The sequence below is a fragment of the Polypterus senegalus genome, chromosome 6 (assembly GCF_016835505.1).
Source record: "Polypterus senegalus isolate Bchr_013 chromosome 6, ASM1683550v1, whole genome shotgun sequence".
In the NCBI taxonomy this organism is placed as follows: domain Eukaryota; kingdom Metazoa; phylum Chordata; class Cladistia; order Polypteriformes; family Polypteridae; genus Polypterus; species Polypterus senegalus.
In genome coordinates this window covers 194,730-264,247 of record NC_053159.1, presented here as the reverse complement: position 1 = coordinate 264,247, position 69,518 = coordinate 194,730, and the positions used below count along the sequence as shown (strand labels likewise).

At 53.7% G+C, this 69,518-nt stretch overlaps 3 protein-coding genes across 8 annotated transcripts; 1 reads left to right on the top strand and 2 right to left on the bottom strand.

Moving 5' to 3' along the window:
• Positions 1-3,331: 3,331 nt before the first annotated feature.
• asb18 (ankyrin repeat and SOCS box containing 18) lies at positions 3,332-12,897 on the bottom strand. 4 transcript variants are annotated; one of them, XR_005634007.1, is made up of 6 exons: positions 12,517-12,897; positions 8,174-8,441; positions 5,271-5,775; positions 4,088-4,201; positions 3,552-4,004; positions 3,335-3,426 (listed from the first exon to the last, which is right to left on the bottom strand). XR_005634007.1 is itself a non-coding variant. In XM_039755127.1 (5 exons), the coding sequence occupies exons 1-5, from the start codon at positions 12,851-12,853 to the stop codon at positions 3,819-3,821; spliced, it is 1,410 nt and encodes a 469-aa protein (XP_039611061.1). In that variant the 5' UTR covers positions 12,854-12,897; the 3' UTR covers positions 3,332-3,818. The 4 variants fall into 4 exon arrangements, 3 of the variants coding, with proteins under 3 accessions (XP_039611061.1, XP_039611063.1, XP_039611062.1); XM_039755127.1 differs by having other exon boundaries at positions 3,332-4,004; XM_039755129.1 differs by lacking the exon at positions 12,517-12,897 and adding an exon at positions 10,156-10,364 and having other exon boundaries at positions 3,332-4,004.
• Positions 12,898-18,301: 5,404 nt separating this feature from the next.
• Positions 18,302-46,322, bottom strand: iqca1 (IQ motif containing with AAA domain 1). 2 transcript variants are annotated; one of them, XM_039755125.1, is made up of 20 exons: positions 46,229-46,322; positions 45,328-45,412; positions 40,305-40,632; positions 39,379-39,498; positions 38,103-38,297; positions 37,569-37,640; positions 33,388-33,593; positions 32,936-33,020; positions 31,803-31,946; positions 30,663-30,738; positions 28,884-28,990; positions 27,905-28,003; positions 27,483-27,547; positions 27,309-27,391; positions 27,111-27,218; positions 25,588-25,787; positions 24,589-24,675; positions 21,370-21,547; positions 20,646-20,884; positions 18,302-19,650 (listed from the first exon to the last, which is right to left on the bottom strand). In XM_039755125.1, exons 2-20 carry the CDS (start codon positions 45,336-45,338, stop codon positions 19,513-19,515), a joined length of 2,541 nt encoding a protein of 846 aa, XP_039611059.1. In that variant the 5' UTR covers positions 45,339-45,412; positions 46,229-46,322; the 3' UTR covers positions 18,302-19,512. The 2 variants fall into 2 exon arrangements, with proteins under 2 accessions (XP_039611059.1, XP_039611060.1); XM_039755126.1 differs by lacking the exon at positions 46,229-46,322 and adding an exon at positions 45,501-45,598.
• Positions 46,323-51,328: 5,006 nt separating this feature from the next.
• On the top strand, positions 51,329-56,599 carry LOC120530697 (atypical chemokine receptor 3-like). Of its 2 annotated transcripts, none has more exons than XM_039755124.1 (2): positions 51,329-51,446; positions 54,995-56,599. In XM_039755124.1, the coding sequence occupies exon 2, from the start codon at positions 55,031-55,033 to the stop codon at positions 56,135-56,137; it is 1,107 nt and encodes a 368-aa protein (XP_039611058.1). In that variant the 5' UTR covers positions 51,329-51,446; positions 54,995-55,030; the 3' UTR covers positions 56,138-56,599. The 2 variants fall into 2 exon arrangements, with proteins under 2 accessions (XP_039611058.1, XP_039611057.1); XM_039755123.1 differs by lacking the exon at positions 51,329-51,446 and adding an exon at positions 51,896-51,920.
• The last annotated feature ends 12,919 nt before the right edge of the window (positions 56,600-69,518 follow it).

The window sequence follows — 69,518 nt, the reverse complement described above, 5'->3', positions numbered from 1 at the left end:
CACCGTCTGAGATCCCTTAACGGGTTCCGATCAGCTCCCTTAGCGGGCCCCCTTGCTTCTTGGCATTGGCGTCTGACCTCGCAGTCGCCGTTAGTTTGCCGGTTGGGCGGAAGGCTTTATTCGAGACTGGGCCCGTTGGCACCTCGTCGCCAGGCCTGCCTGGCATCCGCGCGCTCCGCGCATGACGTGCTCTTGTCCGCCCTCCTAGTGGCTCTGGGGGTCGATGTCACCGCCACAAAGGGGTCCTTGTTATCAGAGTCCTCCGTCGGACACGCCGATTTGCAGGACTTCAATTCACGCCCCCTTTTTCACGCCATCTTCATTCATTCACGGAGCGCTCGCTTTAGTTTGGATGTGAAAAGAGCGAAGTGGACTCCATGGGGGTCGAAGAGAAGTCAAAGCTGTCAAGAAGAGGAAGAGGAGGAAGAGGAGCGCAAGGTGCCAATGTTATAAGAGGGGTCACGGGTTTCAAAGATCCAAAAGGTGGAACAACAGCCCCCCCCCCGCCAACTTGTAAAGGGGGCGTCAGGGGAATGCGACACAATTTAAGGGGCCATAAATAAGGAGAGCCGCTGAATGTGGGGCTGCATGGGGGCAAACCCATTCAATTACCGGCCTGTCAGCCTGAAACCGGGGTATGGCCGGGGGTGGTGGCGGATCAATAGGGGGCACGGGGACCCTCGCCGCCAGCAGGTTTGAGACACCTGCCAAGTCTCCAGCGGCCTGCCATGGAAGGCGACTTTCCTAAAGCACGAAGGAGCCGCTCACGCTGCCTGAGGTTTGTCCCCATTTTAAGATGGCATTTGGCGCTGGGCATGCAGTTGCAGACCCCCGGCTGGACCACGAGGGCACGAACCGTTTGAATCCCCTGGACATTTTGACGGTGCCAATGCTCTCCCCATGCCAGAGCGCTTGATGTCATGGCGTGTGTGTATGGTGGTCGTTCGTGGGTACCTAAAGACCATCTGCGTGAAGGTTTCACAAAGAACTTTTATTTGTTTCGATCAGATTCGTAAAATCCCACCGGACGTTCGGCTTTAATAGCCCGCCCACAGGACAATCAAGAGTTCCGTTTTGTCCCCAAATTTCGGTTCCAGTCACACCGCTGACATTTACCTTTAGTTTTACATTTTAATTTAGGTCTCATTTTATATTTGTGATTTCTAAATCGCGTTTTCACACAAAACGGGAGCTCGAAGTGCACACAACCCACGGTGGGCGCGCTTGCGGGGCCCCCCAACCATAGCCCTGTCACCCTTCAGGATCCGAGGGGTCCTCATTAGCGCATGTGAGAGCCCACCTGGACATGAAAGGATTCAAAGCGCGCAAGTTAAACAACACTCGTGTCACCATCACCGACGACCCCTGTCACCTGCTGGCTCACGGCAGGGGACGCCATCGAGCCGAGGATCGTGCACGTCGATTAGCTTGGTTTTACACAGCGCCCTTCACCGAGTGCAATGATACAAACAAACAAACAAACAAACAAACAAACACAAAAGCGGAGTGGAGAAGGCTTTGGACTCAAATGCTACTCTGTGTGACCCTGAGCAGGACACTTTACCTGCCTGTGCGCCAATCGCCAAAAAAGAAAAGAAATGTCGCCAGCTGGATGAAGACGTCCGCCAAACAATAAAATAAAAATAAATCAACAAATAAATGATTGATGTTTTTATTTAAAATTGAAAGGGCGGGCTAAAACGAGGGGGGAGACAGAAACAAGGTAGACGTCCCGTGATCCGGGTGGTCCGAGTTGAGGCAGGTAACTAGAGACCCTCGGGCAGCCGGACGAAGGGACTGGCGTGTTAGGGGTGGGCGTGGAGGCAAAAACGAGTCCAAGTGAGGGCGACAAGACGAGAAGACAAAAACACAAATCCAATCCAATCGAATAAAACAAACAAAAGAAATGCGAAGAAAGGAACAAAGGCAAAAAAAAGAACAAAAAAAAAAAAAACAGTAAGCCGATGAATCGAATTGATACTCAGCTTTGTGTGCCACTGTGGTCACCACCGGGCTCGGCCAACGAAAACGTCACTCGACGTCCTAATGTGAAAAAAGACACCAAGGCGAGCAAAGGCGCTTTTATTGTCCGCTCACTATTATTATTATTATTATTATTATTGTTGTTGTTCTCCTTGTTTTTGTTGTTGTTACTATTTTTATTGTTGTATTATTACTATTATTCTTATTCTTATTATTTTTATTGTCCGCTTATTAGTATTATTATTGCTGTTGTTATTATTATTATTTACTTCTTGCTCTTCTTTTTGCTTTTATTGCCGTTCTTTTTATGTTTTTCTTTTTATTGCTGTTGTTCACCGCGCTGCTCCCATGCTGGCACTTAACGGGGCCCTCGTGTCGCTCCGTCGCATGGCTGGGTGGGCCTCCTTGCAGACGGACTTGGTTCTTTGGGCTTTGACGAGAGTCCTAATTTGTGGCGAATGTCTGGCGGGTGAGCTCGCAGGACACTACCGACCGGGCACACCTGAGCCAATTCAAGTCGCGAGCCCCTTGTTATTTCTCAGACCCTTCCTCGTCTCACGCATTTTCAGGAGGGGACGGCCACTCAATTCAAACAGGCTTTGGGGGCGGCGGTCTGTATAGCGCCTTGTAGCACGTGACGTCAGCTCGCGCAGCTCCAAGGGCATTTCCCGCCCCCCCAAAGCTCGCGCAGGTCACCTCGCCGAGATCCCAAACTGCAATGCAGACATTAAACGGCAGTATTTTTCAATTAGAGCTGACGAATTCAATCAAAATTCCATAGATTAGGATGAAATGAGCCGTGGGTCATTTACAAGGGGATTTAATTGCACAGCCATTAGACAAATAGTATAGTAGGCACTGTCTCATTATCAATCATGTGGGGGCATCAATACTCGGCCGGCGGGGGGGCTCAACACTACATGCACCGCAGTCGGCCGCCTCGCCACAGGCCAGGTAGCCCCCCCCACCCCCCCACCCCAGCCGTCGATCGACCCTTTTGTTCACTAAACCCGCGAGAGCGCACTGGCTGTCCAGTTTGGGGGTTGAGGGGGTAGTGTAGGAACCCTAGGGGTCGTCTGGCAGACAGACCCCCCCTCCCCACCCCCTTCCTGAGCCAAGTCAGGGCCCCCCTGGCGGCCAAGGAGGTTGGGGGTCCTATCGGTGAGTGTCCCCTTTGCAAGTGACTGGGCAGCCCAATTAGTGGCTGCCTGAACCCCAAAACACCCCGGTGTTCCCCGGCGCTGCCAGGCCCGGCTGGTCTCCCGTTTGCCTTACGTGGCGTTCGTTCCCCTGCAGTTGATGCCATTATGTGGTATACTGAGGTCTCCCCGCTCTTCCATTTGAAGCCCCCTGTATTGTCGTGGCACAGCTTTGAAGGGGTGCGCAGGCAGCAGACCCTCATTCACTGCAACAAAAACACTCAGTGGTGCCACCTGCTGTCGCCTAAAAGAACAAATGAGGGGTCAATTAAAAAAAAAATATAAGAAAAGAGCAGAGCGCCCCCTGGTGGGCAGAAGGTGGCAGGGTTCAAATCGCAGCAGGCGTTTATCTTTCTCTTGCCAACCCACCGTGCCCGTCACCGTTGAGCCACACGTCAAGTGAGTCTGCAGTGCCACCTACAGGCGCAGACTGGAAAATCAACTCGACTGAAAGCAGGAAGTGGCAGGCGAAGAGGGAGCCAGGTGGGGGGCTCGGGGGTCTACCTTCTGCGGCCTCAGCCAGCTGGGCACAGTCTCTATACAAACAGCCAGAGTACGGTGTGCCTGGAAATTCCCGATGCCCATCTTCTATTTTACCCTGCCATAGGAGCTGGCACTGAAAAGTGTTATTTGATGCTAAAATACGACTCCCTCCGGCTCCAGCAGGAGATAGCGGTGCAAAAATGTGGGCAGTGGGAGGAGCGGCACATACAGCTGGCACTGATGCCCACACAGCTTCCGGATGGCACAGCGGCACAGGTGCTGCAGCGAGCGCGGGGTCCACTCCAGGGCCAGCAGGGACTCAAAAAAGGGCCGGTGGGCCTGAAAGACAAGCACACAGAAGGTGGGTGACAAGGGGGCTTGGGCCTGGCATTAGGGGCACACTTGCGCCACGGCCCACTCACCTCAAAGGTGTCTTCTGGTATGGCCTCGATCCACTTGGAGGTGACGTCGAGTCGGCTGTAGGCATTGAACAGGACCTCGATGGCCTTGGGGGCCGCCGCACAGGACCTCAGCACCTGGCACGGGAGGGCAAAGGCTCAGGTTACAAGCTTCCCACTCTGATGGCACACACATGCCACACGCAGTCAGTTGACATGATAATTGTGACTTGTGAGCCTGATGACATTGGCAAACCTGCAGCTGAAAGAAGGGCACGCCTGACCCGTCACTTTAGTTAGAGTGGGCAAACTGGTAGTGAAAGGGCGCTATATTGGGGTCTTAGGGAGCACAGTCCACGTGTCTCTCAGATGGTCATTGTGACAAATTACCCACTGAATGTGTGAAATGTGAGGGTGTTTAAGGGGTGCCAGGGACCTTCCAGAAGATGCCCCCCAGTGATCTGGAATGCGGCTAAAGAAGCGGGCGCTGCCTGCGCTGCTCCAATGGCGGCTCTTGTCTGAATGTGACTAACAGACAGGGTCCAGCATGAATATGACCCCTTGTAAATGTGCGGACGTGAACACGCCTCCAACGCCACCATATATGGACGATGCCAATCAGCTTGATGACGATGCTCGTAGAGTGGCCCCCCATCTGAAGACCCCTCCACCTGCACTCGAGGCCATCAGGCTGTGCTGCCTAACTGAGCGTGCGAGATCACGTGTGGAATGATAGTGTTCTGGGGGTCCGGGAGGGATGTGAGGTGCCAGCTTCTGCTCTCGGTTAACAAAAGCAGCTTTATTCTCACTGGATGCCCCATTGCCATACGAGTGCCCTACAGTGCCACGGCGGCACATCGACTTTTTATGTTGGCCTGTACGACTGAACCATACGGAAAGTGCAAGTAGTGCCTCGCCAGTCGGTCAGTGGCATCCAGTGCAGTGGGCACGCCAGCGTGAGGCTTGATGGAGTGACAGCTAGTAGCTGACAAATAACCCAAAACGTTCTTCAGTGCAAATACGCAGCATTGGCCCTCGTAAATCAAATCAAAGTAAAGTACAGCCCGTGCGTCATCGTCACCATTCTGAGGCATCACATCCCTGATGTGCCATTCAGGTGGCTCAGAGTTGTCGTAGATATGTGCCACGTTCCCCCGTCAAACCCCAGGAATGGCCTTCAGCCCAAAGACCCCCGAGGCCCCCCTACCTTTAGGAACGCCGGCGGCCAGACCTTCTGAGCCCCGTGGTTGAGCAGCGTCTGGACGGTCAGGTGTGGCTCCATGTCCAGCTTGATGACGGCGTTCTGCAGCACGGTGGAGAGTGGCGAGCCCCCGTTGTAGTCGATGGCATTGACATCGGCCCCATGCCCGAGCAGCAGCTGCACCAGTCCATGGCTGGCATTCCGACAGGCCTTGTGCAGGGCGCCCCTCTTGTCCTTGTCCACCGCACCCACGTCCGCCCCGTAGAGGAGCAGCAGCTGGCACACCTGCACCTGCGTGTCCTGTTCGTCGGGGTGGCTGGCCACAGAGCAGGCAGCGCCCAGCGGGGTCTCATCCTGGCTGTCTGAGGGGTCCACCGCGGCGCCCCTGCGCAGGTAGAGGTGCACGTGGCTTGGCAGACCCCTCTTGGCAGCCACATGCAGTGGCGTCTCCTGCTCGTCGTCGCTCGACTGGTTGATGGCCGCTCCGTGCCTCACCAGGAGTTTGGCACACCTTGAAGACACACAAAGAGTGGCACTCGTGTCACAGAGCGCACAAATGGACAGGGGAGGGTCACCTCACAGTTCAGCTCAGGTGTGAACTGTGGATCTTGGGAGTGAATGGACGTGACCACTAGAGGGCACCGCCCCATGGGGTGACCCATCCCTGTCCTCATAGCAGCACTGCCTAGCAGTCAGATGTCAGATGCCTGGATATGAAAGGCGCTATATAATGGACAGGAAGCCGCTTGTCTGTTCCAAGAGTACGTTTGGCTCCCTTTTGCCACCTCACATCTACTGAATCAGGTGCTAAATGCGGTGCCCGCTGATGTTGGTCAGGGCCTTGTGTAGTTTTGGAACCCCAGGGTGGAGTGACGGGTGACTTGTGGGGGTTGACCTATTTGTGGGTGAAAGGCGCTATAGCTGATTGAGTGGCATTTGTGGTGAGCGACTTACTGATGTGTCATTTACGTGTGCCATAAGGCGCCTTAAAGAGCGAGGCCCCCCATGACCGCTGAACTCTCATTTTCAGGTGGTCTTGTGCTCCTGACTCAGCCTGGTCACAGGTGAGCCAGGGGCACAGATGGGCGGCCTATTGGCCAGCAGTGAGGAAGCCCAGGCCTTCCTGCTGGCTTTGAGGTGCGCATATTCATTGGCACCGGTGCTGTCAGATGGACACGGGGTCAGCATCATGACGTGAGCACACGACAAGTCAGTGGGCATCGGTACAGAACAGTGACCACTATGGGGCCTAAGGCCACAGAAAAGGCAGCAGAGTGACTGGCATGTGGGTGAGTACCTGTACTCAGGGTGGCACATTTAAATTAGTAGGCTTCAGCCAGTAGCAGGAATGCTGCCAAGTACACTGGGCACTGGATTTCATGTGGCTGTGCCAGAAAAGTCATTTGTATGGAGACTGTGCCTCTAGATGCTCACCACTAGGGGGCAAGCGTGTTTGAGCGAATGAGCTCAGGGTGGCAAATTGAGTCAACGGGGGCATTGAACCCACATTATCATACTGGCAGGTTCACTCCTGGTGCCGCCACTTGTCATGGTACGTCTTTGTTGCGCTTTTTAATGTTTTTAGATTTTCTGGTGATTCAGTGTGCAGTGAACCCCTCGAAGTGGGCATCGCCCTTTCAACACTTGGTGTCATTTGCACCCGCGTCTGCTCTGCTTGTCATCAGCAGGATTCAATTGGGGAGCAGCAAAATGAATTCATAGAAAAAAGCATCAAAAGAGCATTTTAAAGTGGGACGTGCACAGAGACCACCAGGGGGTGCCACATCAACTGCTTACCTTTCCAGTCTGGGCCCATATAAATGAAAAGATGCCCTCAGAGTGGCGCATTGAGTCTGGAGGGCATTGAACCCATGTCCTTTTGCTTTATAGTTCAACACTGGTGATGACCACAGACACCTGATGATCTGCCCGACTGACCTCCTAGCTGGCACTTTAGGGCTCGGCTGTAGGGGCACTGCCATCTGCCAAGATGCCCATTTCTTTGTGCCTCTTCCATGTGATGTCACATAAATCATAAAGACGGTATAAGTGAGCCGCACTCAAGTTCAAATTGATGCCAGTGCCCGCCCGCCTGCCCGCATGCCCGCCTGCCACTCTAATAGAGATCTCTGAGCCGGGACGAATCAAACCTCATTAGGCCTGATGGAGCCAACATGTTCAGCGCGGCGCCCGCTAATGAGCTGACGGCCTGCCATCCTTCAGACGCTAATTAGCCAGACGAGGCCCGTGACGGGGATGAATGATGGCGGGCAGGTGACTGACTGGCGCTGCCACTTGAACTAAAGTCTCGGTGAGGCCTTGCCAGCCTAACATGGCACATCCACCCCAATCCCCCAGTACCGTCAGCATGCCACTCACTGCACCTCTAAACCCTCGCTAACTTCCGCTCAGTTAGTCTTCCTCATTCATCAACTGTCCTGTGATAGAGGGGCGCCACAACTGGATTACATGGTGAATGATATACCAGGGAGGGTGCCACGTACAGGCCACTCTGACCCTCAGCAGGAGGCTAAAAATATCTGAGGGGCAGGATAAAGTCAAGCATAAACAAAATCCCAGGCATCTTGCTGGGCCCATCGACGTGGCAGGGTGCCCGTCCAACACCTCCTTATCAGACTGAGCATTTGTAAACAGCCATCCATTCAAATATCATGTCTGCCCACTTAAGTCCCTGTGCCCACCTGTATTTGTTGACCCTGTCACCTCCACATGCCACCCCAATGCAACTCACTGGCATCACCTGGTGGCAGAGGGGAGTATCACTAAACCCCTGCCAGCCTCCCAGGCACTCTCCACAGCTTCATCAGTTCTGGCCTCCAGCCCACCGGTGCCCACTGACCCACCCCGAAACCCCGCTGGTTTCCTTTGACTGAGAAGGTGGCACAAACCTGAAAGACTGTGGGGTCCTGCAGAGGTGCAGGGGTGCATGGCCGTCCTCATTGAGCAGGTTGGGGTCAGCCCCGTGCTCCAGGAGGAGCTCCACGCAGTCCGTGTTGCAGTTGGCACAGGCCTCGTGCAGCGCCGTCCTCCCGCCTGGTGCCAAGTTGGGCTGGGCACCGTGCTCCAGCAGGTAGCGCAGACAGTCGGTGAAGCCCTGGGCGGCGGTGATGCATAGCGGGCTGGTGAGCTCTCGCTTGTAGTCCAGAGACCAGAGACCTGAGGAGGAAGAGGAGGCGCTGGGGTTAGTGTTTATAGCGCCTTTCCTCCGCTAGCTGTGATGAAAGCTGACAGGAGAATAAAAGCACAGAGACAGAAGGGAAAAGAAGTGGGAAACGCTTCCCGATGTGAGAAACGTGGTCCCTCGTGGTCTGCGGACCCCCAGCTCCATGGATCAGCTCATTGGAGGCTTGCAGGCCCTCATCAGCCAGTCTGTGCTCTGATTGGCTGAACCATTCAGGTATGTAAATGACCTGGGCTGAAACGCGGGTGAATCCCTCCTGCTATGCCACTGCACTGTGCCAACAGCACTCAGTGTGTATGGGGCGGGCCTGCCCATCTGTTTTCTAATCGGTTCAGATCAGGACATACATGAGCACCTGGCACAGCATGATGTGGCAGTGAAGGGTGTTATATAGCGTCTTTCAGCACTGGAAACTCTTTCCGTATTTTTACAACGTGCATGCTGGTGGCTGACATGGAGTCAGAGGTGCCAGTTTAACTTTGAGCCCATTAGCCACTAGGGGGCCTCTGTGCTGGACGGCAGAGTTGATGGACCCTCAGGCGCCCTGTGAGCTGTGAGTGCCACTAAAGCCACTCGTCACCTTCTGCCACCAGTCACTCCACAGCAGGGGTCTTTTTTTTTAAAGTTCATCGGATTTTATTTGAACCTGAAATGCAGTCTGTGATGCCCCCTGGTGGACAAACTGCCAGCCAACTCACCCACCCTCCCCTTTTTTGTTGCTTCCTTTACCTGAGACCCCAAAGGTCACCGCACCCTGCGCCTGCCACTGTAACTCGTCCCCGCTGACCTCGAAGAGTGTGTTCACGTCCTCATAGTGCTGCTCCCTGAGGGTCCTGACGTCCTCTAGCACCCCTCTTTGGAGGGACTGGTAGAACCGCTCTGAAAAGCCCCCCTCCGTTGTCCGTTTGTCCGGCAGGGGCTGTGACTTCAGGCCGAGGGCGGCCACCTCCTTCACCCGCGTCACCACCAGGCCGGGAAGCCCGGCTAAAGTCGCTGTCCTGGGCATGTAGCGCCTTACAGGCGAGCCGAGCCGAGTCCTGGGAATGCGCCTGTGTGCCTCCTTATAAAGACCCCCGCGCCGCACTCGCCTGCCTTTTGTTTTAAATTTAGAGTTTGCCTGTCGGTCAGATGACCACGGCCTCTCGACGTGCCTTTGGCGCAGGTCACTGTGTTATCAGGTGCCAGCCGCGGGCACACTGTCACATGGTCACAAAGGTGGGGGTCTCAGCCATCATGTAGGCACACAGGGACACTGCATGACAAACGCACGCACGCACACACACACACACACATACACACGCGCGCACTGTGGGTCACCATGAAGCCCACACATGAACTTGAACCTTGAACTTGTCCCTCAGCTCAGCACCATCTCCCTGTCACACATCAGGTCATGCGTCCTGGAGTGCCCCCCACCATCCCATCGCTTGTTTCCACCTCACAGCCTGCTGGTCTGTGCCCTGCAGTGACGGGCAATCCGCCAGGGTGGGCTCCTGCTTTGTGCCTGTCGCCGCCTGGACAGGCCTTTCCTCCACACATGGTGAGAGTGTGTGTGGCCTGTGACCATGAGGAGGCGCTCTATGGACAAGCCAGGTGACGCCCCCATGTGTGGGCACTCGGTCAGTGTCCAGCTGGCTGCCCTGGTCACTCTGCCCGTCAGGCCGACATGCGGTCATCGGTCAGACGCACCTCGCTTGCTGGCCGTCCATCGCAGTTCGTCACTCAGGATTTCAATCTCCTTGTTGATTTCGTCCACATTGGAAAAGCCACCCTGGAGGTCCTTCCAGTGCCCGTGGATGAGAGTCCTAAGGGTGGCTGGGCAGCTAAACCTGGGCACTGGACTGTGCCTTCTGGGGCAGCCTTGTGTTTGCATGGCTGTCTCGTCTTTTTCTGGCCAGGCTGCTCCTTCTGGGCAACAAAGGCTGGCGAGCCACAAGGTGCCCACCCACTAGTGGCCACAGCCTCTCCTGTCCTCATCTGTCAACAGGTCACCTCTGTGCTATCCTATGTATGCGGAGCGCCTGATGTCACCAGCGCGCCAGCCTAAAATAGAGCGCAGCTATTGTGGACCCACGACGCCCTCTAATCCCCACTTGGATCGCCCAGATGGCTGCAGGGCTGACCGCGCCAACAATGGGGGGATGTGAGGGTCGGTGGTGGGCTAGGAGGGCAGCAGCACATTTTATATAGTGCCTTCCAAAGACCACCCAGCACTGCCAGGAAGTGATGTCACCAGCCACTAGGCCAGCCTGACACAATAAGCCTTTCACATATATAGCGCCTTTCCTTTCAAATGACCCTTTACTGTCTGTCCACTCATGCAGGGCATCACCCCAAAGCAAGGTGGGCAAGAGGCAGTTTGATTTCAATTCAGTGCCCCCTGCTGGAGTGACCCTGCAGTGGCCCAGATGTCTCAATGTCACCTCCTAAATGACCCTCCCTCTGTGGTGTCATCACAAAGAAGGTCCAGCCGGAGACAAAGTGGACCCCCGACAGAATACGGGGGTGACCTCAGATAGCAGGCCAAGGTGACTGCACACAATAGTGGACAGCGCTGGGGGTCTACAAGGACAAGGAGCCCCCTCTGTTTGTACCTTCCTACACCAGTAGGGTGGCCCAAGAATGTCTCATGTTATCATGGCAGCCACCTTCCATGATGACCGCTGGCTGACTAGTGTCCCCTGTCCTTATACCCCCCTAGGGGCCAGAGCCTGGAGACCACCATTGTGCTGGCACTATAGACAGTGGCAGGCGGACTGCAGGAATGTATTCATTTTTTTGCCTTTTTTTAAGTCTAGGCAGGGTACCACATGCCAGGCTGCCCTTGGCACACAATCACGGATGCAGATGTGCTGAGTGCTGATCCTGTCCACTGTACCAGGTGTCACACAGCTGCAGCCATTGACCCTGTGACGCCTGAAGGGAGTCGAGGACACAGGCCAGGACAACCGATGACATGCCATAGTGCCAGCACTTGAGATAGCAGATGGCACCCGTGAGCACCATGCTTGACCTCACTGGCTACAGCAGCGAGAAATGACAGGGGTCACTTGTTGAACTTGCTCAGTCTGGACCGTGGGGGGCTCAGAGACCTGGCATTACTGCGTTCAGGATAGATCCAAAAGATGGCAGGCTTATTGATTCAGTTGTTGGCATCCTTCAACACTGGCTAAGACTAAAGCCCGTGCCTCATCATGGTAAGGCACTATATTGTGTTGTGAAATGTAAACTTAAATATCTGATTGACTCTGAGACCCCCGACCTGAGTGCACAAGGCAGCAGCTTGCCCAGCAGAGGGTGCCAGCTTGAGGCGCTCCACAATGAGCTGACTTTGACGGTTCAGTCTTGAGGCGCCATCTAGTGGCACTCCAGAGCGGTGCGCCCACAGGCTGCAGAGCTACAGTAATACGGAGGAGGTGGCAGTGAGAGACCCTCAATCAGGTCCCAAGCTTTCTTTGACCCCTGAGATGGTCAGCGGATGTGGAATGGACCCCTCAGCTTGACCAGAGAGGGCAGATTTGCCAATGTTAACTCATTCTTTGTTTAATTTCTCTTGGGTATCTCATTTTGTATTTTAGTGGGCATTCAGACTGAGCTGGCATCCACTTCGGTGGTCAGAGGTGCCTTTTGAATGAAGCTGGTCAGGTGACCACCTCTGCCATTTCTTTTGTTCCATAACCTTCCAATTGGTTGAGAAGACAGAATCGAGACCCCCTCACAGTGTTGAGGGCTACTGTGCTAACGTGGGGTGGAGGAGTATTGCTGGGCATTTGGTGCCAGTCTGTGGTCACTTGACCCAAAATATGCCACCAGCACTGAAGAAAAAGCTAAACATGCAATATGGCCAAGAGAGACCTGCAGGGTCAACAACTGTCAATCATCAGCCTTTGTCACAGCCCCCATCTATCCCCCCATATACTCCGAGGCCATGGGGTATCTGGCTGTACCCATTTTGTTACCTGGGTTCAAAACAAGACCATTCTGCGCGAACCGTTAAGCCAGCATACAGTCCATTCTCACCGGGCACACCTGGCACGGCGGGGGGCTTACCTAGCAGGATGAGGGGCGGCAGCTCCACAGAGGGGCTCTTCATCCAGTCATCGTTGGACAGCTCGATGGTGGCATCAACATGTTTGGCGCGCTGAAGTAAGTGGCATGCGCCCGCACCGTCATGCTCCTCTAATGTCCTCCTCAGACGCTGAACAAACCGAGAATGTGCCGGGTGGTCGATGGCGAGTCTCTCAGGGGTCTGCATGGGTGGTGCGGTGGACAGCACTTCAGACGTCCTCCTGCGGCCCCCTGATATAAATAACGCCGCGGCACACAGATCACATTTCTGCACCAGGGCTGCAGCTGGCCTCTGTGCTTTGGCAGCTGCTGGGCCCATGTTGGCATTATGTGGTGGAGAAGGGGGCCACAATTTGACAGGGGCATGGAATAAATGGGCCATTTCTTCAGGGACACCCCCTGGGTTCATCTTGCATAAAGTGCAGATGAGGATGAGCTTCACCTCAGGGGGGCGCCATTTGTATGTGTGGATGAGGGGCGGGAACTACACAAATTGGCCGCTACCCCCCCATCATGTGACCGATGCATTTTTACTGTTGCCAAGATACCAAAGTTAGATCACAAGTCAGTCACGACTGGGAGGCAGGCCAGGGGCGGGGCTTTGGTCACCAGCTGACTGTCCAATTGGCACACAAGCTCCATGGGAGGACAGCGGTGGGCAGCTATTATGAGGAGTGACAGAGAACTCCATTTAGAACCCAGGGTGTAAATTAGGAGAGACCAGACGCGGGCACCAAGTGGGCACCATGTGAAACGGGTCGGGTGTGTTTGTGTGGCTGCCTTCTGTGGCGCTTTGTCCCTCTCTGAATTGAGCAGTGAGTGGGGGGGAGGGAGAATGCCCAAGTAGGTGCCACTCCAGGAATTCCACGCTTGCTAGTGTGGGCAGGAGGTTGTTGTGCCACTTGTCATTGTGGTCCTCTTGATGTCGATTGCGGGTGGCATTTTTGTCTGCCATGTGAGCTCCACCATGAGGGGCTCTCAGTGGCCTTACTATGATGGCATCCTGGGGTGGGCATTTAGTTATTTAGGGAGTGCCAACAGGTTGTAATATTCGATTATTCCTTGGGTAGGTAGATGACACTTTTAGGGCAAGTACTGCCCAACCCTTGCCCACACATATCCATGTCCCTATGGGTCTTGTAGTCACTGGGGTCCGGGGGGCTCCGTGTGGAGGGAGTCCTCAGATTTTGATACTTAATGGCTACCTCTGTCTGTCGAAACATCACTATGCCCCCTGATTCTGTCTTGGAACTGTCAATGGCAGGGCACACTCAGAGGTTTAGGACCACCCAAAAATGCTTAGTGTGACATTCTAAAAGGTAGCAATGAAGGTGCCCCCTTGTGGCCGTCACTTGACAGGACCCTCAACTATACACTGACCACCCTGCACACACATACAGAGATGTCTAGAGATGGCATATTGGATGTCATGGTGGCACAGTGGGCAGTGCGGTGGCCTCTTAGCAATAGGAGACCAGGTTCAAATTTCCACCTGGTCACATCCCTGGAGGGTCTTCATCAGCTCCTCTTCTCTGGTAGGTGGCTTTGCAGTCGTCTAGGAACTTTAAAGCACACCCCGCCACTTTTCTTCCAGAACTTTCCATATGTCTTCTCCGTGCGCTTGCTTCTTCACTCCCTGGACCCCCTCCCAGCGCCCTTTGGGGTCTCTAACTGCTGCTTTCATTTTTATTTTGTTTGTTGGTGGCACAGCCTGCTAAGGGCACTATAAAAACAGACAAGACTTGGGTGGTACTTGTGACCAGAAGGCGGAGGGTTAAGAAGTGAAGTGACCCAGGGGAATGCCCGGATGACCCTTTTCTGCCAGTCCCATGCCATACCTCATCCCAGCAGGGCCCCCCACTGTTGAACGGACAGCTGGCCAATGGGGTCCACTGTGGTCAGCTGCAGTGGACTTGACGGTTTGCTTGCTGGTCAGTCTTTGAGGTCCACAACTCTGAACAACTGAATGGGAAATTAACTGGTGGTTAGCAGTTGACCAATCAGAAGCCGCGACCCTGACATCCCAGTCACATGCACACCAACAAGGCGCTATAATGTGCAGTAGTCAGCAGCAGGTAAGCTGGCAGTGCCACCTCAAGCTGCTCACCGAATTTGGGATTTTCATGTTGGATTTGAGGCTCACTAGGTGCTGCTGAATATGCATGAGTGTTGGTGGTGGGCTTCACAAAATAAAACGACCCTGGGGGTCCTGATGTGCACCTCATTGGTGCCCTCTGAGTCCCAGCGCTAATTTATACCTGGCCTTGGCAAATCCACCGAGCCCACAATGCCACGTTGGCCCACACTGTCATGGCAGCAGGTGGCATCAGTCCAGTGGAGATTTAGTATGAGAGGGCAGCTGGGGGCCAAGCCAGGAGTCTGTCCATATAGCACCTTGTGGTGTTTTAATGAGAAGGGCTTTGTGAATACAAGTGTGAAAGGCGCTATATAATGGAAACACTGGGGCATTTCAGGATGCGCAGCATAAAACAACTCATTGACTCCATTTGAAAGGCGCTATATACAATAATTATCGTCTCACTCTGCTTGGTGGCCCTCATGTCATATCAAATAACTTTGACTGGGTACTTGGCCAGGGCGTCCCACCATTACAGCAGAAAAGCCAGTCAGGGCAGGCGTGGCACACTATGCCACTTTTAATGACAACCATGGGGCTTCACCTGATCCCGGTGTGGTCTCTGCCGTCGCTCCGTTGGACTGCTGCCTCTGTCATTGGCTTTGTTCATATGCTGCCATTTCTCAGCCATGTCACAATAATGTCATGTGTTGGCCAAACGTGGCACTCTCAGCCATCTCGTCAGAAGTTCATTTAGGGGCTTGGGATGGCTATGATCATGTTATATAGCGCCTTTCAAAGTGCATCCAAGGTGGGGCTCTTTAATATAGTGCCCTGGCACAGCCCCGGGGGGCACAGGCGCTCAGGTGGCAGAGCGCCGCTCACTCGTGTCGGATTAATGACGGCTCTAATTTGAAGTGATGCATCACCGAGGCCGACTAATTAACCTCACTTAGCAAACGAGAGGCAATTGCCTCAAATCCGCTCATTAGCATAACGCCAATTGCTTTGTTTTAAGCCCCCAGCTGGCTAATTGTTCTGCTCTTCAATAATTATTTGGAGACACAGGCAGCTGCCACTCGGCGTCAAGGTGCACAGGTACAGAGGTGGCAGGGGGCTCATGTGACCGTCTTGTGGCGTTTATATAGTGCCTTACACAGCCAGTGCTGCCCTAAGGGGCTTTACACCCAAGGAGCGTGCCTTTTGTAGCACCTTTCATAGCCACTCGTCACTGTGCTCATCAGCTTCTGTGCCCGCCTAAGGTGGCCTCAGTTCAGTCGTCACACACGTCATTAAGTGTCCCTCAGCCTAGGTGCCACACATGTAGGTGACCGTTAGTTACCAGCAGTGACGGCCACAGGGGTCTCCTTGTGCCCTCTGTTGTCCTCTCTAACAGACTTTGTGTGGGTGCGTGAAGGCCACGTCACCCTCCGTCCACCTTATGTGGCTCTCCTCTCAGTGGGCCAACTCCACCTGTAGAGTTGTGACTGGCCATTCAGAGTGGGCATTGAGAGGGCCCTGGCAGAGAGGAGGTCTCCCTGGGGCAGCGTCACGGTCGCCTGTCCACTTACACTGTGCCCAAACACACCCTCATTCGGCTTTTATACCCTCTTGAACCCTTGGCCACTATTGTGGAGTCCTGAGGGTCAGCAAGGTAGGACAGGACAAGGTGGTCACTGCTTGGCTGTCTGGGAGGTGGTCAGCAGCAGAGGACTATGCAGTGGGCAGCAGAGCTCACATCAAGTCAAAATCCATCAGTCAATCAATCAATCAACAGACCAGCCAATCAGCTCAAGAGACCATCAAATAGTCAACCAATCAGCTGGTCAGGAAGCAAATCAATCAGTCAGTCCATCAGTCCTTAGTGACCAATAGGACAAGGCAGAGTGAGTCCCTCAGGAGACAGGAGGGGCCTATCAGGGAGGCCAGCTGCCAGTCATGAGTGTGCCATATAAACGTACGGCAGCCTGGCATCCTTCACGGCGCCCGCTCTTATGACTACGGGAAGTAAAAGCGACCGCGAAAGAAAAGGAGGGCTGCAGCGCGTCACATGTCACCACGTGTACTGAGCGCCTGTCATGGCAAGTCAGGCACGCAGTGACAGGGTGGCAGCTCAGCTGGGGTACTTGTGGGCATCGCCAGTGCTGGCCTGTCCTCATCTCTGAGCTGCTGAGGGCACATCGTGGCATGGAAATTAGAAAGGCTGCCAGGTGACGGATGAACAGTGTCCGCTTCTGACAAACACATGTCCACCGGGGGACAGTCACACAAACCCGAAGAGACACCCACGATGACCATTCCTCATGATGGCCATGCCTGAAGCACTTGCATGGTGACTTCACTTGATGACATCCAAATGTACAGGCTGGCAGCAGCGATGCTGGTGAATTTCTAAACAGTCTGAGGAATCTGAGCTCGAGATTAACGGGTGGCGTACCAGGCATTGGCACTGCCACTGATGACCTGCGCACCTCACAAAACAAAGACCCTCACAGACATAGGAGGACATGCAAACTGGAAACACAGAAATGATTTGAATCCAGGACCCTGGTGCTGCATGGCAGTAGTGACCAGTGTGCCAAGGCCTCGTCCGAAGGATTTCATTCATTCATTTCCTAACCCACTCATCCACTTCAGGGTCACAAGCAGCTGGTGCCTGTCTGGGTGGCACTGGGTGCAAGAGCGGAATTAACCCCGGGTAGAGTGCCAGTCCATCATCTGTAGATGTTCAGTATGGCACTGTGCCACTTGGCTGCCCACCCTTTGATTCTGCTTTGTTGAATGTGCAACTGCCACTAAATTTACCAATGGAGGTTCTGTGGGCCACAGTCAAACCTGCCCTGGGCTTGGATTGGCACCCACTAACTTGCACATGGTGCTGCCAGGACTGGCCTTTGCCCACCTGAACTTGGGATTTGTCTGAAAGCAGATGTTTGGATGGAATTTGGTGGACTTTTTAATGTCAGTCTTACAGGATCCCCAAGTCCTAGTGTACCAGTGTCACTTGGATTGTCCAGATGTCACTCACTTTGGTCATTGTGTGTTCTCCTTCCGTTTTCCTTCTTCTTAGGACCACAAGATGGCATCACAGTGATGGGGGGGCCCCAGTCCTCCTTGATCAGTGGTGCCCTCTAAAGGCCATATGAGGAAGTTCTGCCCAATTGTCAAGAAAACACAAAGAAGGACATGACAGAGTGACCAGCAAGGTGACCAGTGGCCATATGAGACCAGCTGAGCAATGGTGGGTCATCATGGTGCCAAGCAGAAGACTGCCTGCCTACCGCCACTCTGACAAGGAGAAGCCGTTCTGGGCATCTGGAAGGGCAATGAAGGCTGAAGGGCTCTCTGGGGCGCCTCCTAGTGGCTAAAGCTGGAGGGACAGACAGAGTGTGATATTTAGGACAATAAGGGGAGCCCACCAGCTGCTTTATATTGTCAAGCCCCCTTAATCCAGTTCAAGACTGCAGGGGGCACTGCTGGGGCAAGGCAGGAACCAACCCTAGACAGGGTGCCTTGCCATCACAGGGACCACTTGCTCACACTGGTCTGCACGTCCTTTGAGAGGTACACAGATGTCACTCGAACCCGGGGTATAATTCTGTGAGGTGGCAATCCAACCCTCTGCACCACCTGTCAGAGCACCTCTTGCTTCTAATTCGTTTCCCTTCTTTCAACAACAACACTGGAGACATACAGAGAGATATATAAAACCGGGCATTTTTATTTGTTGGGTACATTCGGGGCAGGACTGAGGAGTGGGCAGAAGTGAAGGAGTCCAGAAATGCAACTACACAGAACCCTGGAGGAGAGAAACTGAAGGGGGCTAACATGGGCGAGATGAGGGGCTGGCTGAACTGCACATGCCAGGCAAAACATGAAATGGGACAAAAAATGGTGACAAAAGTCCTTCAGGCAGGGCAGTGCTGTAGCCAGCCACCAGAGGGTGCATCGTCACACCTCCCAAGGGCACAATCGATGACCCCTCCCAGGTGACCAGCTGCAATGCCTGGGGCATAAGGTACAGAGTGAGTCAGAGGTGTGTGCCAGTCTACCACAGGGCACGGTGACTTGGGCTCAGGGGGATCATTTAGTGTCACTAAGGACATGAGGGCTGGGCTGTGTGCCCTATGATAGATGACTTAAATGGTGCCCTGTGCCTGTTGCTGTTGGGATAGGCACCGGCTTTCAGTGTGATTGAGTGGGTTTGCCAAATGGAAGAATCTTCATCATCATCATCTTTTACTTCTTCCTCTTATTTCTCCTGCATTGCTGTTCACCTTTGGATTTCCACTTCTGTCTTACTGGCTGTGGACCAGAAAGATTTGAAACTTGAGTAGGATGGCACTTTCTTTTAGGTGCAGCTGGCACAAGCTGGCATGAGTACTATTTACAGTGAGGGAATGTGGCCCGTCCTCGTCCTTTCACACATGGCTGAGCCTGGCCTTGGGTTCAGATGGACAGGCGGGTGGGCTGAGATTCTCAGGTTTCATGTCTGGTCTGCAAAGTTTCTGATTGGAGCTCCTGTCCTGTCTAGAAGATGCCAGTCATGTGACATTCAAAGACACTGCAGTGGAGGGTGGGGCATTCATCCTTATATGGTAAGGGTGTGATGTCTGGCCCCACCCACTTCTGTCCCCCCGGCCCCCATGTTGGGCTGCTCCTCCTCTTCTTTCTTTTTTTTATTCCTTTCATACGTTTACTGTCACTGGGGGGCCAAGCGCCATCAAGGAGCCCAGGAGCCCCCAAAGTGGTGCCACTCGTCTTTTTAGTTTTGTGTTTTTCAAGCTCGACGTTGCAGACCCCCCAAAAGTCTTGATGACCTGGACAGACAGGCCCAGGTAGGGTTCATGGAATGAAGTGTCCGTCCCACCCTGCAGGATGCCAGGATGGCACAATGGCCATCACTTTTTCTTTTTCTTGCCACTTTTTTTGCCTTTCTCCTTCTTCTTTTGCCCTTTTCCTGACTCTTCCTCCTCCAACTCGCTGGCTTTGGCGGCTTTGGCCCTCTTTTTGCCCAGGGGTGTCTTGACATACCAGGCCTGTAATGAGAGACACAAAAGAAGACAGAAGACTGTGAGGTGAGTTGGCAGAGTGAATAGTGGGTGGCAGGGCACACTTGTACATGCCCACTCGTAGTGGGGGCACCTGCCTGCACGCCAGATGTGATACCCAAAGTTAATCAGTGAACAAATAAAGAGGCCTTCATGCTCATCTGGCTGAGATGCCCACCGGCTGGGCACTCATATGTGCCCCAGGTAGACACCCTTAGAATCCTTATTGTATGTAGCGCCTTTCCTACCAGGCGCCACCGACTGCCATTTTATTTTATTTTTTACAGCTGAAGTACAAGCTGGTCATTCAGCAGTGGTGACCAACATTGTCATCTCATGGAGTTCTTATCACCTGCTTGTGCCCGATGTTGCTGGGGTGGGCTTCACCCCATGAGGAGGGCACCAGTTGGCAGGTGGTCCCAGTGAAATGGCAGGCCTGGCTGGCACCACGCTTGGCTATCTTAGAAAACGAAACTGACCACTGACTGCAGCTCCATCAGTGCCAGTCTCATATAGCGCCTTTCACTGAGCATCCCAGGCATTTCTTAACTGAACAGTAAACCCTGTCTGTCCTCAAAGGGCTACCACAGCTGGACAGGAGGTGACCCCGAGGCCCTGTCACCCACCTGACAGTCACCTCGGCTGCCCCTTGGGCTCTTGTTTACTTTTTTATCATTTCTTCATTGTTTTGTCCCTCTTGTGCCACCATTGCTGAGTATGTCTGGCTGTTATGTCACCTGGGCTGATCTGTGACATCATGGTGTTCATAAGGAAATAGGGAAAGGCTTAATGTGAACCCCCTCTAGTGACAAGACTCAGGGGTCTGATGACTGTCCTACACATCATGCCCCACATGGACCACTGCACCCTTTATGCCAGGCTGCCCGTCTCCCTTACTTCCTACAGAAGCCTCAGCCAGGTGAGCAGTCACCACAGCGACACCCGATGGTAAAGGCCCAAACTGCACACTCAGGCCCACCTACCTTGAAAGCCTCCTCTTCCTCTTTGAAGATGGGGTCCTGTCTGGCGAGGGGTCCGATGAACTCAATGGCGCTGAGGGGCTTCCTGCCAAGTAGCTGAATGCGGCGCTCGGTCAGCACGGCCTGCACGGCCTGCAGGATGTTGGTCTGCGTGTAACCGTCCGACACTTTGGACACGGAGCTCAAGTCCAGCAGGTCGGTGATGAGTCCGCCATGCCGCAGGATGATGTGCCTCCATAGGACTGTCACACAAACAAGTCACATGTCAGGCAGGGACACCAGCTCATCTCAATTTGTCTGGGAAAGGCGCTATATACACTCATTTTGAGCCCCGGACAGGATGGATGGAGGGATCGCTGGGGGAGCCACTGAGCCAATACAAGCTGGTGGTTCATGTCAGTCATCCAATACGGCCGTGAGGGCCAACAAAGGGTGGACACACTGCCTGGGGGGCTGCCTGTTCTTACCAGTTCCACCAAACCTGCCCTCAGTGGACGTTGAGGGTCTCTCCAATGTCCCAGCAGGTGCCCAATCCCGGTGAATCCAGCTGCTTTGACTGGCAGAAAACCCTGCAGACTACAGACCCCCAGCATATGGGGCACAGCACAGGGGTTGCCCTCTTGTGCCATAAGGAAGACTCTTCTGTGATCCTGGCTTAATTTATGGACTGTCTGCCCTGCAGTGGAGCTGACACACCTGCACTCAAAGGCGCTATAAACTCACTCACCCAGTCTGGACGAGTAGTCGGGCCTTGGCACCAGAATGATCTTCTTGTAAACCTTGCAGAAGGGCTTCAGGTCAGCGTCAAACGGGCGCCTTGTCGTGCCAACGATCAGAACGCGGTCCTCGGCTTTGAGGGACTTCACGATTTTGGGCAGATCCTTCTTTAAGCGTTTTGGCTCCATCTAGTGGTGAGAAAAATTATAGCATCAGGGAGAGAAGTCGCAAACGGCCGCTCATCGGCGCTGCACGGGCTCTGCGGCCCCGGCTGGGCACTCCTGGGCATTTTAATGAATGACAACAAAGAGCATATGAGGTGGGCACAAGGAGTCATAAAGGAAAGGCAATGGGCAGATCAGGAGGCGAGAGGGCAGGGCGGGTTATTGGTGTGCTGGCCATGGACACTCACGGGATCCCACTTGGTGGCACTCATGTGGCCACTTGATGCTGCAGATTGCTAGGCCAATCCCAGCTGCTCTCGACTTGTGCCCGCTGGCATTTCCTCTTTCAGATTTGCTCAGTCTTTGTGCCTGATGTTGTATTGTGGGGTGGGACATGCTTTTCAAGGCGCTATATAAAATGAAGGCTGCTTTCAGGCTGCTCACTAGCTCTTTAGTGGTCCAGCTCAACTTGAACTCCTGATTTATGGGGGTCTGCCCGCAATTCTTGCTTTCCACATTTCCATCAGTCTTTACTTCATATAGCGCCCCACCTGCTGGGTCACCTTGTGTATATTTGAACCGTCTGCTGACTTCCCCCAACGTCCCCCACTGGTGGAACTCGACGTGCCTGCAGTACCCTCTCCAGACACCAGATGGCACCCCCCCACTAGCGTAGCGAGCGCAGAGCCGCCTGAATGAGGCCTGTGTTCTTAGCTTGGTCACGTGATCGGCCCACCAAGGGAGAGTGGGGGGGAGGTCGAGGGGTTCGCCAGTTTTGTCTTTCACCTCATATGCCCACCACAGAAGGTGGGAGAAGTTCCTGCTGTGGGCAGACTGGTATGAAGCTGGCTTTAGAAAATGACAACCACAGGCTGGAGCTCAAACAGTCCATCAGCATCTGCTTCATACAGCGCCTTTCAGGCAGTGTTCAAGGGGACACATGAGACCCTCTTCTATGTGAATGACTTTTTGACACTTGTGTCACCGCATTCCTCCCAACATGCCATGTTCCATGACAGTGACTGTTTCCACTTACGTTAAAGAAAATCTCATCGCCCACCGGCCCCTCCATCTGGGCTGACCCCCATCACCTGCTGGAATGGCTATCACTGCTGATTAGACAGTGCCACCAGGTGCCACGATCAGTGCAGCACCATCTCGGGGTCTGTCCAGCTGTCAGCCAATCACGTGCGGCCATTAATTCATCACAGATGGAGGGCTCTTCAAAGAGGAGCATGAAACGAGACCCCCTGAGTCCCCCACTGGGCCAACAGGCTGCTACAGTGGGATGTGCTCTTGGAAAAGAGAGGCAAAGTGCGGCCTGCAGGACCAGGAGTGGGCACCACGCGCTATATAGCGCCTGGCCGGGCAACAGCACGCCCCGCCTGACTGGCATCTCAGCAGCCTCATTGTTCTGTGCCCAGCTGCTGGGCCCACCGCCCTATCAAGGGGTCAGGTCAGGTCAGGTGTAGGGGTGCCATCACACTACTCTCAAGGCCTGGCATTGGGGCCAAGTTGGTGCCAATGGATGCCAAGTAACATGGCTATTTAGACCTTTAGAAGAATGGGACCGTGCCTGTGAAACATGAGGTCAGGAGTTTAATGCCCACTGGTCACCCTGTAGGTGATCCTGAGCCAGGCTCCTTACTTTGGGCAGATGTTGGTACTTTGGGACCCTGAAAGGCGCTATATAACAAACGAAGGAGCTCGACAGCCGAGGCATTTTGGGGCAGCCAGGGGTGTGAGCAGCAGGGTGAGGGTTCAGCTGAATTGTAGGAGGAACAGGGTGGGCATGAACAGAGGGAGATGGGACACTGTGCCAGCACACCTGGAGGATGGATTGGAGACTCTGGGCTTGTGGGCACGTAGGCAGAGACTGGGGAGTGGGGTGGGGGCAGCCAGTGCCAAGAAAGAAGGGTCTATACCAGGTGGGACGGCACAGGATTTCATCATTTTAGGCTGTCCTTGTCATCGACCTGCCATGAGTGCCATCTGCCTGTTATTTATTATATAGTGCCTTGCATGTGCCGGTTGATCTGTTACAGCATCTCCATCCACGCTTATTTAGTTATTTACTGGACACCAATTGATCATTTAACGGCGTGTATCTAAATATGTATATAGCGCCTTTCACTTGTGAACGTACACTGATTAACACTTCATTAATTATGTAGCCCCTTCCATATAGTGCCATCTTCATCACAAGTGCCCATTATTTAACACTTTGTGTGATGTCTCTTTATCTGCTATATAGCGCCTTTCCCTTACCCGTTTACGCCCCTCTCTTGTCTTTGTATTGTACAGCCCCTCTCATTATGTCACCTTAATGACGTCTGTCTGTCTGTCTTGACAGTTCTGTTTACTTATCTACGGGCTCCATATAGCGCCTTTCATCCAGGCCCATATTTGTCACTAATTGCTGTTGTCCCAGTGGCACTCAGCTTCTGTGTGTGTGTGTTGAACCCTCCCAGGCCCGACTAATTGCAGTGCCCCCCATGACACGTGATGCCCGGGGGTTTTACGAGGCGACAGCTAAGAAAACACAATTTGCTCACATTTCCCTTTTGGCCCGTCTGTGCGACCAGCATGTGGTCAGCAGATGTGGTGGCCCACATGAGGCAGTAGGACACCAATGTGACTGCCGGGTGGCTTTATGAAGCTCAGAAAGAGCAGAAGGTGACAAGTGACAGGCAGGAGTCACCACCTACTGTATGTATTCATTTCTTTGTATTGGCTTTGTAGGCATGGGGGCACACTCCTGTATGGGTGGTATCAGCGTGTTCTCCCTGTGCCCGGGTGTGACTTTCCAGGTGGATTTCCTTTGACATTCCAAAGATGTTCAGGCTGGCCAAGTACTGACTGATGACTTTTACTGCCCCCTAGTGGTGCCCACTCAGATCATCCCAGCCCACACTCTCAATCCAGAAGTTTCTTTGATGCCCATGCCTCTCAAATGACATGCCTTTCTGTACCTCGTTACCTGGGCACTCAGGTGACATCAGGCTTCCCATGCAGCTGGCTGGCCACCATGGAGCAGATACCAAGCCCAGACTGGCACTTCTTACCTCCTTCTCAGCTTTGGGCACTTTTTTGTAGAAGGTCTTCTCCGTTTCTCCAATCCACACGACTGACGGCTGCAGCTGCCGAGCCACCTATGATAAGAAGAGAAGGAAACCGAGGTGGTGACCCCAACAGGCCAGGCTGTCGGCCCTTAAAAAGAGAAAGGCGCTATATACATAAATATTTGTCTACTGGCAATAGAAAAGCTCACCCCGTCCAACAATCACAAGCTTGTGTTGAGGTCAGTGCCACATGTGGTGACTGGTGATATAGTAGCAAGATGCCAGGCCCCTGGTTGGCACAAGCACAAAGCTGTGCCCATCTGATGAGTAAAATCATGAAGTGAAGACCTGGCAGATTTAAAGTCGGCTGCTCATTGCTCTGCCCAGGTCTACCAGGTGACATCCATGGTGACTGGCCTAGCGGGTCCGGTGTGGATCAGGGGCTGCTGGGTCTGGCAGGTGAAGGGACTCCGGGGTGGTGGGGGAGGCATAACATTATATAGCGCCTTTTACATTGAACCCCCACCCCAGCTGAATCTGTGTGGAGCCTTGTGACTTTATAGAGGACGTTGTGCCCAGTGCTGTCCCCCTGCCCGCCTATGTGTATGGACGCGACACGGTCACACGGTGGATTGCCCCCATCTGGCTGGCACTGGAAGTGGACGGAGGTCCGCCTGCCAGTTCCCACATTGCGGTGTTGTGATTGTTGGAGGTGTTTGTGTCGGCGCAGCTGATTTTATTGGCCGGCGGCCACGGGCTTCGCTGAACAATGAGGAATTCTGCTTGGCTGGGAATGAGGAGGAGCGGCGGCCCCCATCACTCCCTAAAAATAAACTGCCAGTCTGGACAATCCCAAGGAAGTGGCAGTCTGCGGACGCTTACATCCATTAGCTGTATTAATTGAAAGAGAGTGGACGGGCGCCAGTAGGGGGCACTAGGTGCCCGACTGGGCCTCATCCACCGAGTGCAAGCCTGGTGCCACGGCGGACAGCGTGTCATCACCTTCAAGACCATGTGAAGCATCATCTGCAGGCCGCTCTTCCCCGGGTATTTCCCTGAGATGTTCGCTGGCGACAGGTTGAACAGGTTGGCGCCCGTCTCCGTGCACAGGGCATGCACCAGCATCTTCTTGCCCACTCCACTGGGGCCGGTTAGCAGCAGTGTTTTCAGAAGGGGGGCTTTCTCATGGACCGCCTGGGAGCCTGTGGGCAAAGGAGACAAGAGGTGAGACGGGCAGTCGTCACTGAAACCCACAGCGTGCCACATGAAGAGGTCACATCTGGGCACCAGGGAGGGGCCAGGTGGGAGAGCCGCCACTGTGCATTCATCTTTTCATGTTCTGGAACTGGACTTCAGCCACCTGGGATAGGATGCCAGTCTGCTGCAGGGCCAGGATTAGGGTTGGCATTCATCCTGAGTGAAGCCAATGTGCCAGTTCCTGCTGCCCAGCCATGTGCCCAGGAGAATGTGGCCTGTTAATTTGGGTCCATCTGTGAAGGGCGCTATATGATGGCTCTGGGGATTGCAGGTGGACACACATTGGCATCGGGGTGCACAAGTGATGTGGGCCTCTTTTTGGACAAATGTGGACGGGCGAAACCGAAGAGGAAAGCCATAAAGGAGTGGACCCCAAGTGGTCAGCTGTGCCACATTTGGACAGAGGCAAAGGGTGGGCACACTATCAGGGGCCTTATGCGGATCATGGTGGGCAAATGGCAGGAAGACGCTACATGGAGGGGTCCGTCGCACTTTACTGAGGAGTCTGCACAACTTCAGGGGTCTGAAACAAAAAGTGTGATGGGTGAGGCTGTGATGTCCCAAAGGTCGAAGGTTAAATCTGCCTGCACAAGCCCCGCCCACTGCACGTGGTGGCTTTGTAGAAGACGGGAATAAAAAATGAGATGAGGGGCTGACATCGTGTGTGTGTCTGTAGAGGGTCACTGTGTGTCACATGGCACCCACCTGGCATGAGTCGCTCGTCTGGGGCAGTTGGCAATTTTGATGTTTGCATGTTGAGTTCATTTCTTTGAGGTGGTGGGCACAAGCGGGCAGCATAAAGATCTGGTGCCCCAGGCTTGTGTGTGCGTGAGTGGGGTCTCCGATGGCCTGGTGTCCCCAGCATGGACCGTCCGTGCTGCCAGGCTCGGCTGCAGTGCCCCCCGGGCCTCATCTGTCCACCCCTCATGTCTCAACTCCAGTCACTTTCAGCACAGATGGCCGGGCACCCCTCCAGTCCAATGCCAGTGACTGGCATTCTCAAAGGTGCTTCCACACCAAGGAGTGGCGCGCTTGACCTCCTGAAGCCCCCCCGTAGACAGCTGGCCGGCTCATAAAGAGGTCGCGGCCCCCTCGGCGCGCTGGAATTTCAGAGGCCGTGGCCCAAATCCAGGGATCAGACGAGCGCACAGCCTGACAGCGGCGCTAATCCCTTTGAATAGACGGGAATGAAACCCGAGACGGCGAGTGACACACGGCGGGGACGAGGACGCAGGTCAGCTAGAGGTCACTTTCAGCGGGTCACTCACCCAGCGGCAGCACTCCGTGCAGCGCCATCAGCTGCCTGACGTCGGACAGGGAGGGCATGGGCTCGACGTCGGCTTGGCGGAGCGTGGTGCCCAGGTAACTGTATTCACCTGTGAAAGAAAAAGTCGAAGAACTGATGGGTCAAAGGTCATGCCCAAGAGCATCAAGCGGGCAGCAGCGGAGGCGGAGTGGACACCCACCGATGAAGTCGGACAGCCTCACAGCTGGGGGGCGCACTAAGAGACCCTCACGGACGAGCTCCTCAAATAGCGACTCGATGGTCCTGGAAAAACACAAAGGACACGGTCAGCCTGGCAGGGACCTGGGCGGACCCTGATAGTGTCACAGGCGGTGAGTCGTCGTCCACCTCGTACCTGTCCGCCGTCAGGTCTTTTTCTTTCTTCTTCTTTTTGCCTCCCTTCTTCCCCTTTTTCTTTTTCTGTATGGAGGAGTAGAAACAGGATCGAAATCACCAACGGGCAAAGCGAGTTCCCCAGGAGTGCCAAGGGCATCACCAACAGTGACCTTGGTGGCAGTCTCACTAAGCACCAGTCCCAGAATGCTAATGTGCACAATCAGCAGGCTGACCTAGAGGGGGTGCCACTCTGCCACAGCTCTTTTAGTTGCTCTGGTCAGTGGCACAGGTACTGGTGACATGTCAGGATGGGTTCTAGTGCCAGTCAAACACCCTAGTAGTGACAGCACAGACAACCTGAGGCACCAAAAGGGTGGTCCTAATGAACTGACCAGCGTGGGCACTCCCAGTGACTGGCACTCTAAATGGGGTCTGTCCTACCTTTTTGCCCTTCTTGCCCTTCTTCTTCTTCTTCTTCCCTTTGTCGCGGTCCACCGCCAGCTTGAGGTTCTTCAGCTCCTGCCTCATGAGCTCGTCGACCTGCGCAAGGACAGGGGTGGTCAGCACAACAGCCACATGGCACCGGCTACGGGTGGAGGCGGCACTAGACAATCGAGCCAGGTGTAACGTGTACATGTGGATAGGGGCACTGGCAGGTTAATGATGGGCACAGCTGGCTTGTGGGGGTCCATTGTGTCATGCTGTGATCTCATGATAAAGGTGGCAGGTCTGTCAAAAGCTCTACCATGGCCATTATCATGCCACGTGTGCCCGCCACATTATGTAAGTGCAAGCTGCGGGTCACCTGGTCATCATGAAGACGGGCTTTTCTCAAATACTCACGATGTTGTGCCCATGTTTATGGTGCCCTCTATCCTTGGCCCCTCCATGGCTGCACCCCACCCTAGTTGTTTCTTTATTTGCCACTTTATTGAATTCCCAAGCCCTGAGTCCTAGCGCTGTCCTCCTGTGTGCCCAGGGGAGATGTTCAACTGGCTAATGGTTATGTGGGGCACTCGGGATGCCCATTTATCTTAGAAAAGTAAACCTGTACTAGGCAAATGTGAACTTTCAGTGGGCACCAAGTACTTCCAATTCGGTTGTGAAAGTCACCTCAAGTGCCCAGGATATCAAATTTGAAATTCAGTCCTCCTGTCCCCTGGGTCATGCAACCACGAGGACTGTGGGTGACTGGGAATCATGACCTCTGAACTTCAGCTAGCTGACTAAAACCCCAAGATGGCTGACCTGCGATGGTCATACACAGTCAGTCACCCCCAGACTGGCACCAAGACTGCCACATGTCCCCACACCACCATACAGTGTGAAAGGACCAAGAGTGACGATCACAAGTGCGCGGGCACACAGCACACATCGGGGCCCCAGCTCGTCCCTCGCCTGCCACATTCAGAGTGCCCACCTGCACGCGGATCTCCTCCTCAACTTCTCTTCTCTTCTCCTCCTTCACGAGTTCAGCATCAAAACGTTGGTTGAAGTTGGCGCTCTCATCCCTGACATGCCACACTTCTGAAAGGGAAAACAGACTATGGTGGCATGGACTTGGGTGCCAGTTAGGTACTACCTGTGCCTTTCAATAGTGCGCCAGAGGTTCATGGGCACACAGCTATGCACTCCTGATCTGAGTGGTGACATGCTGAGCTGGCACTGGTGCCTTCCTATGGTAAGGACTCCCTTTTTAAAATGGTGGCAAGGGCGACTCACGACATGAAGGGCACACAATCAGCTGACTGATGATGTATAGCGCCTTTAATCCAATTACACTTCTGTCTGTCTGTCCTTTGTGGCGCCCCACGTCGTGAAGCGCTGTGCCCGTATGGAGTGTTTGGCCCCCTCAGTCTGAAACACTCGGGTGGCCCAGTCGGAGGGTCTGAGGCGCTAAATGAAATAAAGACACCGCTAGGAAAGGCGCTATATCAGATAAGTGCCCAAAAGGCCTTCCAAGGGGCACACGTCTAGTGACTGTCTGGGGTTACGCTTAGGCCTGCTGCATGTTATGAAAGGCGCTATATGAAGGCTCATTCGACAGCAGTAAACCTCAGAAACGCCACGGTCATTACAAGGTGACCACTCAGCAGTTTACTCACACGGGACAGAGTGACCACAAACTGAGCTCCGACTCGCCGTCCTCATCCTCCATTGTTGCAGCCCCCCCATTGGCCAGGAGGGCCTCTCTTTGTGTGGACGCAACAGAAGTGGGCCTCAAAGCCTCCATGGCCTCCCGCTTGGACGCCGTGTGCCTGCTGGATGAGCCCCCCGGGAAGGGGGGCTGCTGAAAAGTAAAAGTCTGTCATCAGACGGAAGGGGCTGAGAGCCATTAGGGGGCCGCGAGTCTCATGCACACTGCAGTCAGGCACTGGGGGGCTCTCTGTCAGCAGCAGGTGGCAGCTATGGTGGGTCTGGAGGGCCAGCCTCAGGACGAAGGGTCCCTGGAACATCAAGTAAGTGAGCTGGCATCATGTGGTAAGGAAATGAGAAATATGCAAGGTACATGTGAAGGGCGCTATATAGAAAATAAATAAAAGAGGAAGTCGTGCCCCGGGATCTGATGGAAGGTGACATTTGGGGGGAGGCAGGGCATGAAAGGCACTATAAAAGGAAGAGCTGCAGAGGCGAGATGTGTCATGTGATGGAAGGAAATGTTACAGGGAGAGATGTGAAAGGCGCTATACAGGGAAGTGGGGTGAGTGTGCTATGTGCCAGAAAGTGATGTTGAAGGGGTAGGTAGGTAGGTGGGTGTGAAAGGCGCTATATGGGGGCTCCCTGTGTCCTCCACTTGTCTTGCTTTTATCTTTGCTGTCCAAAGAGCCTTGTCATGGTGCCCACTGTTAAGGCGCTATATAGAGCAGATGACTGGCTAAATGAAAGGTAAGGGTGGGAGTCCATTGGACTCAAAGAAGCAGTCGGCCCCCCTGTGAGCAGCACGAAGGCTGAAGCCCGACTTTTGGACCCTTTGTCTCATCGGTGTCGGTCGGCCTTGCACAGCCAGCACAGCCCTAAAGCATCAAGACCAAGTCGCCTTAGGAGGCCTGCCAGTCAGTGTGCCCCTCAGACCAAAGCCACACATACAGTAGCATACCAATCATTCAGTCTATATAGTGCCTTTCACACACACGCCATACTGGCTAATCCATCTGTGTACTATATAGCGCCTTTGGCAGCCTTGAGAAGCCACACTCACCTTTGTACACTTTGTGCCCGTCTTCCAGGGTGGGCAGAAAGTTGCTGGGCGACATCTTCCAGCCATCCTCTTCCTCCTGCAACACATGAATATGGCAATAAATATGAAAGGCACTATATAGGACAAAGACTGAGCTCTCAGCTGGGCTATAAGAGGGAGACACTGGGGTATGGGCACTGGGGGGGGCAGCCAGGGGACAACTGGGTAGCCTCAAGATGCCAGCTGCTGATATCAGTGAGCCCATGTGCCAGCATGTTATGCTAGTGTGGCACCTAACTGGCCCATGTGAGCCAAGTGTGTGCTGTGAAAGGCGCTATAGACACACTTCACCAAACTCCGCACTGAATCGCCGCTTGCTTTTGGGCTTCATTTGAGGTTCAGAATGTGAACGCCATCTGTAGGGGGCACCGTGAGGACCCCTGCTGGTCATGCCAGTCACTCTGCAGTGTGGTGTCTGCCCTCTGGAACTCATCACAGTGCTTGGGGTCTTTGTAGATGCCATCAGAACCTTTGCCTGGCACCAAAAGAGCCAGCTTCATGAGTCTGCTTGGCAAAAAGGCCAGTCACATTAGGCGGGCTGTGAACTGACCGAGGGACGGGGTCAGTTGGGGATTGGGTGGGCCTAACAATGAAGGTTGAGATGGGAAGAGGAGCCTGGGGGGGTGATGTGTGCCTTCAATCCAAAGTCATTAAGAATCCCCTGACTCGCCCTTCACACGCCATTAAAACGCCTGCCAGATTTATGGGCACAGCCATTTCTAGATTGGCGTCTAAATGTCAGTGTTGGCACTGGGCAGGACGTGACAAGGGTGACAGGATACACAGCAGCACCCCCTAATTATTGTAAGGTATTGGAGTGGGAACCCCTATTGACAGAACCAAAGACATGAATGGGCACATCTTGTGTGCCCTGCCAGCTGGGCACCTTTGTGTATCATGGCTTCCTGCCGAGAAGTAGCTGCATTATCTGGTGGACTGGGCTGGCACCCCCTTCTGGAACAGAGAAGCTGATTTACTGACACAGAGGAGTAAAAAGGGCAAAGTGCCATGGAGTCTGAAGGCAGTGCCACAGCTGGCCATCAGTGACGATGAATGGTGTGTGGCACCCTGAGGCCATGCCCACTTTTCAAGTTTGCCTACCTCTTGCTCGCCTTTGCCCTTCTTCCCCTTGCCTTTGTCCTTCTTCTTGTCCTTCTTCTTGTCCTTCTTCTTCCCTGATTTCTTGCCTTTGCTCTTCTTCTTCTGCTCCTTCTCTTCTTCTTTAGCTGCCAGCTCAGCAGCTACCTGCAAAGGAAGATGATGCCCTTCATTAGACTGGCACTGCCCAGGGGATGAAAAGGGAGGAAAGGTGGGTGACTCGGTGAAGTGGGGGTATCACTTAGGCACATGAATGTGACCCTTGTTTGTCACCAGCCTGCAGATGGCTTGGGCCTGCGCCAGCAGGTGTTGAATAACCAGAAGGGGACAGGCCAAGTGACACGGGACACTAGGAGTTCCCATTAAGGTCCATGCATGGCTGGCTGGCCCTTTAAGTAAAAAATTGGCAGAGGCCTGGTAGGCATACCTGTGGTTAGACCACCCTAGTGGTCTTAAGGGGGCGCTTCTGACCTGGAAGGGCTTCAGGGTCTACCAGGAGAGACCACCAGCTATTGGTTCAGTCTGCCGACTAGTGGTGTTGGACAAGGACTGACCTGATCAGAGTCGTAGTGCAGGGAGGTGACCAGGAGCTGGGTGAGGGCTTGTGACGGGGAGTGCCAGCTGTCACAGTATGTGTGCTCTCAGCCTTCTTTTGCCTAGTTGGGCCTGTCTGCTCGTTTTCTGGGTTTGGGGCCTGATGTTGTGCCCCCTGCTGTTGACCCCATGAAATGACTTGCATATGCGATTTGGGTTCAGTGATGGGCACTAAGCTCCTGCTGACCCCTGTGGCTCTACATTACAATTTCTGCCCCCTTCACTCCCTGATTTGCCCAATGCCCATCACTGGGCACCCTCAGACACACCGGGCAGTTGGCAGCAGTCAGGTAGCCTATAGAGTGGCATACCATCATCTGGGCTGGTCTTTGAACCAGGAGCTGTGAGGTAGCACTTCTGACTGCTGTGCCCACTGTGCCACCCTCCACTTGGCATGCCCATGTCTTAACCCTCTGAAGGACTACTGAAAATGGCTCTCCAGGCACCGCCCCTCAACACCATGAGCCCACCCATCATGTGGCCACACCCATCGACTCAGAGGGTGAATATTTGCCACATGGAGTGACTTGAGTGTCACTGACCTGCTCCGGAGTCTTCTCTGCAAAAATCACAGCTGAGCCACCGTCGTCCTCATCGGGGTAATCTGGGAACTTGCCAGTCGCATTCCTGAGAATGAGAAGGGGTAAAACCATTAAACACAACCTTGGGTCTCCCCCTACTGTACCCTCTTGTCCTTCAAATTGAATGAAAGGGGTACCAGTGCCAGTATGACATTCAGTAACTATGTGCCAATCAAGCCCAGATGGATGCCTCTTGGATTTGGGAGTTAAGAGGAATTCCTGAAATAAACCCCCTGGGCACTGGCAGAACATGCCAGTCGAGTATAGAATGTCCAACTGGCTTCAAAGAGCCCCTGGGTTGGACGGTAATTTGTGCCACCTGACTTGATATTTCATCCACCTCTGACTGGCTGACCTGAGTTTTACAGTGTGCCCATTGGCAATGCCCCCTCACCACACGAGGCCTGGCTCACCGGCACTCGATGAACCACTGGCGGATCTGCTCCTGCAGGCTCTCCTTCATGTCGGGCCCCTCGACCTCCCGGATGGTGTCCTTGATGCTGACCACTGCCTGCTGGTATTGCGCCTCGTGCTCCTCCTGCACCACACAGCGGGCTTTCTCGATCTCCTGAGCATGTAGAATGGTGACACTGACCTCCTGGTGTTGTGCTGGAGGGACCTGGAGGGCACAAACAGAGCAGACTTGGTCATGTGGATACAACAGCTGGCATGATGGTACTGTCACATTGTGTCTGGCATTCCTCATGCACAGCAAAGACAAGGTGATCTGGCACCATGCCCAAGTATGATGCCAGCCTGGTGTTCAATGTGACCCTCAATTGCCTTAAACTCTCTTGAGAATGTTGGTTCATGACAGTCGTCTTGGGTCCCTTCCCCAGTCAGGTGAGCTCATGCTGGTCCTCAAACGTCCTGCAAGCCAATCTGTGGCCCACAAGGGCATTGCCCCACTGACTGAGCAAACGCAGCTATGGACGTCAACAAGGCGCTTTATGGCAGAATGAAGTCTCACAGCCATGCAGGGTGGAACTGCGAGCCTCCCGGTGCTTGGGTACCCTCTGGAAATTGTGTTAGTGGGCGGGGCTTCAAGATGTGCTTGCTGTAAGCTGCTAGAGAGGCTCCGCCCTAATATCATTAGTGGGCGGGTCTTGAACATGGGCTTGCTGTAAGCTGCTGGGAGAGACTCCGCCCTACTATCATTAGTGGGCGGGTCTTGAACATGCGCCTGCTGTAAGCTGCTGGGAGAGACTCCGCCCTACTATCATTAGTGGGCGGGTCTTGAACGTGCGCTTGCTGTAAGCTGCTGGGAGACGCCCCGCCCCAGCAGTCCTAAGATGGAGCAACTCTCCCCTGGTGGTGCCCTGTGACTGTAAAACTGCATCAAAGTGGCACGCTAGCTAGACAGCAGCAGTGGTGGCCCCTTCAGTGCCTTCACGTTTGATATTTAAGCCCCCGTACATTCAGTGGTCAGCACACACTCGACGCCCCACACGTCTCGTTCAAAGTTCACACCAAACACAGCGGCCTTTATTCCAGACGTGGGCCCCTCGGGCTGCCGGGCGCTCCTCATTCACGTCTGGAATGTCAACATAGAGAGGCGCGTCTGCCAGGTGGCGCCTCCAGCCTGCCCCCCGAGGTCGTCCAAACACACGAGATGCCGCACCGTGGACAGGCACTTTCATTTGATTTTTTTCTCTTTGTATCCCGTATGGTGCTGATGAGCTGGCGAGCTGAGAAAGTGAAGGGCGCTATATTCAAAGAAGGTCATGTGACTTTGTAAATGCAGAGCCAATCCAGGCGCAGTGCGCTCTTCCATCACCTGCAGTGCTTTGTACCCCTTGGCTGGAGGGTGACCCTGATAAAAGAGGGACATGTGACACAGAGAAGTGCCCATAGCGTCAAGCTCAAGCATGGCCACCATCGTCATCAGGGCATCAGACTTTCCTAAAATGGTGGGCACATATAAAATGTTAAGGGGGCACTGGCTGGCCAGGAAAAGCAAAAGAAAAAAATCAAAAGGAAGGAGCAACAAAGTGAAAAGGGACATCAGCGGGACGGATACGGGCACCTGGCACGGGCAACACGCAGCGTCCTTACCAGGAGTGAGGGGCTGCAGACTTTGGACTGGCTCTGCTGGACAACAAGGAGCACCCACGTGAGGACCCCTAGGCACAGAACCCGCGCCCGCGTGTTATCACCACGTCCGATCTGGAGGACACGTAGATGGTGGGCGAGACTCAGCGCTGACCCCGAGCCACCCCACCATTCACTCCCCAGAGCTCCCTGACTTCGGATGGGCTCTGCAGAAATCGCTGACACGGAGAAATCCGCCGCTTAACGTGACGAGTCGCCGGAGAAGTAATGAGAGTCATGTGTCGGCGAGGGGGCAGCGAGCGCACGCCTGGAGGAGCTTCATAGGCTTATCAAACACACATGCGCCGCCGTCAGTGCGGACTGTGAGGGGGGACGCGGCCCACCAGGCACGCTGAATCGGTCACACTTTGATTTGAAGGAAGGAAACTGAAAACGTGAAAGTCCATCCAGCCATCCGCCGCTGAACCAGCTTAATCCAGTTCAGGTCACTGGGGGTGTCTGGTGGGATGCCACTGTGGCTGGGGGACCTCTCCAGCTCCTGGTGAATCACCCGACAGAAAGAAACAAGCCAGGCCAGGGGGTCTCTGCCCAGGGTTCAAACCAGCATTGTGCCAACTGCTGTGCCAACCTGGCCCGTCAACTCAGGGCCTGCATGTCCTTTTACAAAGACACGCAGTCGCAGCCCTAAACTGGATTGGCATGAGTGTGGGCATCATCAGGATGGGTGAGCAGTGGCGTAGCTGGGGGGCGCAAAAGGGGACATATGTCTCGGGGCACAGCATCCAGGGGCACCAAATTGATATCATTGACTTCCTTTTAGAATGAAATGTCTTCCACTCTTGAATGCACTAAAAGGTGAATAAAAAACATTGGCATCCTCAGCCCGTCACGCCGCCAGTATGAGGAGATCCGCTTCCCGTCTTTGTCTCTTTCTGATTCGAGGCGCGTATTAGTTCAGCATGCCCGACAGACTACTCGAACCCAGAAACATTTCTGACGTTATTAAAGAGGTGGCGCGACTGCCATGAAGCCTGTCTAAGTTGTTTGTGTGCCAAGTGATTTGTGTTTATGTGTTTGATAGAAGACTGATTGGCTGTGGTGACGTATTCTAGTAGATGGCTGCAAATGTCTACACGTTTCCCCATCAGATTTTTGTACAAATGAATTGTAAGTAATGCAGTTTTTATAAATATATCATTATTTTGCTGTATACTTTGCTATCTACTTTCTTTAAAATCATTTTTAAATGCGGAAAACAAATTTTTTCTTACAAAAACTAATTGACGGATTTGGATTTTAAAGAACACGAGGCGGCGTTATCATTTTTGGAGATGTATATGAAATTTTTTCTTAAAATACTATTATTTTAAATTCATTTTTTTTTTAAATTTCTTTCCCTTACCCATTGCATTTTGGCAAACAGGAGGGGCGTCCCCGGGCACTGAAAACCCAAACGACGCCTCTGTGGGTGAGCATTTAGTGAGCAGGACAGTCTGCACTCCCTGTAAGCTGAGCAAAGGGAATATACCAGAGGCTGTGCCACCATGAGCCCGTTCTGGGTTTGGATTAGTCAGGGCGTCCAGCCCCCTAGTGGTGAGGGTGTGGAACTGCAAGGTGGGTAAGCTGGTGTCCAGGCCAGTCATTTCACACTGTGCAAACATGAAGACAATAAAAGTGGTGCCCACCACTTTAGTGGGCATGGGAAACCAAATCTGCTGCACAAGTAAGGGGCAAACCAGCCTGGGCAAAGACTGATGTGGTGGGAGAACGACTGTTGGACACCAACTGGTTAAATAGCATATGACCACGCCCCCATTTGAGTACAACAGATTTCTGTCAGTTGAATGAACGCCACACCCAGTTTTAGAATATAGCCACACCCCCTTAATTTGTGCAAACGTAATTAATAATTACATTTAATAAAGAAAGAAATAATGTAATCTCATTAGCATATATTCCTCTCCATTTACTTAGTTTGTTAGGATATAGCCACACCCTTTTAATTAGAATACATAATTAACCATGCATTTAAATAATACTTAACCATGCCCAGCTTCTTAGCATATAGCCCTGCCCATCTCAGCCTCTTTACTTGATGCATAACCACTCCCAGTTTCTGAACACGTAGTCACGCCCCTTTAATTTGCATAAATGCATTTCCAATTAACCACGCCTGCTTCAGCCTTGTGCATCTCCTCAGCATGGATTCCTGGGTGTTTACGTAATGCATAGCCACACCCATTTGCCTTTAATTAATATGTGACCACGCCCAGTTTGTTTCTTTTAAGCCTGGCTCATTTCATTGGCATGCATTCCTTTCTGTTTACTTAATTGATGGCCACACCCCCTTTGCCATCATGTAATTAGCACACAGCCCACCTGCCACAAGGGTGCCCCCTACAGTGACCCACTAAACAGCTGGCTTCACAGAAACAATCAAACATGAAGAATAATCAAATGTTGAAAGTCACTTTGTGTTTGTATGTGACAACAGCAGGTGGTACGCATGATGTGGTGCCCACATCATCATGGCGCCACTTACCATTCCCAGGAAGAGAAATTCATCCAGTCGCTCCTTCTTGGTTTTCTTCCTCTGCCTGTAACCCAGCCACACCTGGGATGCCAAATGAGAACAGAAACATGATAAGAAGCTTGAAGCGGGTGCTTGATTGTGGCACGCGCTGCCTTGTGCTGCCTGGCCCAGATTTACAATCCCGGGTGACCACATGGTGCCGCAGGCTGGGGACCTGCATGTCCCGACAAAGCACTACATTTTTGCCCAAATCCATCTTAGAACCCTCCAAATGCCCGGCCCCTTGTGGTGTTAGGCTCCACCCACTGCCCATTTTAAAACCCCACAAAGTCATCGTCTCTTTTCTTGGGCTGCTGCCCAGCAGAGAGTGCCACCCATTATTGGGCACATTCACACACACACACACAGAGTATGTTAGCACACATAAAGCCAGTAGTGGTTAGTTAGGACCTGCTCCATCCTGCTACCCATCAGCGTTCAAGATGGGCACCACTGACAGCCTTGGCACACAAAGCAGGTCCATGCTGAATGTGCCTTAGTCACCTTTTGAATGCGTGTGGCTGCCTCGTCCCGGTCCAGGGATGACTCCCATCTCACATTGGCCTTCCTCTCCTTCTCCTCCTCCTGCCGGATCTCCTTCATGAACTTGGCACGCAGACAGCCCTGCCGTGCCCGCTCCGATACCTGGATCACCCGGATCGCCTCCTCCAGCGACATGGTCTTGGTCATGATGATTTTCTGGTGGAGAAGCAAAGAAAGAGGGATACTGGTTAGAGTGTGACACAAAACCTTAGCCTTGAGACCAAGCGTGTGGAGATGGCCAGGTCCCGAGAGGGCACCATCAGCATACAAGAGGAGGTTAGGCTTAGGGAGTAATAACACCACCGATGCCCATTGCTGATACTGTGAGCAGGATGTGTGGCACTACAAGCCCCCAAAATGTGCTCCAGTAGGGTGAACCTCAAAGTGCTGGCACACCTAGGCAGCAAGACTGGGGCCTTCCAGGGAGAAGGGTTCAAGGAAACAGAGCTGTCGATTCAACCAGGGTGCCAGTTCAAAGATGATGGCACCATGCAGTATAAGCAACTATCAACCAATTGGAGTGGATGATGCAATGATGGAGGACAAGCCATACTACCTACAATACTCCAGCAGGTGGTGCTGCACTCTGACTGTAGATGAGGATTACATCTGAAAGGGCAAACTCTGTGCCACCTCTGCCACCTCCAGAGGTGGCAAATAGACTGAGCCATGTGAAGGTGGACTGAAGCAGATGGGCATCATAAGCCCTCTGAGATGGACAAGACCAAGGGTGACCACTGCTAATATCCACCCTTGGAACTTCCTTTTTGGTTTCCAGATGCACTCCAGCAGGTGGCGCCACACTTAAGGTTCTGTCCTGTTTTGGGTTTGCGGGCCTCCCTGGCATCCTGTGACTCGGCTCAGAATGAAGGAGAATTTGTTAAAGTGCCATCTGCTGTAAATCTCAATGTCACAGGGGACCTTCAGATCAAACATTTTGGGTGGGTGGGAGATACCAGCTGCCCAACTTTTACACCCCTACTGGTGCCCTTTCTAAAACTGTAAGTGTGGGCCCAGGGTGTGCTTGAGTGCCCTGTGAGCTGACCAATCATATTGTCTGCTTGTGCCCCAGTTGCCACACCCCTTTTGAACTGGTCCTTTCCCATTGGCCCCACTATGCGCTCAGCCAAGCTCAGATGATCGGGCCACCATATTATCAAGTGGCCGGAAACCACAAGGTCACATCCCTGAAATCTGGATTGGGGGTGTTGCCATCAGGGGCGGGACGCAAACCCACCGTCTCAGGGGTCCGGGGTCCGTTCTGGGTGAGGATCTTTGCCAGGATCTTTTCTCGCTCCTTCAGCACTTTGATCTTTTCACTGACAAAGTATTTGGGAACTGGAATCTCGATGTCCTCCTGCAGGGCATTTGGAAAACAAGAAAAGCTGTCAGCAAATGTCAGTCAAGAGCAAAACAGATATGGCAGCTGCTAGGGGGTCCGGAGTCTTCACTCGACTTTCTTTTGTTAAAGGAGATGAAATTCCAAGGGGGCAGAATACCCTGCGGGAACTTCTGTGGAAAAGCGGGCAGACAGGGGACTAAAGAGGCCAAAAGGGGGCACACAAAGAAGAGCAGACGAGTTCAGCTGGGCCAGCAGCTCTGTGCTCTCGGCAGGTTGGCATGTGGCACCATTGACTTGGCAGTTTCGACAGAAAGGCAACCGATGGCCTGTCCGGTGAATGAAGGCCAAGTGAGGGGGACCAGTGGTGGTGTGGAGATGGCACTTTACTGACCACCACTTCACATCACTCTGCGTCCACCATGCTGGTCACTCATTTAGAGAACCAAAGCGCGCAGATGGGTGGCCCTGTTGTTACGGTGCTGGTGGCTTCCCTTGACCAGCGTTTGACCCTTAACTCAAAAGAACACGATGACCACTGGACAGAAGCCACCTCACAGATAAGTGTCCACTAGGAGGAGGAGCGGGAGGACCCCCGGACGCCCGCCGTTACGGAGTCAGGACTGATAACCTGAAGGGGCAGTACGGGCAGTTGGCTAAGGTCGACCAGTCAGGTCTAGACTGGGTTTAGTGGCCTCATCGTTGAGTAGGACAGGACCCTTCAACAGCGCCTACCTCATGGATGGGCAAGCAGTATGGATGACTGCATGGGCAGGGTCCCCCAGCACCATCTGTCCAGCTGGGCATCTTGATGTTAAACTCACCGGGGTCAACTTGAGGTCTTGAAGGACATCGTCATAGTAGTGGAACTCGGAGAACTCCAGGTCCACCATCTCGTTCTTCAGCTCCAGGACGCGACCCATGACCCCGTCCAATACCTGGCGGATCACTCGGCGCTTCTGAGGGTGGACGATTTGGTCATATGCCACCTCCAAGCTGCGCAGGATCTGAACGTACTTGACATAGAAGGTGGCCAGCGTCTGGAAAATCACTGCTTGGTCCTTCTGTGGCCTGGGCACTTGGCTGGCGGTCTCTTCTTGCAGGAGGTCCTCTAGGGCACCCTGGGCCAAAGCCCAGACCTTGCCGTAGGCACTGCAAGACAAGAAACGTGGCAGTGAGGGGCAGGGCCGGATTTAGACTTGATAAGGCCTTAAGCTATTTGAGACATGGGGCCCTTTATAAGTCCAGATATTCTATGCAAGTGCCAAATATGATTTGAAGGCGGGGGCCCCCAAGAAGGCGGGGGCCCTAAGCTATAGCTTGTGTAGCTTAGGGGTACAAATGGCAGCCCTGGTGAGCACACACAGAGACCCACAAGAGCATTTGCACCCGATGCCAGAGTCAGACATATCGTTGACACCCCTCCTATGTGCATCGTTTCATGTGGGACTTGCACCCATGTCCATTCTAATCCCCTGAAGCTTGTCAGCGGGCAAATGTGTGAGAATGCCAGCAGGCTGTGCCCATTGGACATACACACATGGCACACACTCAGCACCCCAGACACCCCTGGACACACAAGATGAACGCCAGATGGCGCTCCTCACCATATCCTCCATCCATCGTATCAGTCAGCCTGCTCGCTTGAGCCCCTCTCTCATCTGATGGTGTGGTGCCCACTCTCTGCTTATCTCACAGCCCAGTAGCTGCCCTCTGGCATCCTGCAAGTGCCCCTCTTCTACTGTGCAGGACATCTCCCTGCTCCCAGGATGTCCTTTCAGACCCTTAAGGCTGCAGAAATCCAGCTACTTTGGGACTTGCCCTGTGGGGTGGGGGTTTGGGGGCACCAGTGGCTATACCACTAACTCCAGAGCCAAGTCAGAGCTGCCAGTCTAACTGAGGGCATATGCATGGAAATGAAGAGAAATGCAGAGCCTAGCATCTGTATACCAACTGGGTATGTAACCACAGTCTGCTGGTACCCATTGTGCCAGTCATCATGAACCCCTGGGGGCCCCCTCATCAATGCTATAATGCCCCCTGCTGTCTACTATTCGTTGTTCAGTTTGTCTTAATTGTAGGGAAGGCAGGTGCCATACTGTGCATGATGTGCCCCTTGCGTGAGATGGCAGGAGGGCACTCGCTTTTACACTTTCTAGTGACGCTAGCTTCCAGTGGGACGATTTGTCCATGCCCATCACCGCCCGCTTCTCTTGGCTCAACTGTTGCCATGGACACCCTGCCACAACACAGACGGCGGAAGCATTTGCTCTACCCTGGCACTTTCCTTTCCTTCACTGTTTGGGTTTTGTGCTCTGATCAGGTGAGGCCAACTCGAGACTGCCCAGTCTGTTCTGGTCAGAGAAGTGACCTACTTAGAGCTGGACACAGGGGACAGGCCACATGTAGGGAAGTGGGGCAAGTAAGAAGACAATGAAGAATTATGGGGGTCTGGGCAGTGGGTGCCACCTGCACTCCCACATCCAATGGGCACCACTGACCTGGCAACACAGCATGCCAAGTATGACAACGAAGGACAGGACGGTGGTTGATGTAGTGCCTTTTAGTGGCACACTTTGATTTCTGTGTGGCATTTAAAGGATTTCATTGGCCCCGCTCTGGTAGGAATCACCCAGCATGGCTATGGCAGCAGTAGAGGCCAGTTAAAGCACCATACCTGCTGTGAAAGGCGCTATAAAGCAGACTTCACTGAATATTCTCGTCACCATAACCTTCAAGCTGCAGGCATATCATGGGCCAGCTGTGAAAGGAGCTATAAAGGGAAGGAAACCGACTGGCATTCTTGTTGGCTCCGCCAATGGATGCAAATCCAAAGACCAGATCATCAAGTACTGACGGGGGCTCAGCTGAAGCCCACCATGAAAGGAACTCTAACTGTCCTCTCATCTTGTGATGGGATTGATATAAATCAATACTGAGGCTCCAAACTGCTCTGTGAGGACCCTTGTAAGAGGACCTGCTGTGAAGGGCACTATATCGAGTCGCCTTGTACTCTTATCAAAGGCGCTATATAAATAGAGGTTGTCTTGCATTGCTGACTGGTCTGGTAATGGGGATTGCTGTGAAAGGCGCTATATGTCGCAGATAAGGTTGCACGGCTGACTTCTGAAAGGCGTTACATTGATCAGGATTGACTGCAAAGTGCTGCTGGCTGTGAAAGGCACTATATAAAGCTAATCGGCCGATGATGATTGCGGCCCTGGTGATGCCCCCTGCAATTTCCATCAGCCTCTTGACAGGAGGACGACCTCTGATGGACACTGAGGGCATTGAACCAAGGAGAGGAGCCCAGGGACTGCAGAACGTGTCGGGACGGGGTCTGTTGAGGGGGCTGCCAACTTCTTCCATAACTGTGCCAGTTCATGTTGATGTGTGGTCCATGTCTGCCCACTGTGGTGGTGCAATTTAAAGTTCTGAGCAAACCCACAGGGCAATGCAAACAGCACATAGAACTCACAAAGTTGGGACCTGAGCTCAGGTGGGCTCTATACTAGGCAGTGCCACTACTGCTGCCCCTTCTCTGTATAAAAGGACAGCAAAGTGAAGCGGGCAGCACGCAGGCGATAGGTTCACATCGGCCAGGAATTTCTCTCTGATTAAGAAACTGCTTGGCACAACGACAAGGAGTTGCAGGGGTCCCCACAGTCCCCGGGTGCCACCCCACAGGATGCTGTGCCAAAATTCTTTTGCATCCAGAGGAACAAATTAATCATCTGGTAATAAGAGCATCTCCTTCCTGCCAAGGGGCATCATTAAGAAGCAAATATAAAAATGAGTCGCGTCCCGCCGCGGCGGCCAAGCCTAATGAGGGGAAAGAAAGGCGAGGAGGGGAGCAGCATCAAGGGGGGCTAAGGGGACTCTTCAAGCAGCAACAGGGGGGCGGCTTAGGGGCTGACGTCAGGGGGCAATGCGAAAATTCGTGACCCCTGGCATGCTGCCACCTGGTCTTCATTTCGTTCTGCTTTTGACCCTGAAGCCCACCCGCTCCCCAATCAGCAGGAGCCAACGTGACTTTTTTAATTCAGAGTCACCCAAAAGGCGCCTGATGACTTGTTTGAACCCGTGTCCAGCAGCACAAGAGCAGTCCTTAACAGAAAGACCATCTCAAAGGTTAAACGGATGCAGCCACGGCCACCAAGGTGGGGAGGATCACAAGGGTCCGCCCTGGGCAGCCCCCTCCACTGTCATGGCAGGCCACTCTCCTCTTTGCACAATGACACGAGATCAGGCTGAACTTGTCACATGTGAAACACCAGAGCCCTTTGAGAAGGTTTTGGACGCCCATCCCGACTTTTCTCACGGGAATTCTCAGCATCCTGGGGGCTGGCAAGAACAAAGCAGTGGGCGGACACCCAGCAGCACTTCCATTTGGGGTCACTGAGTGACAGCCATTCTGGCGACACACTCCTCCGTCCTGCCACCGTGTCCATTTCTCAAGATGGCTTGTAAAGATGAAGCTGAGGTGACACCTGAGCACTCCGATGTCACAGGCCAGCGGTGAGCGGTGACTTCACTGTCACTCTAACCAGGATCAATAATGGCATGTTGAGTTGTGGAAATGCTGTTAGCTTGGCCTCAGAGTAAGTGTAGTCATCCTGCAAGGCGCTATATAATGAGAACGTGAACTGCATTCATCAAGCCCTCCGGTGCTCTCCTGTGCCCTGTGATGGCCTGGCGTCCTGTCCCAGGATGTTCTCCTGTTTGTACCCAATGCCACCGTGGTAGCCAGTGGCGCCCCCATCCTGAACTGGAGAGGGTCTTATTGGCTTTCTGCCGCCTTTGTTGCTCATCTGCTTCAGTTCTTCATTTTTGATATTAAAGCCTGTGCTACTCTGCGTGAAAGGCGCTATATAAAGAGCTACAAGTTAAGACCCGACGCTGCTGCCTGCCTCCGGTTTATGTTGCGTCGTCATGACTACTGGACAAAAGGGGGTCTGCCACAGAGGTGACTTGCAAGGCTTCATTCTGCTGTCATGTGACTTAGTGCTCGTGGCTTTGATGTGACGATTTCTCAGACACAATCACAGCCAAAACTAATGGCATGTGCCAACACTTGGCTTTTCACAGAAATTTCCTTTCAGCTCCCCCTAGAACACGATTTGATCCACTGAAAAAGTAAGAGGGGCACAAATATGGCAGCAGGTGGGCATTATTGCTACTGAAGAGTAATGCCAGGCATGAGGAGCTGGGCTCGGGCATAACGCCTGCATGTCATCAGCTAGATTGGCACTTGCTGTCACGGGCTGAAGCAGGCAGCGATTGAAATTACAGTCCAACAGTAGGTGGCGACCCACACACATACGGATAGCTTCAATACCTCACTCAAGAGTCAGTGCCATGCCTGCAACTGGCATCTTATAATGTTATATAGAGCCTTTCATGGTGACACAATTGCAAGAGAGGACACGCAGACAACCTGGTTTCTTACTGGCACCTTACTGGGCAGTGTGACCCATTTCACTCTGTCATGACTAAACACGACATCTTTCAGGTGTAGTCGGCAGGATTCGCCTCAGTGAGTTCTTCAGGAACCTTCTGGTGTTTCATAAATCACTTCATGGTTATTCATGGAATTTTGGATCTTAATAAAAACATTTCTTTCTGGAATCTTCTTCCGGGTGATTCTATTAGGACCCAAAATTGTTTCCCTAGGGCACCACTCTGAAGAGCCACCCTGGCACCTTTATTTCTAAATAAGAGGTCTGGTACTTGAGAACCTTGGCAGGTGAAAAGTGTCACCCAGACGCTCTCCAGGAATGGAACGGGCAGCCCCGCGTGTTCCGGCCCAGGTCTTCATACACCGAGCCCCCCCACCCCGTGCCTTACCTGTGAGACATCGTAGCTCAGGTTGTCACAGACACTTTTCCATTTCTTGTTGGGCTTCGGCAGGTGTGAAGTCTCAGGGAGTGCCCTGTTAGTGACAAAGACAGAAATGACGTGTTTGTCAGCTTTGTGCCAACACAGTGAAGGCGATGGCAGCAGACAACTGATGATCTCACCTGCCACTGGAACTCTTCAGCACCCAACCATAGGACCCCCTAAACAAGGACTGGCATGAGGGTGACACAGCAGCCCAGTTGTGGGACCCCCCCAATAGTCATGTGTGTATCTCTAAGGTCAAGTGACGGTCCAGCTGTCCTCTGCCGCCATGTCGGAGCTGATCAGACAAGGGCAGGAACTGAAGACAATGGCAGGGGGCTTTCAGAGCGTCACTCAGATGAGCTTCAGTGACGAGCGGTGGTCGAGCGATTGCTGCCCGCCTCACCAGCTTTGCTTCAAAAGGCCAGACGGGCACTCGAACGGCCGGCTGGACTTCATTTGTGACATGAGGGGCTGATGAAGGCGCGCCTGGCTGTGGCTCGAGGTGCCTGAGACTTGAAGAAACGGGCCGGCGGTGGTCGCCAAGTGTGGCGCTTCGACGAACAAAAAGGACAAAGTCGAAGTTAAAAAAGGAAACCCGACAGGAGAAAGTGAAGAGAAGCCAAACCGGGCAGACGCTCTGCATCGCTTCTCCTGCCCGTGCTGTGCCCTCAAATCTTCGGAGAAGAACTTCGGAAGTGCTGGGCTGTCCCCACCCGCATTCCGCAGAGAAACTAACCCTGCGACACCCCACCGCTCGGGCGCCCGGCGTGTCGCGGCCAAGTTCACCGGGATGCCCGTTGGCTCTTATCCCGCCTGTGTCGACTGCAGGATCCCTCGGTGCCCCGTCCCTTGCATCGCCACTCACCTTCGTCGTGTCCGCTCGGCTCGCGCTGCGTGTTTGCAATCAGCTCAGCTGAGTCGCGGCTAGCAACGGAACGCTACGCATGCGCACAACGACTCAGCCGCCGGCCGGCGCAGCACGCGAAACTTCGGGACACCTCGGGGACACGCGCACTGAGAGCCACTGTCACTTAACGCGACGGCACACGGGCGGGAGGGGATGTTTGAACACACGAGGGAGGGGTCACCGCCTGAGCAGCCGTGAAGCGCATTTCGGGGTCCTAACCAACGACAAAAGCTCGTCAAGAGTTCAAAAACCTTCTCCGCTCGGCCTGCGAGTTGATGAAAACATGGAGTGAGACCTCCGGCCGTCGGGACCCCCGCCACATAAGTTCAGTTTTCACCTGTTGTGTTTTTGAATTCGTCTCCCTGATGTGACCAGTTAAATGCCCAGACATGCAGGTGGGCCGTGAAAAGCAAAGTTCTGGAGAGAAGGAATGGAAAACATGAAGGTGTGGAGGTCAGTCCAAGTGGCTCAGGGGACAATCCGTGTGGCCTTGGCATGTTCTGCACATGGACTCAATCCTGGTCTTCAGTTCGGCCCACCACCGATGTGGGTAAGCTTTGCACTGGCATCTCACCCCAGGCTTGGTACCGACATGCCACTGCAGGCTCCCAGCCACCTTGTCACTCAATTAGTGGAATCTTCAAGAGGAATCAGCCATTGGCAGGGAGGTCCATGCCCATTCTCCATGCAGGTCTTTAATAGTGGTGGTTGTGCCCGTACGTGTCAGTCAGTGCCCTTTGCCATGGCGTTATATCTGATTTATAGAACACACCATAAAGGGCCCAGAGGGAGACTGGAAAGTGCTAAACAGAGCAGGGCAGTGCCACCCTAGAGCACAGAAGGGGGCACACACGGGTGAAGCATCCACGTGGGCATTAAGATCATTTAAGACTCCATTTGACTTGGGCTTTAAAACACAACTAACTGTGCCAGTACAGTACAGTACTGCACATCTGGGCTATCATCATATAGCGCCTTTCACTGAACTACAGCTGAAGCTGCACATGGACTTAAATCCAGATGGACAAATGTGGCATTCTTTGGGGCAGCTTGCTGACCTTTAGGTGTTGGGTGCTGGGGCACTATGGCACATCAAACTGTCCAGTCGTGCTGTGCCCATCAATCTTAAGTTGATGAACTTCAGGGAACCATTTTGCCCGCCTCGGCTCAAGCTGCCACTCATGCCCGCTAACAGCTGTCGCATGCACCTGGTGGTGGAGTCTCACTGCAGGAAGGCGCTATATACAGGGGAGGCCGTCTCTCCTCCTGATGAACGGACCTGGCGCCATTTCCAGGCCCAGATGTCTCATTCCAAACATCCCAATGGTCGGCTCCTCGTGTTTATCACTCGCCCCGAGTTAATTGAGCTTAAAACTAACATTTGCTGCCCGTCCGAGGGGCCCACTCTGCCTGACGCCAGCTGATGGCGGCCCTGAATGTCAGCACGATGTCTCCAGCTGGGACGTGGCAGGAACCTTGCATCTCCGCCAATCCCATGTTGGCCTCTGGCTCTGTGCAGCGGCGGCTCGAGGTGCCAGGTGGTCTGTCTGTGCCCCAAACCGCCAGCCCGGCTGCCTTGTGCAGGTAGGGTGTGCTGCATCTTTAATGGAGTAGTGCATGTAGGTGTCCTTGTGACCTGCTCATGCCAATCAGTGCCCGGGCACTGCCAGTCAGGGCTATGTGACACATTGGTACCTTCTGCTTTATCTCTGCAGTATAAGAAGGCCACCTCTGTGCCACAGCAAGGTACATTATTAAAGTCACCCCTCCCAACACACACCTTTAGGTGGCTTCATTTTTAAACAGCTGAAGTAGCAGGCCCTTAAGTGTGACCCCCAGCAGGTCACTGGTCACTTGTCTCTACAGCTGGGAGATGGTGGAGCCAATCTGGGCACTCACGGGGTAAAGAAGGACAGCCGCCCAACAGGGGGCACCTTGTGCCATCGGAGGCAGCATTAGCTTTATATTTATGAAAGGCACAGTGGTAGCGGGTTCAAATCCCGGACTGGTCACTGTCTCATTGACATAACTGGGTACTCTGCCCTCCAGCACTCAACCCCCGGGCCCCCCAAGGACGAGGACCAGGAGGAGAGGAGGTCGCGGCCAGCAGCTGAGCCGCCGGATGTTTTGGTGGGCCTGACGCGCGTCTCAGCTGAGTATTGATGGAAACATCTGCGCCCCGGTCTCTGGTGACAAGTGCGCACCCTGGAAGTGTGCCAAGTAAAATCACACAAAACGAGAGACAAAGGGACTGGGCAGCTGAGTGTGGGGGGCAAGATGGGCGATAAGCGCAGACAAAGGCAGCTGCACGGACATCCCCGTTCTCTTACCATCACCTCGATGTTCCTGTTCTCATTGTTGTTTCTTTTGGTGGGAATTTGACTTGACGAAGGGGCGCTGCAAATGCCAAACAGTGTGGTGGAAGAAGGAAAGAAGAAGAACAACAAAAAAACACAGAATAAAGCGCTGGCGGCTGCCAGTCACAGACGGGCATGGGCACACCGCGGGCACACATTGGGAGCGAAGTGACGCTTCATCCAGCCTTCTCGATGTTCCTTCTAAGCCAGGCACCTGTCAAGTGTCAGGCAAGCTGCCAGGGTAGGGGGACAGGGGGAGGGCTTCCCCTTGATGCCCATAAGTGGCACTACAAGCCTTCATCCTTGAGGCTCCCTAAATGCAGAAGAACAGCCCAAAGCCCGAGGGGCACGGAGCTCATTCACCCTGCTCTAACTGCCTGATGCCCCCCATGAGAACGGAGGAGCGTGACCCGGGGCCGAGTGATTGACGGGCTTGATCGTCACCAGGGGGCTTCGGCCTTTGGAATTCGCGCCAAGAGCTTCCTGCGCCGCATCCTGCACGGCCTGCCGAGCCAAGTGGACTTCCCTCCATTGACGCCTGACGGACTCATTCGGGAAACACTCAGTGAATGAACGGCGGCGCGCGCGTGACGTCAGGGCAGGGGCGGGGCAGGCTGCCCATTGAGTGACTGGCGCGCGCACGCGGTGTTTAATAAATAAACAGCTCCCGCACGATCGAAGGGGCAGACATTTATATATACATATATAGCGCCTTTACAGTGAGCACACGCCATCAGACGCAATAATGAATCCCTGCTTTGTTGCGTTTCATTTGCATGATAAGAATGAGCCAAGTAACGTCACGACAGAAAGACGACTAAGGGACCCGCAGCGACATTGACATTCTTTTTAAAAGTTTTTACTTGTATCTTCGGTTTTGGATTCCTAACCTCGTAGAATTCAACGATAATGTTGGTTTTTATTTTCTTATTGGTATTTCTTTATGGTTTCTTATGGTTTATAAATATTTTGTAGGGTTCGTTTGGGGTTGAGAAAGACCTCCGTATAAAGGCAAATTCTTCTTCTTCTTCTTCTTCTTCTTCTTCTTCTTCTTCTTATTATTATTATTATTATTATAGCAGCTCCTTGGTGCCCTTGGACAGACGGACGGGTGGCAGGTGTCGGCGGCCCATATTAGCAGGTGTGGCCCCCTTCGTCTGAAGTGCGCCCCCTTCTGCTCTTTTTTTTTTCTTCTTTATTATGGTTGTTTTTTCCTGCGCAGCGGTCATTTACTCAATGGACGGATGTGGCCATCCAGACATCTCAGCGAGCTTAAGCTCCACCTGGACCGAGCATGTGGCCTTTGGCCCGGCTCTGCCTACAGCTGTCCCCTTGCTGTCGCCTGTCCAAGCTGGCCGCATCTTCCCGTCTTTACGTTTACTCAGGTCCCCCCGTCTTCCATTGGCCCCTTCTTATTGACTGTCTGCCTACCGTCCAGGGTCACCCTACGTCTGTGACGTTTTCAACAGGCCAGTGACCAGGGAGTATTTTGTCATCTCTTTAGCCCACCTACCGGCTGGAGCAGAGAGTGGCGGCATGGGGCCAATCCGAGCAGCACGCACCACGAGGCAGAACCCGTGCGGGAAGGCGACATTCTGGACCGTGGGTGACGATTACGATATCAGTAAGGGGACACAGGTGGTCCGTGGCATGAGGGTCCCTGCATAGTCTCGCTGACCCCAGCGTTCTTGGCAAACGAGAATCATCGTCAGCTGTGCCACCCTGCGGACACCCAGAAGGTGGCGCCATTGCGCTTCAGAAAGTAATGACAACGCGCAGATCAGTCGCACTTCACTTATAGCGCCCTCACACACAGCCTCGCAGTGGACTTGATGCCGAGTATCAGGTGGAGAAACAGCAACAACAATGCCCCCTCATATATATAGCGCCGCTCCTGTGCCGTAAACGATTCCCAGATTGTCCAAAGACGCCAGAGGGACCGAAGCGAGGCGCAGAACTTCCTGCACACGCACTTCAAATAAGCCTGTCGCTCCCGCGAGGGACCGGCGTGTCCTTCGATACTTTCGCTTTTAACGCAGGCGACATGGTGGCACTGTTTCACCTGATGGACCCCAAACAAATAATAGATTGGGGGCGCATTAAAAGGATTGAAGTACAGTATAGAGGAAGGGCAGGGTGGCGCAGCAGTTACTGGTGTTTAATACGCGTGTCTTGTCGGTTAAAACGGGGATTTCAAATCGGATTTCCCACCTGGCATAGTTAAGTCGTTGGGACAAGGGGGTCACAGAAAGGAATCCGAACACACAAATGCTGCTGGGTCCTCACATCTTAAGGGTCGTCATCTGCGATTATCTTTGAATGGAAACAAACAGCCGAAACCGCTTAACGCGCCGCTAATCCCGTCAGAGCCATTAACGGGAGCCCTCGGGCACGCGCACTTTGACTGTGAGAGACCGGGGGTGGGGTTGGTGGGGGTGTTGCTGAGGAGAGTTTTATTGTTTCTTTGATTGTTTGTGTACCCAACTTTAAATCTGTCCCTTTGTCGCTTTACAGGATGACAAAAACAGAGACGGAAGCGCCCCGAGCGCGTGTCCCGAAATGCCCCTGACCTACCTGCATGTGCCCCCCTCCACCGCAGTGCCGCCCACGGGGCGTCACTCCCAGTCGTATATGAACAAGTGCAGAGGCAGCCCCTCGCGTCACTCGCGCTCGCCGCCCGCTCTCTCTCTCTCTCTCTCTCTCTCTCTCTCTCTCTCTCGCTCACTCACTCACTCACCCCTCGCTCGCTCTCCGCTCCAATCCCGACCGCGCCTCTCGCTGGAGACTCGGCAGACACGCGACAAGAGGAGCTCGAGCAGGTACGTGTGGCCTCGGCCGCCTCACTCGCTCACTGAGCGACCGATCGACTGACTTTCTTTCTTTCTTTCTTTCTTTCTTTCTTTCTTTCTTTCTTTCTTTCTTGGCTCATTACCATGTAAAGTGCGTGTGCGCGCGCGCGCGGCTGCCTCTGCCCGCTCAGTTTAGTTCCACATTCGCCGGAATGCCCAAGTGCGCCGCCCGAGGCCGCTCGGCCGCCATACGCAGTGTCCCTCGTCGGCGCGCCCCGTGCACTTGAAACCCATCTGTCTCCCCCCCCGGCTCCGCTTTCTGGCCATGCTGGGCTCCGGGCGGAGGTTCTCCCAGGCTTGCCTTCTCGTCGCCTTGTTTTCTTTTCTTTTCTTTTCTTTCTCTCTTTTTTTTTCTTTTTTTTCTTATCTTGCTGCTGATGGCGGATCCGCCAACATTGAACTTTTATCCGAAACGACTTAGAGGTCACAGGTACGCTGCGGCAGGTGAGGACAGTGGTGTGGAAACAGCGGACTCGAGTTACGGGTTAATTTTAACAAAGTGACACTCAAATGGCAGGTGCGCAGCCCAACCCGAAATGTCCGTCCCGCGTGTGAAGTTGGGAGATTTGGGGATTGGGTTTTTAGGTTTTATATAGCGCCTTTCACCCCGTGTGGAGTCCGACCGCAATCGCCTCATTTACGTCTTTGTCCAAAGGGTCTTGAAGCATGTCAGGTACAACTGGTGACATTCATCTAGCTTTTCCAAATGAGGGTCCAGGCAGGTGAAGTGACCTGCTCAGGGTCACATGGTGTCAGTAGAGGGATTAGAACCCACGACCTGAGGTGTGAAGTCCAAAGCCTTAACCGCGGTTGAGGACCCACGGGCGCCTTCGTGCGGGTCGCTGTATTTCAGAGGTTCTTCGTGTCCGCGTCGCGCCGCGCCGCGCCGCCCGCTGGCTCACGGTTGAGCTGCCATGAGTCGTCCCCTCGGCCCTGCCCAGATATTTGTGTTTATTCTGAGGACGGGCGTGATCTCCTCTGCTGGATGGCGTCGAGGTTAGACAATGAAAAGCAGATGTGCTCAACGCGCCTCCCAGTCCCTTAAAGCCGTAAGGTGAGCGCAGGGGGCCCGCTGAGTAGGGGGGGAGGCTTTACTCAGGGTGGGGACACTTTGCTGTCGCTGTCTACTCCTGCCAAGGACGAGGTACGCGCTGCTCGCTCGGCACTTGGGGGTCCCCCGGGGCCGATGCGCCCTCTAACGACTGGTTCTGCTTTGGCCTCTTCCGGACGGGGGCGCCCTTGCGTTAGTGCGTTTGTTTTTGATTTGTTCCCAGTCTTCCCAGTTTCTCTCCAGTTTAATTTTCCGAGCTTCATTCTATTTTGTTTCCTTTTGAATACCAAGGAAGCATTTTGTTCATAGTAAAGGCGCTATATATCAAAGGGTTTGTTGCCAACATCTGCCCTTGCTTACTGATTTGACTTGGGTGGCTGTGTGTCAAGGCGCTATATATGATACAGTGTGGTAAATCTAAAGGGCTTGAGGAGCGCAATGGCGCCACCTTCTGGATGCCCCCTTTGACGCATGGCGTCTTCTCAGCAGATGTGCCTTTATGTAGTGACCACCATCTCCAGGAACTTTACACAGTTATGGTGCCACCCACTGGAGGCACTGGGGAGGGGGACAGGCCTGACCCAGCATCCTGGTGCTCTAATGTCAAGCACTTGTGCCAGTGTGCTGCACTGCCCGCCTGAGCTGGTGTCACAGGGAAGCCAGTGTGATGTAGTATGTAGTGCCAGGTTGCAGTGGGCACGTTTCCACTCTCTGTAGTTAAGAACTTTGGCAGGTGACTCGGGGCACACAATGGCCCTTTTGTGATTTTATAGAGCACCTTTCATCATCGACAGCACCCCCAGTGTTAAATGACAGCCCACTTTCAGAGTTCTTTGGTAGAAGTCCCAGAACGTGGCATGGCTTAGCCACTAGTGGGTGACGTCTGCATCACAGCTCCAACTGTTAGCCTCAGTGCAGGACGCTATACACCACGCTTAGAGGGTGCACTGTGTGTTTTTATAGCGCCTTTTCCAATGAGCTTTAGTAGGCGGAGTCAGCCATTAGCCAGTATGTGACGTTGAGGCATTTGGATCAGTTAGACTGGCATCTCAGCCTGGCGCTCAGAGCTCCACCCCCACACCACCTGGAAGGCCAGCCTGTGCTTTTCAATTTTCGTCTGAGATTTGAACCTACGGTTGTGGTGTTATGGGACGTTATTTGTGTGATGTGTGCCACCCTCTGGGTTGTCTGGCATCAGCTGCCTATTTATAAATCCAGCCACCATGTGATTCTCTCAGATTAGTGACACACACACATGTCACTGTCAGCTCAACTGGCCAGAAGTGGACAACTGGCATCACATAGGCATCTGATTAACAAGAGCCCTATGCCAGGAGGGTGGGTGGGTCGCACATCACAGGGTTGTCACCGTGTAGTTGGGGGGTCCCTTGGCTGTCCCCTCTGCCCCGTTGCAAGCCTTAAGCTGCTCGAGGAGGGGAGACATAGAAGTCTGATTGGGGGAGAGCTGCTCACTGGGGGCCGTGATGTGACCTGTGCCTTACTGTCCAGTGGCACCTTGTCACTTGCTGTGTTTGCTCTGCACATTAGACCGGGATATGTGCCAACTCGCCTGTCACATGCCAACTGCTTGGCATGGCTGTGATAGGCTCGGTCAAAGGTCACCATTGGACACTGGCTGCATGTGTGCACATCACCTGCCAGGTGTCATGCTAGACATGTGGGATCAGTGGAGCCCTTCGGGAAAGGTGCTTTATAGAATCCTAGAGGTCCCCCGCCAGGGGTCACTTTGGACAAGATGGAAGCAATGGTGCTGTGTGTGACTTCAGATTGTGTTTACTGTGAAAGGCGCTATATGACTGCCTGTGGTATTGTGACCGGGTGACGTCAGGTGCCAGTACTCAGTCTCTAGGGAACTGTGGATGTGCCATCTATGAGGTGTGTTGGGTACGGGTGTCACCATGATAAACGCTGACCATGTCAGGTCACCTGCCAGCGCGTAGATAATCTCAAACATCAGTACTGTGACAGTCAGGTGACGTTGGAGTGTATGACTGTGAAAGGCGCTATATGCCATCAGGAGGCTCCTTCACTGACAGTTGGAGAGACCTTGAGTCGGTCACATCACCTGTCAGGGGGCTCTCTGTGGACAACAGTAGCCACTGGGATGGAGTACATCATGAAAGGCGCTATATCAAATCATAGTCATCGTTGACCTCCATTACCACGATGAGTGACTTTCACTTGGTCACCGTCTGTGTGTGCCATGCGATGACAGCTGCTATATTCACCCCGGCAGTGCCCACCTCAGCAGACTGTCACACGGGACTCCTGAGATTAAAACATCGTGACAAGTCTGCTCGTGTTTAAAGCACACACAGATGCCACATGCCCTAAGTGCCCTGGCACTGCCCCCTTCATGAGCCCCTGCCTTGCCGCCCTGACCTTTTCCTGAAGTGTGGCTGCCATTCCAACGTTCTTATTCTTCATCTTCTTCCTCTACCTGCAGGTCACCGTCGTGGCTCTCGCTGAACAGTCCGTCACCATGAGCTCCATCGACTTCGCCGAGATCCTGGACTACCTGAACGGGCTCAACTTCTCTGGGCGCGAGGGCGGCAACGGCAGCAACTCCTCCGAGTTCTACTTCTTCGAGACGATGGTGTGCAACTCGGGCATCAGTCGCAATGCGCTGCTCCACTCGCTGGCCTTCTTCTACGTCTTCATCTTCGTCGTGGGCCTCGCCGCCAACTCAGTGGTCGTGTGGGTCAACCTGCGCACCCAGAGGAGCCGCTACGAGACCCACCTGTATGTGCTGAACCTGGCCATGGCTGACCTGTGCGTGGTGGCCACCCTGCCCATCTGGGTGGCATCCCTGGTGCAGAATGGGCACTGGCCCCTGGGCGAGGCCATGTGCAAGCTGACCCACCTGGTGTTCAGTGTTAACCTCTTTGGGAGCATCTTCTTCCTGACCTGCATGAGCGTTGACCGCTACGTCTCGGTGGTCTTCCTCAGGGACGCGGACAGCCGGCGGAGGAAGGTGACCCGCAGGCTCGTCTGCCTGCTGGTGTGGCTGCTGGCCCTGGCCGCCTCGTCACCCGACCTCTACTTCCTGACGACGGCCCCAGGCCCCAGCGGGGAGACCTTCTGCCGCCCGGCGTACCCTCAAGGGACCTTCAGGGAGTGGATGGTGGGCATCCAGCTGAGCTTCGTCATCCTCGGCTTTGCCATCCCGTTTCCCGTCATCGCCATCTTCTACATCTTGCTGGCCGGCGCTATCACCTCCTCCAGCGACCCCGAGCGCCGCCTCATCCGCAAGGTCATCCTGACGTACATCGTGGTCTTCCTGGTGTGCTGGCTGCCCTACCACGCCGTGCTGCTGACCGACGTCCTGGCTGTCCTGGAGGTGCTGCCCTTCAGCTGCGAGCTCGAGGACTTCCTCTACGTGGCGGACCACTTCACCCAGTGCTTCTCGCTGCTCCACTGCTGCGTCAACCCGGTCATCTACAACTTCATCAACCGCAACTACCGCTACGACCTCATGAAGGCCTTCATCTTCAAGTACTCCACCCGCACCGGCCTGGCCAGGCTCATGGATGCCTCCCGGGGGTCCGAGACGGAATACACAGCCGTGGAGGGTGGCCCCCCGCTGTGAGGCAACCCCCGCGGTGCCCGCTGAACTCTTTGTTGCCACCCGTGCCCGGCTGAAGTTTATTTTTGTATCGATTTTTGTCAAATGGATATTTTTGTACGCTACGGACAAAGCTTTGCCAAGGCGGGCACAGGCTGGTCTGCCCTTATTTATTGGCACTCTCAGCAGGACAAAGGCCAGCAATGCCAGACAATCGGCGGAGTCCTGATGCCGAGCACACAGCGCCCCCTGGCTGAACCAAGGCTGTAGAAACTGAACGCCACACTGAGTGGCAGTGGCACCGCTGACCGGGAGATGACACTCTGCCAACACCTCCATGCCGCTGTCGACTCTCGTGTTGTCTGTCATTCGTCAGCTTCAGCCCTCGAAGCTCACATGCACAGCTTGGCAAACTTGAAGTGATTTGCTCATGTAAGATGCCCGCTTTGCCCACTTAGAATAAAAACTATTTTGTACCTCTCAAAAGGAGTTACGTGTCTCACTCTATTCCAACAGCTGGTCACTCAGTGACCGGGTGACATCAGAGGTGTGTCACCACAGTGAGCCTCTGGGATAAATCAGTTGACACCCTCTGTGCCCACCAGCCTGACACCAGCTCTCCTACGGAATTCTAGGGAAGTGAGTGCCATTCTTGAAACACTGTGTCCATGGCAGAGGCCCAGGGTCTGATCTGACCACCCAGGAGTGGGCACACTGTCTTCATAAAGCGTCTTTCAGCTACCTGTTATGTACTTCTTTTCTCACTCTGTGTGTCTGTCAGTTACACTTTTATATAGCGCCTTTCACACCCATCTACATAGCTGTATTTTATAGCGCCTTTCACACCCACCTGTCTAGCTGTGTTATATAGCGCCTTTCACACCCACCTGTCTGGTTGTGTTATATAGCGCCTTTCCTCTATCTATGATGTAGTCTTTCTTTTCTATCTTTCTTTTATATAGAGCCTTTCACATTTACTGTCTGTCTGTTATATAGCGCCTTTCATTTACTTTGGGTCAAGACAACTCCGAGCTGAGGTGCTCAATGTCCCATTCAAGGTGTCATTTGAAGCCGTGCCATCTGTCTCTTCAATGTGCACATTTCCAGAGGGCCTCGGTCACCAGACGTGTCCACCAAAGTTCTCCCCCACCTTGAATACTGAGCCCCTTCAAATTTGATTGAAATGTTTTCACCACCTGCCAATGAAGGAGGACAAACACCAAAGCCATAAGAGATGAAGTCCTGGGGTCAGTGCCCGGCGTGACGGGCAGAGTTGGCATTTGGTTGATGTTGACCAGCTGGTCACTTTTCAGTGTCACAGATCACATGCTGCCCATAAGTCTGGTCTGATGGTGAATTTTGATTCCTTAGAACCACGGGACTCGAACCTGGATGGGATGCCTCATCCCCCTCTTGCCCCATTCACTTGCCACACACTATCCACTTGTGCATTGATGCCAACACAGGCCCTTCAATTCACCCAAATGAAGCAGGGAATCCCAGCATTCAGAGAGCACAGTGCCCAGCTTCAATATGCCATCAGCTGTCAGTCAAACACTGTAAAGACCCCCAGCAGTGACTTATGCTCAGGGTTGCCCCTACTTGTTATAGGGCACAAGGTCGCTGGCACAAAGGTGGCCATTGTAAGCTCACCCTGAAGTATAAGGAGACGATCCAATTGTACTGGGCAGGTGTGTTACCATTGAGGTCACCAGGAAAGGTGCCATATAAAAGGGAGCACCTGGGCCTCCCTGCTTTGGCGCCACAATCCCCCCCATGGCGGGCGCGGCCGACTCTCAGCTCATTTAGCAAATCCTGCTTATCAAAGCCTCCGGCTGCGCACTTGAGGATTAGGCAGATTCCCGGCGTCCGGAATGCGCGGAATGTCTCCGGAATGGCGGCCCTCCAAACTAAGAGTGTGCAGCGGACCGCCACACGGTGCTTCAAGGGGCCAGAGGAGAGGCTCTCAGGTTGAGGACACCAGGTCCATCAACTGTGCCCCCAGTCAGAAACCCTATGTAGGCCATACTGGACACTGGACCATGTGATGTCAGAGGGGGACCACCAGGGGCAGGGCCAGCTGCTCTGAGCATCCCATTAGCTGTTGGCAGAGGTGGCCACACATCTTCATGGCTGTAAAACCAGTAAAGGACACTGGAGGCCCAGCAGAGGCCAGCACCTCCAGCTGTTGCCACCCTAGTGCCGTACTCAGAGGCCACAGGGCATTTCAGTAGCCTGCCGCTCGTCTTGGAGGGTTATAGAATAGGAGATTAGGTGGGCACAGTCTCTGAATACCTGCACCCCCAAGTTAGATGGATCAAGAGCCCCACACTAAAGCCCCTTTGATTCACAAAACATGCTCCCCATGCCCATGACTGGTGACCGGGGGGCTCCTGATTGGTGTCACATGTGTGGACTTGAGGTGGCATTTCCGGGCTGGTTAAGAGTTTAGTTGGCTCTCCAGATGTCCCCTGCAGTCCTCATTTTCACTGTAGTGGCCCTCTGGCCCGTGCCAGGTGGTGGGTGGCCAGTCTGCAGTGCGAGTGGTCAGCACATCGGCTATCATGGGGGCTACAGGACTTCCAATGGACGTGAACATCAGAAGACCATCTGCCTGTTTGAAGCCATCCCCCTGCCCATGGGAGACGTTAGACAGAGGGGGCATTATTCCTCTGGTGGTCTTTTGTAATGAATTCAGACCAATGCAGCTGCTTCATTAGCCTTCTGTGCAGGGCGCTATATAGAATGGGCTGGCTGGAGGTCTCTCAGTGACAGGTGGTCTATCAAATAAGGTTCAGTCACTGTGGCTTGGCGCTGTTAGTTACAGTGGGGTGCAAGGGTGGGGACATTGCTGTCCCCAGTGACTCTGCACAGGCCTGGTGTGAAGGACAAGGACAATGTGCTTGCAGCCCTGACAAGAATGAGAGTGGTGAATGGGCGTTTTGGACCACGGTGTCACAGCCGCACCCCACCGTGCCGTGGCGCCAGACCCTCATAAAAGCCCTGGTGGCTTTAATCTGCTCGTTTATATGCGCCCTGGACAAATGCCACACCACTGGCCTCACATCCTGCAGAACCTCCCATAAAAGCCACCGTGAAAAGAAAATGAGCTGAGGAGGCACTTGTAAGGTGACATCCTGGCCAGCGGGTGGTCACTCAGACATGTCATGTCACAGAAGCAACGAGTCATTATTACTACGAGGGTCGAACAACAGCTCTGAGCCTGGCCTTGTGAGGTCACCAGTGGTCACCAACACTTCCTAAGGGGTCAGACTGTCCTCATGACGCTCAGTAGGAGCATGGCACCAAGGTGCCATCATGTGTCAGGCCAGCAATGTGGGCATCAAGCAGACAATCAAACGGACCGACTGACCACAGCTCAGTGTCTCGGGGCTTCAGATCTGGATGCCACGCAATTCCAGGGGGTCCTGCTTTGCACACACTTATCACCAGTCACTCGAGTGACTAGAAAGACTCAAGTTTTGTGACGATCTTCAGCTTCACGGTGCAACAGGAGGCGCTACATCCCATAATGACAGACTCATCACTGCTTCAGTAGATTGGCATGCCCACTGGTGATGGCCACTGGAGGGGCGTGGCCATTGCAATGGTACGCTTCTGGGGCGGGACTAACACGCACAGCCCGCGTGGAGGCGTGGCTAAAAATGCCTTCTATATTGAAGGTGTGCCCAAAAGCCAACTACTCATGTGTAGCTAAGACATGGTGGTCCACAGGTGGGCATGACCAGATGTAAACAGTAAGGAGGCCGTGGTCACAGGTGGCATGACAGTCAGCACCACCTTAGTGATGCCCTCATGGTGCCAACTGACTGTAGGCATCACAGGACATCAGAAGGCTCAGTCCTCTGCCACTCATGAGGATGTAAACAAGGATGGTGACAGGAGCAGAGTTGTCCCCAAATCACCCAGTCATCACAGCTGGTACAGCATTGTGCCACTCCAAGTGTGCCCTACTCAAAAATCTGTTTCTTCCAAAAGACTGAGATAAAAAGATGCAAACAGGAGATCAAGTTAATGACCTGGCATCAAGGTGGGTGGGTGAGCGGGCACGATCCCCACTTCAGTCTCTGGATGGAGTGAGTGCCCTGTTTGTGACCAGTCCATGTGGCTCTGTCCAAACTTTGTGCGTGTATGTGACTGTCTGCATTTGTGTACCCGCGGATCTGACATGAGTGAGTGACATGACAGGGGACACTCACAGGGACATGGGGTGACCGTGGTCATCTAAGAGAGTCACATGGTCCTGTTGTCACCGCCATCCATTTTTGAGTCACTCCGTTTCTCCGTGGGCTCTAGTGTAGCGGGTGTATAAAATAAAAAGCTGTGTTGCTTGGCGCTGGTAACATTCATTGTGTTTGTCATGTTATGTGACGTCACCAGCGTGAGCCTCCTCAGTATTCGTTGGGTTACCGAGAGAGGAGGACGACTCAGAGGTTGACTTGGCACTTTTTATGTTTTCTGTTTAATATTTCAGACCATTAATAAAAAGAGGAAACATCAAGAACTGAAGGGTGTCTGCTGTATTCTTTCATGGCAGTTTGTACGGCACCTTGTCGATGAATCACAACTCGGAAGCTTTGAGGGTTAACTGAAGCCAAAGGCCTGGGCGCAGCAGTACGGCGCGTGTAGTGCAGACCAGTTACATTGGCATAAGCTGGGCATCAAGGCACGAGAGCAAAGACGAGGCCAAAGGACCCTGATGGATGGAGCGGGCCTCTGTGCAGCTTACCACAATCGTTTGAAACATTGAGCGCCTTTCATACTTTACATTGACATGCAGCGGCAGGGGCATGGATGCCTCTGGCATGGGATTCCCTTTCTGAAGACAGAGGATTGGCATGAGATCTCCAAGGTGCCTTATTCTCGTCTTCATTCCACCATTAGGCTCAACTTGCGTGCGACCCATGCCCACCTTTTAATTGCAGTTTTACCTCCCTCTTCTCCAACCTCAGGCTTCCTGCTGACACCAGAATGGCATCCCTGTATCGGGCTGGCAGCTGCCCAAATGCCAAAAGTCCGGAAATCAGCGCTGAGTTAGGAAACAACGCAGAAGAAATTCTCAGACAGTGAGGGGGAGGCATGTGGTGGACTTGAGATGGGTACTGGGGCACATAAGGCAAGGCATGGGGTGGGCACTGGGGCACATAAAGCGAGGCATGGGCACAAGGTATCTGATCTGCCCGATGAGCTGGACAGGCACACAGTTGAAGCAGTAGAACTGCTTTCATTGGAGAGCTGCGCCCACTACCTGAAGGGCACATTTCACCTGGGGGGCTTCTACAACTGCTGACTGTAGGGGGCGCTGATGACCCAGCCCGGCTCTCACTGGACCCACTTAGGAGTGAGAGGCCTTGTAGGTGGGCACAGGGAGAAAATGCTGACTCTAAGCAGGGCCCAGGACTGGTACCTGGGGTGGTGGAGACCTTTGACCATGGCATGGGTGCCCTGGACTTGTGTGTTTGGTGCCAGAAGTAACTGCTGGTGTCTGTGTGTGCCCTGATGGTGCCCCCTACTGCACCCCTTCCTTGACTGACACTCCTAAACAGCAAGTCTCTGAAGTGGGATGCTGCTTAGCCCAGTCTGATCACGCAGTGGTGCAATATCACCATGCCACTGGGCATGCCCTGTGCCAAGACTGTTGCTATTTTTACAGCTCTCAAGGCCCTCAACTTGAACTTTAATTTCCAAGGTGGGTGGTCACCTACTTCACCTCCAGTGTCTTCACTTTGTATTGTAGCACGTTAGCTCAGTTCAGTATTGTGCCCTGTAGGGGGCACCGTCGTGTTACAGGACACAGTTAATGTTGTTGGCGTTCAGATGATACTCCGCCAAGGACTTGGACCAAGAGCCAAGACACCACGCACAAAGCCCTCACTAGGAAGAGGGGACACCAACACTGGCCTGACTGGCATTTGAACCTCAGTCTCTTTGGCCACCACTGTGCCACCAGGGACAGTTTCAGACACTTTGCTCAACTCAGGAGTCAATCCTGCATGGGGTGCCAACCCACTCCCCAACACTGGGCAGTTTAGGGTCTGCAGGTGAACCAACTTACAGGTCTTTGGTGGTGGGGGGGCAGGGGTTGAAGTGAAGAAGAGAAGCTGACAAGGACATGGGAAGAACATGCAGATGGCACCGGGCCACCGGCCACCCTCCAAGGACACAAACAGCAAGCAGCAGTCTGGTTTGCTTTTTCATTGTCCTCCTCATTGCAGCTGCAGCACGGTGGTCTGAGGCCGACTAACATCAACAGCAGGCGACCCCCCGATGCTCTTCATCGCCTCTCAGATTTCAAAGCCCTTCCGACTCTCTGAGCAGCAAAAGAAACAAAGTCCAAGTGGAGCCAAGTGCTGGAGACCCCTGTCCCTGAGCTGGGATGGGTGCTAAAAATGGGGTCTCCTCTGATGGGATTGTGCCCATCTCCTGGACCCCACCTAGTCATGAGGCCAGTCTGGTCACCTGTGTGAGCCAGTGTGGCCTGTGGTTGAAATTTAACAAACGTCTGCTAGCAGGACAATTCAGGAATCAGGCAGGAGAAAAGCTGCTTGGGTGTCTTCTGATGACTCCTTGGCAAAATGTCACTAAAATCAGTCCGTTATAGCCTGGTGACAATGGTCAGAATGGTCAGAATGGAGGTCAGTCAGTCAGTCATTCATCGTCCTACCCGCTATATCCTAACTACAGGGTCACAGGGGTCTGCTGGAGCCAATCCACAGAGCGCAAGGCAGGAACAAACCCCGGGCAGGGTGCCAGCCCACCACCGGGCGCACACACACACACACACACACACCAAGCATACACTAGGGACAATTTAGGATCGCCAATGCACCTAACTGGCATGTCTTTGGGAGGAAGCCCACGCAGACACTGGGAGAACATGCAAACTCCACACAGGGAGGACCCGGGAAGCCAACCCAGACGGGTCTCCTAACTGCGAGGCAGCAGCGCCACCCACTGTGCCACCACCCTCAGCATCCTCCACTAATCCTAACCCTAAGGTTCATCTTATAAACTCTTGAATTTACATACAGTGTCAATCAACGCACACACTTTACTCTGATTGGCTCGTTGCTTTACACCCAAATGACTTCTAGAGTCTGCTCTGTTATTACGTTCTGCTACCTTGGAGATGAGATGCCACCCTTGAACTTTCTGTGCATATCTCAGGTGTCCATCCTGGTCATTTCTGCTGATTTCTTAGTCACCTCTTAGCCACCCTCAGCAGCCTTTCTTCTGGCACATTCTTTATTTCCGTGACCCTCTCCGTATTTTTCCTAAACCAGTTCTTATATTTATTGTACCTTTTCTTGTTCACTTGATCTTTATCTCGATTCCGACATTTATTAACCCTTTATGCTATTTCTTAAAGACGAACGCTATGCTACCCTAAAATTCTCCTTCCACAGGCCCTCACGTGTGCCCCCTGCGCCTCAGCTTGAACTGGTCTCCCTGGAGTGGCTGTGCTCACACCTGCTGGGCTCAGCTCTTCCAGGTGCCCACTTCTGTTCAGCTGCCAGAACACCGGAGGCACGTGAGACCCCCAGGGACCTCCCGAAGAGGGGCTCTGAAGAGTGGGCACTGACCACACCCCCCCTGTTCTGTGCATTCAAGCTGCCCTCAGGCTGCCTCATTATTCATGTGGCACAGCGAGTGCCCGTCTCAGCAGGACACAGAGCCCCCCCGCCCCTCCCCCATGGCTGTCACCTGCGGAGGCCTAAAAGCATTCCAGGTGTGCGTGTTTACCTGCCGCTCTCAGGCTCCTCGTGTTATCAGTCGGCATTCAGCTGGCGCATGTGGGCGGGCGCTGGCACCGCGAGACGTTATCTCCGCGGCACAGAAGGCGGGAGGCGCTCCACACAGACAGCTGACCTCATGCCTGCTACCTGTTTTTGATGAAATGTTGTGGAAATCCAAGCAGTGAACAGACAGCCCTCTTATATAGCGCCTTTTACTCTGAGTGCCAGCCCATTCCTGGGCACAAGAGCTCAGGTTCTCACCCCAATGGCTGTCTGTCCACCCCACTGGTCATCAAGCCCCACTGTCCTAAGGAGGCTCCTATATAAGACTCCTGACGTCCCTGAGGGTCTGTGCCCACCTTATGCCCTCCAAGCGATGAGCACCTCAGGGTGACCGAGGCTCCTCATTAAGAGACGATGCAGGCTCAGAGGCTCAGACTTCCTGGAATTCCTCGTGTCAGTCAGCACGGGCACCAAGCGCCCAGCGCGCCAGTCAGGCGTGAAGCTCTAAAGAGAAGAGTCAGAGGTCAAAGGAGGAATTCACGGCCTGCGAGGGCGAGTGCCTGGTGGGAGGACCTGGGATGGTGACAACGAGGCACATGAGCCCAACAACAAGGCCAGTGACACACATCACCACTCGATCCTGTGCCACGTCACACCAGGGACAGCGTCAGGGACATGTGCCATCCGCTGTCCTCGCCCTGTCAAGTCTTCATGAAGTACGTCACCGCTTGTGGTGACAGAAGGAGCCCATCACCCCCTGTTGCTCCCCCCATTCTCAGGCAGGCGTTACTGCAGGCCTCCTGCCCACTGGTGGTCACTTCTTGATGTCCCACACTGTCCCCTGTGTGGCCTCATAAGGACCTTGAGTTTGAGGCTTGGGGCCACCTTCTGGGTGCTCAGAACATGGGCTTGCTCATATTGCAGGGCTCAAGGGTGGGCAGCTGCCTACTCCGGGACATGAGGATAGGACATTAGGGTTGGGTGGTCCTCCCCCCGGGCACCCCCATCACCCCCGCAGCTCATCTTCACCGTTTGTCTTTTTAAATTCTCTCCCTGGACTGTTGGCTGTAGCACTACATGATGGATGTCCAAATGAGGCGGGCAAAGCGCCAATTTCACGCCATGGCCCACTCAAGCGGCACTTGGACATGATAAAGACGAGGGCCTCAGGAAGCCGCCGAGCTTCGCCTCACGTCAGAGACAAAAGCAGGAAGGCAGCCTGGAAGTCGATGTCTGGGTGGGGCGCTCAGGAAGCGGGACCCTGGGGGCAGCAGGAGAGCGAGGGGCGCCCACGTAATGCCAGACATAACGCCAGGACAGGTGGGCCCGGTATGAGATGTCGAAGAGCGCTGCTCAGCCAGAACCAACTGTTGAGAGCCTCAGGGTGCAAAGGCGCTATATACAATCAGAGGTTTTATAGTCATTAACTCATCACACAGCACACCTCTGCCCATGGTGGGCGTCGTCAGCCTGGCGCCGGTTTGTTTCACTTGCGGATTCTTTGCCTGCCAGTGTCAGTGTGAGTGACAGCTACCACCTGCGCACTGAGCCTTTGTCCCCTGGATGCTCTCAGCAGGCCCCCCCTTGCAAGTACTGTCAGTCTGGCATTGTCCTGTAGGGGGTGTCCAGGTCCAGTCTGGCTGAGAGGTGATGTCACCCCAGAGGAAGTCCCACCCGGCAGCACCCATTTTGTCTTCCTGCAGCTCCTCCTGATCAGAGGATGTTTCCATTTTCTTTCCGTCCCACCCCATTCCACAGCATGCTGAGGGTCCGCGGCGATCCATCACGGAGACGAGAGGCGCTGCTGTTTCCAGACCCCATTACTCCCACTCTTTGAGTCGACCCTCACCCTCGCACAGCCCATGATGGATGTCGTCCTTAGAGGCCTGCCAGAGCGCAACTCAGAGGCGAGGTCGGCCCACGCTGCCTGGCGCAGAGTCCTTGGCATAGGCTCGCACCCCCACTGGACTGACTCTGCCCTACCTGCCCTGAGTCAGAACAGACGGCTGAGCGGATGGGATGCCTCGCTGGTCTGGCGCCCCCTGCAGGATGCCTTCCATTTTGATCCTCCAGACCCTGAATGGGTGAAGGCATTCTCTGGCTCCACTGTGCAGGGCGCTATAGAGCAGTTCTGACGAGTGAGCCCTGGCATGGAGTGGCCGTTGTTGTGCCAGAGCCAGCCAAGCATGCCAAGGTCAAGGCTATTTGTGCCCACCCAGTTGTACCCTCCTGCCCGTCTGCTCTTTTCCAGGTGTGTCCACATGTGGTCATCACAGGCTGACCGTGACAGTCGAGGCACCCTAACCAGCTCCAGAGGAAGTGGCTGTCCTCTGGACTACACCTCTGTGCCCGTGAAAGGCGCTATATAACTTCAGGCACGGCTTTGTGGCCCAGTGATTCTGAACATCTCCTCTCAGCTCCCCTGACATGGGGTCTACTCTGGGCTCCGTCACAGTCAAATGATGGGCATGTTCATCTACTACACCTCTGGAGGAGCCCCGGTGACTGCAGCGTGACATCAGACTTGTGGTGCCTGGCTTGTTGAAGCCCCCCTGTGGCTAAGGTGCCAGCCTGTGCCCGTCTGAGTGAGGCCCCTTGTTAGCACATCGGGTATAAAGGAGTGCCCGATGTACAGGCGCTATATACTGTAGAAGCACAAGTCAGGGATGCTGCACTGCCTCACTTTGACTAGCAGGCCTCACCCAGGTGACACAGGCAGAGCTGCCTGGCACTTTTGAAGAAGTGGGCACAGAGCAGATAATTATAATCTCATAGAGGTCGATCCAGTCAAAGAGGAACACAAGCCTGCTGACTCGTCACTCTCTCTTAATATAGCGCCTTTTCTAGCAAGTCAAATGTTCTTTTTAAATGACTAGAGTGGCATGGGGCTTGAACCCCTTATAATCTTAGGAGGTGCCACCCAGCGCCTCCCTGGGCCCTCACCTCATTCCTGCCCTCTGATTTTCAGCCATTTGCTTTCTGCTGTTTTGAGTGGCATTTGAGCAGTGCCGGGATTCCATGTCATCACAAATCAAAAACGATGCCCCCCGAGTCAGCCGGTGAACAAGGAGACGGTGCCATGGAAGACAAAGTTGAAAGGTGTGGGCAGCAGTAGCAATATAAATGGCATACCCATCAAGGAGGAGCCTCTCAGAGTGCCAGTCCACTGCAGGGTGCCGTCATGCGCAGGGTTCCGTCATGCCCACTGGGCCAAGCTGGAGCCTTTGAAATGTAGGAGGACAAAGTGCAAACCCCACATGGGCATGGCTGGCACAAGAAATCTATCCAGGCCAAGATATGCACCCAGGACTGCCACCTGGTGTGCCACATTAAGTACCTGAGACAAGGCCTAATGCACCACCATTACTGAACCAGCTTAATCCAGTGTGACTTGGAGCCCATCCTAGCAGTGCAGGGTGCCAGGGAGGAATGGGATGCCAGTCCATCACTATGCCCACCGACATACACAACCAACTTCAGCGTGGCAACCTCAAGGACAGTGGGTGGCATTTCAGCACAATTAGGGAACACTAGCAAGAAAGAAGAGAGTGACAAGGACAAGCCAGGTGCTGCCTGTGAGGCTTTAAGGGTCAGCTTGTGGTGACGTCCAGCAGGAGTGCGTATGTGTGTGCGTCTGTGAGTGTGTGTGTGTGTGCACGTGAGTGTGTGCGTGAGCGTGTGTGTGTGTGTGTGTGTACGTGAGTGTGTCTGTGTGTGTGTCTGTGTGTGTGTGTGTGTGAGTGTCTGCGTGTGTGAGTGTGTGTGCGTGAGCGTGTGTGTACGTGAGTGTGCGCATGTGTGTGACCGCGCGCGTCTGTCTCTGTGTGTGTGCGTGCGTGCGTGTCTGCGTGTGTGTGTGTGTGAGTGTGACCTTTGTGAGTGTCTGTGTGTGCGCACACATTCAGGGTGACCGTGGCTTTCGCCGAACATGACGCCACATGCCATCCTCAGTAGTGCCGCTGCCGCCGTTCCACACAATAGACCGCTCAATAGGCGCTTATCATGCAGACCACCAGCTCCGGGGGTCTTCACAGGTGACTTTGTTTTCCACAGGACCTCCTTTTTACTTCCAGGTGTTGTTGAAAAGGCCTGAAAAGATGGGAGCTGCGATTTCATTACTAACAAAAGTCCCAGAAGGTGACGAGGGATGTGACGGTGACGGCAGCTCAGTCAGCTCAATGGGTCACTTGGCTTCAAAGAACGCGGGCACCTGTGGTACATGCCAGCCGGCTCGGATTGTCTTTTGGATTCAGACAAGACGTCCCAGCATGTGGAAGGCAGCACTTCAGAGGGCGAACAGGAATGTGCGGGCGGTCAGAGCGGGCGCATCGCTCGTCTTCATCAAGAGACAATGCCAACTTCCTGCACTGATTAATGACTTCTGTGGCAAAGAGGGCACCACTGAGCTTCAGTTTAGCAGGCAGACCAATCAACGGACATGCCAGGGTCCATGGGGTGCCCTCTGTAGGTGGGGGTCAAGTATAGAGAGAGGCACAGGTGGGTACACAGCAGAACATGGTGAGGGCACTAATCCCTGTGGGCCTGGATGAGCCCCCACTGTGCTCTGGCAGCGTTATGTGTAATAAGGCTTGTGGTGACTGCCAGGTGATTGTCACCTTGGCACCGTGGATGAGATTCACAAGTTATTTTGTCCCTTTCCACTTTTTTCCAGGCTTTTCACAACTTTTCCTGAATTTCTGCTCATTTTTTGATCTTTGTGCCCTTTTGTGCTTTCAGTGCCACTGATGATTTTTTTGGAACTGTTTGGCACATTTTGATGAGGGAAGTAGAGGGCCACAGACCACTCTAGCGGCACCCACCGAGTTGGTCAGACCTCAGCCACCTTGATGCCCACTTGTTTCCCAGGCCACCCGCCACTCTGGCAATTCCATGAAGGCCCATAACTGGTGACCTCAGAGGGGTTAAAGTGTTGTGCCAACCCACCAGGATGGACATGGCCATGAAGAACAATAAGTCTCGTAAAGTTCCTTTCACAGTGTACATCATCCCTGTCACTAAGAGGGGGCATCTCAATGTGCCGGGCATTCTGGGATTAGAGGGCCACCGTGCAACATGGAGGGCAGGAGGACTCGGCTCAAAGTCATCTTGGAGAAGACTGGCGAGCTTGTGGGGCTCAATGGCCGCCTTTGTCACTGCCCTTCTGATGTGCCAGCTGACCTCTCCTGTCTGTGGCCGCATGCTGCCACTATTAGCCTTGTGTGCCCGCCAAGCCGACCATGGCATTGATGCTGTTGTTTGAGAAGGCCTGGGTGTTTCTGGCATCTGCATGGCTGCTTACCCTCTGGCTCTCTTGGTGTACATTGCCCATTCTGCCAGGGTAGCTTGTCTGTCCTTTCTGGTGCTCCTGCTCTAGGGCACATGCAGATAATACCCACACCCTGACAGTACCCATCGTCCAGCACTGGCATGTCTAGATGTGTCATCCCTGGCAGTACCTGCCTGCTCTCCTCTCTTCTCTAAATAAAAGATTTGCTGGCCGGCCCTCTTCATAATAATAATATTACACTTTATCTAATGCCCACCAGGTCAGCCATTACATGCCAAGACACTATACCCCATGTCTGAGTGGCTTGGCACTGTGCTGGTACAATGGGTAGTTTGGCCACATTGCTGCCTGAACTCTC

Bases quoted from the DNA above. Each gene is read 5' to 3' on its own strand.
- iqca1 (XM_039755125.1), bottom strand. The intron at 33,021-33,387 runs GTGAGCCAGGCC...TCTCATTCTCAG, and splicing joins CAGTGGTTCATCGAGTGCCG to GAATGCGACTGGCAAGTTCC. The intron at 27,548-27,904 runs GTAGGACAGACC...TCCTCCATACAG, and splicing joins AGGGCAAGAAGGGCAAAAAG to AAAAAGAAAAAGGGGAAGAA.
- asb18 (XM_039755127.1), bottom strand. From the start codon at position 12,853: ATGGGCCCAGCAGCTGCCAAAGCACAGAGGCCAGCTGCAGCCCTGGTG. The intron at 4,202-5,270 runs GTAGGGGGGCCT...CTCCCGTGCCAG, and splicing joins GGCCGCCGGCGTTCCTAAAG to GTGCTGAGGTCCTGTGCGGC. The intron at 4,005-4,087 runs GTGAGTGGGCCG...CTTGTCTTTCAG, and splicing joins TACCAGAAGACACCTTTGAG to GCCCACCGGCCCTTTTTTGA.
- LOC120530697 (XM_039755124.1), top strand. From the start codon at position 55,031: ATGAGCTCCATCGACTTCGCCGAGATCCTGGACTACCTGAACGGGCTC.